The following is a 70,226-nucleotide window of genomic DNA, read 5'->3' on the forward strand; positions in this document are numbered from 1 at the left end:
CTGCCTGCAGCTGCATTACTGGTTCTAATTCGACTTCAAAGGCAAGCATTATTGAGAATCGGCTTCTTGATTTTAGAGAACTCGACTCTGCAAGCGCGGGAGGCGAATCAGAGACTTTCAATCCACTAGCTGACCTAACTGGAGATTACGACAGCAACATTAGGAGCTTGCTTCGTGCTCAGCTCTGCCATGGGTTTGCGTTATCTGCAGCAGCTTCCAAGAATCCTTCATCACTGCCTTCAAATACCCAAAAGAAGAAGCCATGGGAAGTTGTTCATAAATCAATAATACTCAAGGAGAAAGAGTTCCCGAAAATTGATTTACACTTCATGCCCACAGACCACATTATGTATGCTAGCTTGGATTCTACCTTACTTGGTTCCCCGCGTCGTGAAGGGACAGAGAAAGCTCGAGGACTTGGCACCTACTTCCCGAATATGGTATAGTATCTGCTCTCATTATTTTTTTTCGGGTGCATTCACCTTTATCTTTTTGTCTTAGGAGTGAGTTCATTATCTGCAGAGTACTTACTACATGGAGAGGCCTTCCAATTGGAGGGGAAGGAATAACTTTCCAGGCAACCAAAACTACCACAAATGCAGCCATAGTAACGGCTCATACCCTGCTGTCGAGTCACATTGTTCCATAAATGGCATCCGTGATGTTCTACCTGCACAAAGAGGACAAAGAAAGAGACCAGATGTAACGTGCCAATCTCCTCGTTCACCCGGAGGTGGGAATCAGATCAATGGGTGCATAATCGAGTTTGGTTCCGTTGGGAACCTTGCAGAAGAGGTCTTATCAAGCTCAACTGTGGGTGCGGAAACACAGGGAGGAAGGTACTCAAACATCGTCTGCTCCCTCGTTTCTTGAAAGTATCAATCATGTCTAGGGTTTTAAAACAGGGTTATCCACTCTCAGGGTTGCAGGGCAGTCGATCCACCTGAAGAATGAAGACGAGTTCCCTCCTCTGTGCCTATGAACATGTACAGAAGAGCCGATGGGGGCAATGCGGATTCAGAGACTAACTATAAACGGCATGACTTTAAGTAGGTAGCCATAACCACTCTCGTACGATTCGTACGTGGGATACAGTGGTATAGCGTTCGGGTTCAATCGTGTGAACTTAGCTACATCGAGCCATTGTTTCCGATGAACTAAGGTCAGGTTTGGTGGTGAACAATCTTTTATAACTCAACTTCTCATTCCTTGTTATCAATTGGCAAGACAGCAAATTTGATGTTCGAATCTACCTATTGATGATTGGAAACTAGTTTGATGGAATTTTTGTAGACAATTAGTACTATTAGGTGACCGATTAGATAACAATATATGTGAGCCAAATGCAATTCACTTTTCCTTATATTTTACCCTCATTTTCCATTTTTAGTTACGAAAAATCAAACACGAAATTAAAGAAAACAAGGTGTGCATTATGTACTGTGAAATATAAATGAAATTAATAGAAATATACATTGGATTATACTTGTTGGATCAAATTGATTGTCTAAATTTGGTTTCATCTTTTATTTAGTACATGATGATAGTATATGGGGTGATATTTATACTTGTTAGTGATGGACTACAGCTCTACATTCCACTGATTTATGTTTAACTGACCGTGAAAGATGTTACAACCAATTTTATTTTTGAAGAAACTGAATTAGTACGGTATAATTATTGTGGCGAACATTTCATTTTCCCTAGGAATTTTATTTGTGCACGTAATTAATTAGGTCCCCACAGACTCGTATAGCAGACATTTTTTGTGGATAAAAATAGAAGAAATCAACAACTCCATCATTATAATATCGACGACTCCAACAATTATCCCAATTCCCAATGCATCGCTTCCACTTTATTTATTAAGAAATTGATTGACATATACCAAATCATATTTTTGCCAACGAATGTCATATTTATGGTTGAAAGGATATACTCACTTATTTTTAGTTCATGGACATTGCATCAATATCATTAGCAATCCACATTTTTTATAATTCACCAAACGTCTTTGGATATCGATATTATCTCTAGAAGGATTTTAATATTTTTTTACCAATCTATTTCCAGAAAGTATTTATGTTTTTTCATCAATGAGGGGATGATTATACTATTTTTCGGCTCGATGCTAGAGGATATTTAGGCTCTCCTGACCCTCTCCTACTCCTAAATTCGCTGCGGGTGACGAGCAATTATTTGTAACATACTTTAAAACTTCTCGTGGGGTATTCCCCCATCAGAAATGAATGAATCAAGTACGAAACTGGAGTGGTGGTTCTCTCTCATGAAAAAGATACTCCCCCCGGTTCCATAATAGGAATCACATTTTATCATTTCGGTCCGATCCATAATAAGATAACATTTCACTTTTATCATAAATGGTAAGTACGTCTCACGAAAATAGTCCATATTAATTTATGGCAGCTTTTTTCTCATTTATGGCCAAATCATCCGCTACACAATTTTAACTATTTTTTTTTCTTCTCTTTTACTTTACAAATTATATATTAAAACTCATGCCAACCCTAAATAGCCTATTTGTATGAGACGGAGGGAGTATATAAATAGTACTAGCTCCTATAGTCTGAAGGTATTCCGATCCATCTTTCTAACAATATTTTAAAGAATTAAAATGTGTAGAAACTTAAAATGTAGTTTTAGCTTTATTGTTCCAATTCACTACATTAGTAACGCTATCCACAATGGGGCGGACGACGGACGATGCGTCGTTCGCGCCCGACACTTAGTCCGCGGATGAAGCGCGGACGATAGGGCATCGTCCGCGTCATCGTCCGCCCACTGTGAGAGGCGCAGACGATGCAACGCGTTTTTATTTATTTTTTATTTTTTAAATTCGAAATTTGTCTATTTAAACCTCAATTGTCATTCTATTTTTCATGCGAACATTTCTCGCATCAGTTCTCTCATCTCTCACATCTCTCCAAATCTCACAAGCCAAAATGAACCACGACGACGACCGGAGTTCCTCGGAGGACGGTAGTCCGACCTTGACTCGAGCCTTAAATGCAGCCGTGCATGATGCAATGGCGGAATGCTTAGCCATAATTCAACGCGAGGAGGCGGCGGCAAAAGCGGAGCATATCCCCAGGCCTATTCGACGTCGGAAGTCTGTCCGACGCGATCACGCTGCAACTCACGAACGTCTATTTGCAGACTATTTTGCCGAGCAACCACGGTGGGGCCCGACTATTTTGATCCGTCGGTTTAGAATGCCTCGTTACCTTTTTCTCTGCATTGTCCAGACGTTGCAGTCACGCGATGAATACTTCCAGTATCGGGAAGATGGCATCGGTAGACCCGGGCTTACGTCGTTGCAAAAGTGCGCAGTTGCACTCCGGCAGTTGGCCTACGGCACCAACGCTGACATGTTCGACGAGTACCTCCACGCCGGGGATACAATAGGTCGCGAGTGCCTGAAGAGATTTTGTAGGGGAGTTGTCGAGGCTTACAGCGACACATATTTGCAAAAGCCGACGGCTGTAGATTGCCAGGGCCTAATGAGAATGCACGAGACGGCGTACGGCTTTCCTGGGATGCTAGGGAGCATCGACTGTATGCACTGGGAGTGGAAGAATTGTTCGGCGGCGTGGAGAGGCCAATTTAGTAGTGGATACAAGGGCAGCCACCCGACGATGATCCTCGAAGCCGTCGCTGACTATCGGCTCTGGATCTGTCATGCTTACTTTGGTGTAGCCAGATCGAACAACGACATCAATGTCCTCAACTCATCCACCCTCTTCACCGAGCAATGCAACGGCAACGGCATATACCCACGGTGGCCTGTTTTTCTGAAGAAGATCAACTGCCCAATTGGTGATAAGAGAGTTTTCTTTGCGCAAAAGCAGGAGGCGACGCGCAAGGATGTGGAACGGGCATTTGGTGTGTTCCAATCACGGTGGGCAATAGTGAAAGGGCCGGAGCGTCTCTGGTTCAAGGAAATCCTCGCCGATGTCATGTATGCGTGCATAATCTTGCACAACATGATAGTCGAATATGAAGGTGGGAGCATCACCGATTGGACCGATGACAAAATTGCATCCAGCTCCTCCAGCACGGCGACCGCGCCCCCCGCTCGAGAATTACCGACAGGCTTCAATGAGGTTCTATCTTGACAGGCCTCAATGCGCAACCAACACGACCATGCGCAGCTCATGAACGACATGATTGAAGAATTGTGGGCCCGTAACCGCCGTCGCTGGGTTTGCGTATTTTTTTGTAATCCGTATTGTAATGTATTAATTTTGTAAATGAAATGAAGGTTTTTCCCAATTTTTGTAGTTATTTAAATATTCAAATAGAAGAAAATTTTTAGGATGCCCCGCTGCAGGTGGAAGGGCAGGAGGATAAAATGCTAACTTGGCGGTACATATGGCGCGTCTTAGGGCGCATGGGATGGCCTAATACAAATTGTGATAAATAATTACGTATCAAATAACCAATTTCTTTATTTTGTTACTATCACCTGACATCTGACAAAAAAAAATCAGTGGATTTCTACCTGATAATATTATCTGAAGAGGCAAATTCAAAATTGCCAATCGCCACACACACAATAACTTAAGCCGCCAACTCCGTCACGTCACACACTCTGTTTTGGACTTCTTCTCGATTAAAATCTCATCATATCCAAATACAACTCGTTTTTAAATTTTGTCTTCGTCTACGCTGTGGCAACTGCCATTGCAGCGATTATAATTTGAAAAATCAACTAAATCTGATACAAACGTTACTTATTAGTAGAGACCTTCTCCAAAACCACCCCAATTTCTTGCCGTGAACGTGAAAAACTAGGGTTTCCGTAATTGCAATCGCTACAATAACTTGCACCAAGATTGCCAGCCACCTTCTTTATCCAATGCAATGCAAACTTCTTCCTTCCTTCCAATTAGTAGAACCATTCAACTTTTTTCCACTCGCCGAGCTCCTTTCACCACGCTTTTGACTCTCTACAAATAGAAATATTCAGTCAAAGTGGCTGTCGCTTTTCGTCGAATACTTGGGCTGCATATAACACAATTATTAATATTAATATTAATATTAATATTAATATTATTATTAGTATTAGTATTAGTATTAGTATTAGTATTAGTATTAGTATTAGTCTCTCACGAAATTTGAAGAAAGCACTCTGTTTATAACTTTATATAGATGCTTCTCTTTATTGCTCATTTTTAAAAACGAAACTGCAATTTCAGGTGAAACATGTGTGTGCTCCTCTCTCTTGATTGTACGTCAATCAAATTCAATTATTGTGTATGTCTATAATATGAGTTCTTTTCCATAAAAGTTGATTGCTTTGATTAATTAACTGCTGCTTTTCCATAAAAGTTGATTGCTTTGATTAATTAACTGCTGAATTTCTGCAGAAGACTTAAGCAAACATGTATAAAGCAAGATTCGGTGAGCATGGCCATGAATCCATGGAGGAGCAACCTTACGTTGAAACTGATCCCAGCGGTCGTTATGGTCGAGTAATCCTCTCTCCCTCTCTCTATTGGTATTGCTGGTTTCATGTATAAATCAAGCTTTTTAGGAGTCTAGTTTAATCTTAGTGAAACATATATATGAATTTCCTAATATATTGAAGCATACATATCAAGTGTACTATTTAAATATGGTTGATGTTTGGTATAAAAGGAAACAATTTGATTTTTCTGGTAACTATCTTGGCTTTACAGATATTCACTATTCATTTGTTTTATCTCAATGAGTTATTGAGTGGCTAAGTAATGGCTGTTGGCTTTGATTATTCGATAAAAATCATCCTATACTTTGTTTTGATTGATAGTTGGAGGAGGTGTTGGGGAAGGGCGCGATGAAGACGGTGTACAGGGCGATTGATGAGATGCTCGGGATGGAGGTAGCCTGGAACCAAATCAGGCTTGTCGACTTGCTTCAATCCTCAGAGGACTTGGAGCGTCTCTACTCCGAGGTTCACCTTCTCAGCACCCTCAATCACGTCTCAATCATCCGATTCTACACTTCTTGGATTGATGTCAAGAACAGAACTTTCAATTTTATCACCGAAATGTTCACATCGGGGACCCTGAGAGAGTAATCTTCCCTCCCCACTAATAGGCCTTTGTATAAAATTACATTTCTAATAGAGATGGCATTAACAATCTTTGCGTGTGTGTGTGTGAAGAAACATATGAATTAGGTATAGCTAAGATTACATTTTAGGTATTTTTAGTTAATCAACAGCTTAGAAGTAGTTGATTGAACAAAACGTATTTATGGCATTAATAAATCTCTGTGTTAAGAAGTATCTAAATAGGAATGCCTAAGATGAGATTGCAATCTTTTTTTGTTATCAAAAGTTGAGAAATTGAATGAACAATAACTCTATGGCTTTAACAAATGTTTGTCTGTGTGTGTGATGAAACATCTAGATAATCATTTTAGTTATCAAAAGTTGAGAAGTTGAATGAAATAAAAACTATGTGGTTACATTTGTTTTTTTGCTTTCATTGTCATTCTGTAACTCTGTATATTGTCTTGGCTTCGATGCAGGTATAGGGCGAAGTACAAACGAGTGAACATCCGGGCTATAAAGATATGGTCTCGGCAAATACTTGAAGGCCTTGTATATCTGCACAATCACGATCCTCCAGTGATACACAGAGACCTCAAGTGTGACAACATATTCGTTAATGGTCACCTCGGAGAAGTGAAGATTGGTGATCTTGGATTGGCAGCAGTTCTCCGAGGTAGAGCACACAGTGTTATAGGTATTTGGTTGCTCGTCTGTCTTCTATTTCTCAAAGCACCTCTGAGGTTACTGATCGAACTGTGGACACATGTTTCGATCTTGTCGTTAGGCACATTCTGTGTATATAATGGAGCTCATATTTATATATAGCTCTGTTGTGCTCCTAGGTACGCCTGAGTTCATGGCACCTGAGTTGTATGAGGAGAACTACAATGAGCTCGTCGATGTGTACTCGTATGGAATGTGCATCTTGGAGATGATTACTTCTGAGTATCCATATAGTGAATGCACGAATCCTGCTCAGATATACAAGAAAGTGATATCAGTAAGATCACTATGCCATATTTTTGCCCAAAAATGTTTAGAAATTGATCATAAACTGAAATTCATTGTTCATGATTCAAAGGGTAAGAAGCCAAGGGCATTCTACAAAGTTCAAGACTTGGATGCACAGAGATTCATTGGGAAATGTTTGGAGACTGCATCGAAGAGGCTGTCCGCGAAGGAGCTGATGCTCGATCCGTTCCTTGCTGTTGATGAAGCTGATGAGCGCTCTGACTCAAGCATCAGGTGCCAAAAGCCTTTCTTGAACGAGAAGATCTCACTCGAGCACCTGGAGCTGAACGATGACGATGCTCCGAGAACTAACATGACGATCACTGGAAAGTTAAACCCCGAGGATGGTGACATCATTCTCAAAGTGCAGATTGCTGATAAAGAAGGTAGAACTTGCGTGTTTTTCCCTCTCCCTCGGTTTGTTGTTGTTGTTGATTCTTAAAGCTCTCTGTTTTCAGGTGCTGTAAGGAATGTTTTCTTTCCCTTTGATATCGTGAGTGATACTCCAATTGATGTGGCAAATGAGATGGTGAAGGAGCTCGAGATTATGGACTGGCGGCCATCAGAGATAGCCAACATGATTGACGGGGAGATTTCGGGTCTTATTCCGGATTGGAAGGCTGAGAATCCTCATTCAGCTCATCTTCATGTACTGAACTATCAAGAAGATGATTATGATCACCAAAACCTTTTCTCGCCATCCTCGTCTTCTCAAATGTCCGCCTTGGGCTCTATTGCGTCTCACAGGACAGCTGAGGCGAAGCCTAGCTGGATACAAGGTATTGTCGTTGCGATCTCATTAGGTCACTCATTCACAAGCTTCATATTCTGATGGGATGGTTAATTGGTTCAAAACCAAAAATCGTAGCAAAGTTCGTGTTTTTTGAGGCCAAGATCATCATAATCAAGAATGCGTGCTTAACTGTCTTTGTAGGTGACTTTTTTGATGAGACCAGTTCCCAGAGCTCCACACATTCTGAGAAGTATTCTAACTGGGCTTACTACTCTGCAGATGAAAACGAACACGAACATGTAGTAAGCCCAAATTCAAGGTTCTATCCCGGAAATAAATCAGCCATGGGGGTAAAATACTCCGCGGAAACCCCTAGGCTTACTAGGAATCGGTCTTTAGTAGATACTCGGAGCCAGCTGCTGCACCGGTCACTAGTGGACGAGGTTAACAGAAGGCGATTGTTCAATACCGTTGATGCAGTAGAGAATATAGGGTTCCGATCTCCTTATGAAGGTTTGAGTAAAACTCCCAAAACACTCAATGGTGCTTATCAGGTTAGGCTCACGGATCATGCTAAAAGACAAGAACACAGAGCACGTAGAGGCTAGCTGTGTCGCTCTAGAATCCGTAGATGCCTACACGAAGTCCCACGACATCATGTAAGTATAGGTCTCACAAATGTATATGGTGAATCAATTTGTAATTTTATGTCAAATGTGATTGTTGAGTTGTGTTAAATCCAGCTTAGCAGCGTTTTTCATGTCAACGTTTCTCGTGTTGTGTCGAGTGCAGTCGTGTGTGTAGTTGGTGTTTTTATCGAGACGGTGTATTTCATCGGATGTAGCATCGAGCCGGGGTGGAAGGGACCAGGCCATATAAGACAGCTATGTTTCCACATTCATTCATCAAGCAAAGATGATAGAACCTCTAAAAAAAAGATGATAGAAAATTTGGGATTTGATGCTAATAATTGAGAGCCCTCCACTTTTTCTTTTTCTTTTTCTTTTTGTCTATTTTGATGATGAATACAATCAACTTTGATTTTACTAATGTGCAACGTGAAATTATTAGCTTTTTGAAATTTATTACTTAGTCTCTACTCCTGAATCATATGGTCTCAATGATGTGATATCTTATTAATTTGGATATTATTATTAACAAAACTAATTGAAAATACAATTATCTCTCTCTCTGACAAATTTGATGTCAAATTTTATTCTACATAATTATGTGAAATCGTGAAAATAAGCATTATTACTATATCAAATTGAAAACAGCCATAGCTGCATTAGCATATTATGTCAAGTTGTAAAATTAGCATATTATGTCAAGTTGTAATTAATTAATTAGTAGACATATTATTAGTATAATTTTGCATGTTGACACGCCTTTATAAAATCTTGAAGGTGGATCCCTGCGCAATTATGGTGTTTAATCTCACACTAAATACTTTTTATTCAAATGGTTAATTGTGTTAAAAGTATATTCGATAATATACCCCATGTCTGAAAAGGTGTTCATTATATAATTGATAATAGGCTCCTTATTGTGTTCAATAAATATTTTGTATCTTAGAATTACAATGTGATACGAGATCAAATAAATAAAAATATCCTGATCATCCTTTAATCATTTGTTAAGGAATATATTAAAATTTTTATAATACTACGTCCGTGTGAAATTTCTCTCTTTTCTTGATGTCATTCACGTGAGACAAGATTCGACAGCTACGAAAAGTCTAAAACATACTTTCATGTTTTTCATTAGACCAAAATACACTAGTACTGATTTAATTAGGTACTATTTAATTTATTTCCAATGTCATCGTACGAATTAAAAGTCGATCTAAAACTAAATTTCTTCGAAAATCAATTAATTTGTTGAAATTGTTTTGTAGTAGTATATTTGCATAACATCAACAATATTTTTTAAAATATCTGCATAAAAATAAATGTGATTTATTTAGTTTAAGCAATAAGCACATACGGAGTACTATTTAATTTTGTGATTTGTCACACATTTCTTCCTTTTTCTTATGTGGCCGTTAATAATAATAATATAATGATTAATTGTTGGTTGAAGGGCTTAAAATAGGGGATAATTAAATTGGCAGAATGCCAAACGGTGATATAGCTTATATTTTTGTTGGAGAGTCCCCTCAACCCAGGTTTTTAGGGGTTCTGTTCTAACCATAAATAATTCCCTTATAATATTCTTAAAATTCAAATATAACAATTATAAATAACGAACATCTTATTTTATTTATACTAGAAATCATTGATAACATTGTGGCAATCACCTTCAAAAACTAAATCACCTCGAGCTCTTTTATTTAGAATACTCACACTTTTTATTCATTTATAAAATGAAATTATTTAGATATAATATGCATATTATATTATCAATCAAAAGATAAAGAGTGAACTACAAAAATGATCCCTGGACTATGGGTTTATCTCGCACATAGTCTATTGACTTTAAAAATATCGCCAGACATCCCTGGTCTAAGGGTTTATCTCGAAATTGTCCTTTTGCCATTTTTGATACGAAAATACCCTTTTGAGGGGTTGGGCAATTTGGTCTTTTTACACTTTTAACATTTTAGATCTGATATTATTTTAGTAATGTACTAAATCTGATATTATTTCATAATTATTATTCTTCTTACTTTTGTCATCCTTCACTTTGTTTCTTTATTTCAATATTAGATTTAATTTTATAAAATTAAATTTTAAATTTAGATTTTTAAATATCAATAAACTTTTATTAATTATTAAAATTATTAAATAAAATGTTATAGTTTTAATCAATATTCGATAGTGTCTAATATTTAATCAATAAGGTATGCCGACGCCAACTTAGTTTTAATCAATATTTAATACTAGTTTTAATCATAAATAAATCATATAACATGATATTCTGAAATAAATATGCATCTAATGTAAGACTAATATAATTTTCATTTATTTATTTGAAAAAAATCAAAATTAACTAGAAAATTTAAACAAAATACTCCTATATAAAATTTTTAGTAGTATCAAATTTTTAGTCAACTTCATAATATATAATCACAAGCAATTATAACAACCGAACGAAAGCTAAGTAGAATAGCTCTTATTTTTCCATCATGATTAATACTATTATTTTTTTGTACTTCTTTGATTCAACTGAATATTATGTTAAATAACAAAAAATAATAGTTTTAATCAATATTTATAGTGTCCATGAATTAATAATTTTAATTGATAAAAATTTATTGATATTTGAAAATCTAAATTCAAAATTTAATTTTATGAAATTAAATCTAATATTGAAATAAAGAAACAAAGTGAAGGTTGACAAAATGGAGGAAGAATGATAATTTTGAAATAATATCATATTTAATACATCACTGAAATAATATCAGATTTAAAATGTTAAAAGTGTAAAAAGATCAAATTGCTCAAACCCTCAAAAGGGTATTTTCGTATCAAAAAATGGCAAAATGACCAATTTCGATATAAACCCTTAGTTCAGGGATGCCTGGTGATATTTTTAAAGTCCAGGGACTATGGGCGAGAAAAACTTATAGTCCAGGGACCATTTTTGAAGTTCACTCAAAGATAAATTACAATGTACTATGTCATCCTGTCGGGATCGTCGACTGCACATTAGTTTGATATTGTCTGTTTTTGGTGAAGCCAAGCCCGCACGGATTTATTTTTGGGTCACCCCAAAAAGCCTCCAACTAATTAGGGGTGGATAGCACTTATGTACTAATCCAACTTCCCTCACTCATCCGATATGGGATGAGTTTGTACCCTACAAATTTCCCATCAAACCGAGACCACATCGGGAACACACAGTCGACACATCGAGACATTACGGGTCCGCCTCAAACTTGCACATTCTGCGTTTGCTTATGAAAAATATTGTGAGATTTTGGAATTCACGAAGAAAAAAAATCAACGGCATTACGTGAGCTAAGCAACGTAGGTAGTGAATTTAAGCCTATTTTAAATAGATGAGATGGGAAAGATGGATGTAATCACCTTCATAAACTTCAGCCTCTACTCCAGTTCCTCCTTTGTGACGATGATGCACGTCTCTTCTTTCACCGCTTGAGCCACCATCATAAGGAACCAGCTTGGGAATTTATGAAGGCGACACTTCGTCTCCTCCTTCATCTTAATGATCATGTCCAGCACAATCATGTCTACCGTGGGACACCAGTTTCCATGGTACAAATATGTGCTTTGGGGAGGGATGTCCATTTTTGGAAGGGATGTCCATTTTTGGTAGAGCTTCGAAGTGGTTGTTGATGAGATGACGCAGAGTGTACAGATGGTGGACGTGTATAGGACTGCCGCGGTGATAGGGAAACAGGACTGGACATCGAAACAGGAAGTGATGAAGTTGAAGCTGCTGAAGTGAGAAAGAATGTGGAGAAGGATGTGATGAAGATGTTGCAGTGGTAACATTTACTAATGTGATTGGTAGTAATTACTAATTTGATTGACTAGTATCTACTCCAACCATCATTACACACGCGTATTGACGCCTATTTACTAATGAGTACATATATTTCTTATTTATTAACCCAAGAATGAAAATGGTATATTTAATCCGACAAAGTTGACTGTCGAAATGTAAGGTTAGGCTGACAGTATATAGTTATAGAGTGACATTTATTAAAGTATATCACTCGACTAATCATTGTCAAATAGATCAACATTCGCGGCAAAATCATACTTAGATGGGTAAAATGTAATTCTAGTCTAAATTACTCCACGAACCATTTAAATCAAAATATCTAATAACCTCTGTTTGGTATACGAATTGGGGTGTGTAGAATTGGATTGGAACCTTCAATTCCAAATCCATTGTTTGGTATCCTAAAAATCTTTGAATATGAAATTGAATTACTATCCAAATCCTATAATTCCACAATTTGAATTCCATATCAATAGTAGTGGGATTCCAAATATAAATATGTTTTCCTTCAAAACCCTATAATAGCTAGAGCACTATTAGAATTTAAGTTCCCAATAAGGTAAGGCTAATAAATGTTAGAGAAAAACATCCCTCCCTCACCGGCGGAAGGAAGAGAAGCAGCACCGACATTAAAGTTTCTCACCTATCACTTTCATTATATCAACTCTGTGTTCCTCAACTATCACTTTCACTATGTGAGGCGGAAGGAAGAGAAGCTGCACTGCCATTAAAGTTGATCAACCTATCCCTTTCACTCTATCCACTCTGTTTTCCTCAACTATCACCGTCACTATATCAATTTCACTCTATCCACTCTGTCTTCATCAACTATCACTGTAACTATATCAATTTCACTATATCGGCGGAAAAAAAGAGGGATTTTCAGCCTGGCTACGTTGTCTTCGCCTTCCACCATATTAGGGCGACGACGCTGTTGGTGACGATCGAGAGGTATGTGTTTATTAATTTAATTTTTTATGAAATTGAATAAGAAGCATAGTTATATTTATCTGATTATTGTTCCCATACATGCCTTTCAATGACTTCTCGTGAGTATTCATCATTAAATCTTCTACACTTGGCGGCTAAATGCAATCATTGTTTGGTGGTTAACCGTCGATCATCTTATTTGTTGCACCCCTTATTTATAGCAACAACACACATACAACACACATACTCATTTATAGTGCACACCATCATTTAACCTTTTTGAGCCAAAGACAAATGGAAATCCCACTCCAACGTCACTACCACTACAACGGAAAATGGACAACTAAGACCGACACCATCCTACTTGACACTATAATCAAGTTGAAGGGAGAGACGGGATGAGCGGGGGAGAAGTTCCTTCAATACTTCTTGATGACAGCGGCTTCCGAAATTGGCTCCCAAGTAGGTGTGCAGTTCAATGAAGCCGAGCTCGCCATCCGTGTCAAAATCATGTCCATACGCTATCGAACCTTTAAAGAGGTTGTGAACCATCCAGGGATGTACTGGGATAAACGCGAGATATGCATCTTCGCAGATGGTTGCGTCTGGACGAAGTTCCTGCTGGTGATCTTTCTGTTGTTTCAGTTATGGCTCATATCATGTTACAATAGATGGCATTTGTCTCTAACAATAATGACTTCCTCTGTGTAGAAGCATCCATTTGCTGCGGCCTACCACTACTATGACAAACCTGAGTATAGCAAGATTCGTTGCTTGTTCGGCATAGACGACGTGAAGGAGGATTCACATACTGATCTCATTAGCATCCCATCCTCAAGTGATGCTGACTCATCCGAGGACTCTGGCTGTTACGAGGTTGCACCGGACAACGAAGAAGTGAACTCACCCGCTGTCTTTCCCAAGCCCACAGTCCGCTGCAAATTGTTCGACGATGACGTCGAGGCCATTGACAGGGAGTCCACGACTGCTAAGGGGATATATTGGATTGATGTCGGACCAGATGAGAACCTGCGCACAAGGCTGAAGAAGAGTCGGACTCTGCCCAAAGATCCCTTCATCAAGAATGACGGCGAGGACACTTTATAGATAGACTCGCACGCATGTTCGTGTGCTTCTAACTCACCCATAGGGTGGTGGGCTCATCTTCGCAACTGAAAGAGCTAAACCGAGTGATGGATGGAGCTTGCAAGTCTGGCCATTTTAGGCACTAATATGTCACATCACTCCTACATTTAAGTGGACTATGCTTTTGGATTTTGAATAGTCTCTGCCATCCTTGATGATTTGTCATTAGTATATACCTATGTATGTTCCCTACGCTATTGGACCACCTAATTTTGTTATGGTTGTAAAATATTTGGTGGTAGTCCTTGACTCGTTGATGCTGATATGATGTGTAAAATAGGGTGTGGTTGTGTGTACATATTGCTCCCCAATCGTACGTAATGGATGCTTGGTTTGTGTTCGATGATTAAGCTAGTTCGTCTGGTGTGAACCCTCGAGTGTTATAATAAGCTTCATTGTGGGTACTATATGGATGCAGGGAGTAGGAAATTTTGAAACCAAAACCACTCAAACGGTTCTGCTCAACGAGCCTGAGCACGTAAACAAGACGGTCATTGGATGGCGCATCCCCATGAACACGTTATATCAATGTACGATTGAAACCACACTTCTAATAATGTTAATAGAAAACATTTACATGGTAAACGAATACATAAACCATGTTAGTCACAAGAGCAAGCATAAGCTATGTGAATATAGTGCCACACCATGTTAATAGCTAGCATAATCCATGATATGCATACAGACACCATGTTAACAATAAGCATAATCATTGTCCATCCATGTCCACATCACACAATATTACTACATGTATAATAAAACAACTACAAATCCATGTCCACAACACTTAACTACAAATACATGTCATATTGAAACATATACAATCCATATCAATTACATATATAATACAAACAATGCAAGTACGTTTACAATCTATACCAAGTCATGTTAATTACATATAAAATCCATGTTAAAGACATATACAGTCCATGGTACATACGAATACAAGTCATATTAACTATATATAAAATCCTTGTCAATTACATATATAATTCAACAATGCTACATTCATATACAATCCATATTAATTACGAATACTAGTCATGTTAAATACATATATAGTAAATGTTAATTGCATATATAACACATGTAACACATGCATAGAATATGCTAACCCCTTGTAAAACCGATGTTACTAACGTGCACACACATGTGAAAAGCAAGCATATTCCATGGGTATTTCTAATAATGTACGAAGTCTGAAACTGCAATTCTAATAATGTTAACAGCAAACATATTCCATGTTAACCGATCACACAAACCATATTAGTCACAAGAGCAAGCATAAGCTATGTGAATATAGTGTATACATCATGTTAATAGCAAGCAGAATCCATGAAATGCATACACAAATCATGTTAACAATAAGCATAATCCATGTCCATCAGCACGTAACTACGAATACATGTCATATTAAAACATATACAATCCATATCAATTACATATAAAATACAGCAATGTAACTACATATAAAATCCATACCAACTACGAATATACGTCATGTTAACTACATATACAATATATGTTGTTACATAAATATGTCATGTTATCTACAAATGCAATCCTTGTCATATATAATACAACAATGTTAAATACATATACAATCCATATTAACTACGAATACAAGTTATGTTAACTACATATAAAATACTTGTTAATAGAGCGCGAGTGACATGAATAGGAATCTGACATCTGCCCGCTAGAACAGGCCGTAATTTTGCAGGTGGGCATCCTTCACGAGAATGCATGCAACGACGGTCCGATTACAGCTCGTCCCGCCGGGATGGGACAGCCCATCAGATTGGTCGTCGTTGCCGATTCTCTTAAATCTCGTACTTCAACTATTCTCACACCACTTTTTTTTGTTACCTATGAAACACTAACGACACTAACCTATCTTATAAGCTTCTTCAGATCCTTTCAATACGTCTGACTTGTGTTACTTCTTCCAAATTTTAGGTAGTGGAAGACACAAAAATGATAAAAGTAAGAGAAAATATGATTGTTGCATTATAAATTAAAATTGAGATATAACTCTCCGACTATTTTTTTCTACGCACTTAAAGAGGTCGTGAACCATCAGGAGACGTACTGGGATAAGCACGAGATGTGCATCTTCACAGATGATTGTGTTTGGACAAAGATCCTGCAGGTGATCTTTCTGTTGTTTCAGTTATGGCTAATATCATGTTACAACATATGGCATTTTCCTCTAACAACAATGATTTCCTCTGTGTAGAAGCACCACTTCGGTGCGGCCTACTACTATTATGACGAACCTGAGTACAACAAGATTCTTTGCTTGTTCGGCATCGACGACGTGAAGGAGCATTCACATACTGGTGGTTGCGAGGTTGCACCGGACAACGAAGAAGTGAACTCACCGGTTGTCTTTCCCAAACCCACAGTCCGCCGCAAATCGTAAAGGGAAATGACTCAATTACTATGGAACGTATCAAAATGACAAAATTACTATGGAACGGAGGGAGTATCTATTTATGAAACTTTTTTCTTTCTAATTAAATATGCAGAATTTTCATAAATAATACTTCATTTATTATCTTTGTTCACTTATCCAAATTCTGTAAATAAATTAATGTCCATTACAAAAATTAGTTTCATCAATTCATGGATGAATATAGCATTGAAATTAGGGTGAATATAGTTTCGAAATTATGAATTTATTAATAGTTTATTGATACTCACAAATTACACTAACAAAGGGTATTAATCGCCCCTCCATTTAGAAAACGCGTCGATACCTTAACACTAGTCACCTGCCACGTTCACTTCTTCATTTATCACCCAACAGATACATGAGTCAAATTTTTAAAAAATGCTCAGCTCATAGTTTGATAGAGGATAGATTTACCTTCATTATTTCAATTTATCATTCACCATTCCCAACAGACAATCATCGGTTTCTGCCGCCCGCCGTGAGCCTCCATCAGCCGCTCGTCCCCCCATGTCAATCAAAAACTCCAGCTACGACCCGAGTGTAATCGGGCCACGTCAAATAGGCCGACACCGAGGCCGTGGTTCAGAGACTGAAATTCCAGCCGCAGAGATCGAGTTTCTTCTTTTCGAATTCTATCTCCGGCAAAAACCCTAGCGACGATGGTTCAGTTGTGGTGGATGAAATTGGACAATGAGGGAGGGGTTTAGCTTTGGAGAAAATCGGATCCGTGGGGAGTTAACAACTATAATAACGAAAATGTACCTGCTTTATTATCTCTTCCATATATGGGAAAAACGCCAACCGAGATGGCGTTTTGCTTTTAATTTGGGATTTTAAAAAAATACGATATTATATAAACCCGCCAACTAGGTAAGCGTGTTTTATTTAAACACGCCAATGAGGAGCGCATTTTTACCAAAGAAGAAACGCCGAGGATATTGGTGTGTTTCAATTGAACCGCCAACGAAAGTGGCGTTTTCCAATATAAACACGTCAACCCGAGTGGCGGGTTTACACAGAACAATATTTCAGCATCTCCTCCCCCAAATCGCGAAACTCACACCACACACCTCTCGTTTTTCTCCCTAGCAGCACCTCTTCATCGCGATTTCGCCCTCTTCGCCGTGATTTCGCCCTCCGTCCATCAATCGGTGCTATTCTTCCCTATTTTCGTATACTTTTCGGTTAGTATGCTTATCTTTTACATTATTAGAGTAATTGTTGGATAGTTAGTTAGGGTTTGTAATGGGGTGTGAATTGAGTTGAAATATTGTGTTGAGTTATTATTTAGCATATTGGCTTGTTTGAATAGCATTATTGTGAATTAATAGTTGAGATGTTGGTGTTTAGTTAGGGTATAAATTTGATTAAAAACCTAAACCCTAGTGTTGTTCTAGCTTAAAATTTGGGCAATTTGAATTGGTTTATATGGGTTTTAAAGTGGTGTTGCATAATTTGGTTTAGGTGCTACATTTTTTATTGTTGGGTTCAATAATGACAAATTATTGAAATTGTTTAGGTTGATGTATGTTGTTGTAGTTAAAGTTGTTAATGTTTTGTAGATGAATTGATGTATGTTGTTTAGTTAAAATTGTTGTAGTTAAAATTGTTAATGTTTTGAATTGTAAATGTTGTGTAGGTGAACTATGGCATCATCTTCAAGTGCTCGCCAAAGACTCTTATGTGGTCCAGAGGACCCCTCCGTATTATATTTGCAGAGACAACACGTCTCTAATAACATATGGGCAGGAGTGCCATCAGAAGATGTACGCTGCAGAAGATACGAATGAATCATTTGGGATGTTCCCATACATCCTCGTGTTTTGGCAGTAATTGACGAGATGGGGTTTGGCGGGATGTTGAGGTGTGGTCAACCGAAAGACATTGACCACCATCTTATCACCGCATTGATTGAACGATGGAGGCCAGAGACTCACACGTTTCACTTTCCAGTCAATGAAGCGACAGTGACTTTGGAAGACGTGGAGGTCTTATGGGGCCTCAAAGTTGACGGGAATGCTGTCACGGGTTACATCCCCAGTAAGGGAATGGCGTGTTTACGTAAAAACGCCGAAACGGTTGGCGTTTTATACTTGACGTTTCTTTTGAGATTTTAGCCACGGAAAACACTCATTCTGTATTGACTCGCCTGTCCCGTTGGCGTGTTTAGAAAAAACGCCATTTAAGCTGGCGTGTTTAACAAAAAACGCCATATAGGTTGGCGTGTTTACAGAAAAATGCCAACGCGCCTGGCGTTTCTATACAGAAACATTCTCCAATTTTTCAATTTTTCCATGCCTTGCAATGCAATAGGTAACATATTGAACACTACATTAATCCAAAGAAGTAACATATTGAATACTACTCAAATCTACACAATAATCAATACATAAGTCTACAGAAGTAACATATTGAATAATACAGAAGTCCAAATAAGTAATCAATATATAAGTCCAAGTAGTTATCGATAAATAAGTCCAAGCACTCAAGAAGTCGGGCAGTTGCGTCTGTCGTGACCAGGTTGACGGCATTGTTTACAACGCCAAATTCCATTTTTCTTTATCAACGGTATCAAGGTACTGCAAAGCCTCGTTGTTGACGTCTCGAAGTAAACTACGTCTTTTCTTAAACTTGCTCTTTTTGGCAGCAATACCCATTTTCCAAACCAATCTTTTAACCATGATACCTTTGTGATTCTGCAGAACATTATTTGTAACATGTACCAAGCAAAACCTGTGATGGCCATTAGGTTCTTCTTTCCAAATGGGAGAATCCATTGCATCTATGATTCCCACATGCCTATCAGATATTACACATATTTCATGCTTTGCTACGTGAAGTCTAATGCGTTCCATAAACCAATTCCAACTTTCTATGGTTTCCTCATCAACAATGGCATATGCAACAGGCAAACATTTCTTATTAGCATCAATTCCAAAGGCAATAAGAATTTTACCTCGACATCGTCCACGTAGATGAGTTCCATCAACTGTTAAAACTGGTTTGCATAGTTAAAAAGCCTCCACGGCTGGTCCAAAAGCCCAAAATACGTACTTGAATACCTTGTTCATACTGTGGCTTAATCTGGCATCATGCAACCACTCGACAATTGTACCAGGATTTTGTCTTTGCATTTCATTCAAATAAGCCGGTAAAACTTTGAAAGACCACTCCCATCCACCATATACAAGCTCAATAGCCGTCCTCCGAGCATACCATGCTTTCTTGTAACTAATTTTCACATGAAAACGATTTTCAATATCCGCCACAATAGCTTTTACCTTGTAGGTAGGATTGTTTTCTATCTGATGTCGAACACTCAATGATATCATGGATGATGAAAGATTAGCGTGCCCATTATAATTACGATCCCCCATACAAGTATGAGTAGTGCTAAACACTCTAATTTGCCAGTGTTCATCATGATTTCTCAATGTTGCTCGACACTTCCACAGACATTTCAGTAATGTCTTGTCTTTCGGATTTCCTTGTGGCCACTTACAAACTGCATGCCATCTCTTTCCTTTACTTTCAGCAACTGTATATTGTTGGATTTTTTTCAAATGCCAAAAAGGCACAGTTGTCTTCAATTCCAACTTCGTTCTAAATTTATTATGCAAACCGACATTGGTAGGATCTTTTTCACTCCAATAATGCACACTCGGATCAGCAGGCTCAAAGTTCTTTGGATCAAAACTATCATACGTACCTGGTAAGGTGCGAAAATAGTTCATTCCACGCTGTGGGAACTGTGGCTCAACTCTTCCTCCAACTGTTCTTCCTCCAACTGATGTTTCTCCAACCACTATTTCTCCGACCACTGTTTCTCCAACTAGAATGGATGGTCTTGAATCAACAAATGGTTCATCATCAGACGGATCACCATCTGAGTCTGTACTAACACTATTTACATCTTCGGAATCATAAGGTGATTGTGGCTCAAGAAAGTCGGCTTTATCAGGACCTATGATGTCATCAATCATAGGAGAATTGTCACTATCCCCTAAACGTACGCCTCCAACATCAAAATCTTGTGTTGCAGCGAAACTCGGTTCTTGGGGTCTCGAAGACGTACCAACATCATAACTTATGATATGATGACCTATTTGTTGAGTAATTGCTGAATACTCAACAATTAATTCAATTTGACCTCCTGTACCCATACTCTCACTGAACATTAGTGGCATGCAAACTTCTTCTAGTAGAGTACCTATAAACGTGACTCCGGATCCAACGCATATAGTGCGTTTCCATATTATTTGAACTTTGTTTTCAAATATGCTTATCCCCATCCTTTCACAAATTGTTTCCGCAAGCTTATCATAAGAAACACTTTCATCCAACATAATGAATCCTTTTAAAAAAAGGAGGATCATATGAAATAACTGCTCCGGGAATTATCTTTCCACCCCAATATAAATTGACACACCACGTCATACTATCTGCAATAATGTAAAACACAAATAAATATGTATTATTTTTACATTTATCATTATGTAGATTAAGCCAAAAATTAGTCAAAATTATATATTAATTACATCAAATATATACTATCATAACAATCCATCAAATAATGATAAAAAATTAGACATACTAGAATATATAATATCATAACAATCTATCTAATATTTCTAGTAATTACACTACAATATATACCAACATAAAAATCTATCAAATATTGGTCAAAATTTAGATATACTAACCGAATAGGAAGACTAATTTTTGGAAAAATGAGCCAAAATCGAAATCTTCACCCTCAAATCTCCGATTGTGTCGACCCGAGTAAGGGTTTCCTTAAGGTTTTTCGCCTTTGGGGAGTGTTTTTGCAATTGGGGAGGGAAAGTGATTAGGGTTCGTGTTTTTGGGAGAAATCTTGCTGATATCTGGTTCGAAGCTAACACGCCTACTTGGATGGCGTTTTTTAACATAAAAACGCCAATGACATTTGCGTTTTACTCTAAACACGCCCACTTGGAGGGCGTTTTAAACCACAAAGAAACGCCAATCCTGATGGCGTTTTTAATAAAAAACCGCCAACCTAGTTGGCGAGTTTAAATGCGTACCGGATTTTTTAAATACACAAATTAAATATAACACGCCATCATGGTGGTGTTTTTACTTAATGAAACGCCAACGAGCGTGGCATTTTTCCCATATATGGAAGACATAACAAAGTGAGTACATTTTCGTTATTGATGGAGTACGGACTAAACAAGCCCAACAGCAGTGACGGCCCAAAGCCCAAAGCCCAAGGAAGAGTATCAGATCGGCATTACCAAAGAGTTCGGCCCCAGCCTACAGCTCGGTAAAAGCCAACCAATCAGTTCGGCATTACCAAAGAGTTCGGCCCCAGCCTACAGCTCGGTAAAAGCCGACCAATCAAGCTCTACTCTCAGACCGGCAAAAGCTGCTCGGCAATAGTTCAGCAGTTCGGTCTCAGTATTTGACCGAACTGGGAGATAGTCAACTCATGTCAGAACCTCCACGATCTCCACTACACCCACGATCTATTTAGTGGTGTCAAGCAGTCATTAACTCATGCAGGATAGTGGGCCCATGCAGGATCGCATGACCTCCACGACATCCACAACCATCATTAGTGGTGATGCAAGCCACGATCTTAGTTCAATGTATAAATAGAACTTAGATCAGATAGATTGGGGGGACTCTCTCTCTCTCGCTCTCTAGAGATAAAATATCAAATAGCAAGTTTGTATTTGTAAGCTGTAGAAAACAGATCAAGCAATACAACTCTGCCCTCTTTTCTTCCCGTGGACGTAGATTTACCTCAGTAAATCGAACCACGTAAAATCTCTGTGTCGTGATCTGTATTTTCCAGCATTCTTCACTAACATCAGAAATTCGCGGACCCATCACTGGCGCCGTCTGTGGGAAACAGAGAACCAAATTTGTGATAAAGCGAGTTTTTGATCCTCTTCTACCAAAAAAATGCATACCAGATCACATAACACCCGTGCCTCCGTCCGTGATAACCATGAGGAAGCTAATCCAGCAGCCCATAGGCCTGGAAAGCAGCTTCGTGAAAAATCTACTTCCAGTTCTCACGGAGAAGGAACAAGCCGCTCAAAAGGTCCACACACCGAGTCTTCCCAGCAGCCTGATTTGAATGAGGCTGTCAAGCTGTTCTTGGCTGAGAAGCAGGATGAGTTCTTAGCCTTCCTGCAAAAGAGCCAAGAGCCGAAGACGAAAAGGGTGGATTCTCCTTCCTCCTCCAGACATGAAAGTCACTACCGCAGTAGTGCCGTGTCTTCCGGAAAGAAGAATCCTCAACCCCGACATGTTCCTGTTCCTCCTCGGTACCGGAACCACAGGAGAACTCCATCTCCTCCGTACCGAAGAGATGTCAGTTCGTCTGAAACGAGCTGCAATAAGCCAACGATTGTGAAGTCCAAGCTTCTAAAGAGGATACAAGACCGCAATTCAGCTTAAGAATCAAGCACTTCGTCTGAAACGAACTGCAACGAAAGTCCGATTCTCGCGATAAAACTTGCCTGAATTAGGACAAGGGAAAGTCCGATCCACGCGATAAAACTCGCCAAATTAGGACACAAGACGAGTCCGGTCAAAGATGTTTATTTCATCAGACCAAAGACGAGTCCGGTCAAAGATGTTTATTTCATCAGACCAAAGACGAGTCCGGTCAAAGATGTTTATTTCATCAGACCAAAGACGAGTCCGGTCAAGATGTTTATTCATCAGACCAAAGACGAGTCCGGTCAAAGATGTTTATTTCATCAGACCAAGACGAGTCCGGTCAAAGATGTTTATTTCATCAGACCAAAGACGAGTCCGGTCAAAGATGTTTATTTCATCAGACCAAAGACGAGTCCGGTCAAAGATGTTTATTTCATCAGACCAAAGACGAGTCCGGTCAAAGATGTTTTATTTCATCAGACCAAAGACGAGTCCGGTCAAAGATGTTTATTTCATCAGACCAAAGACGAGTCCGGTCAAAGATGTTTATTTCATCAGACCAAAGACGAGTCCGGTCAAAGATGTTTATTTCATCAGACCAAAGACGAGTCCGGTCAAAGATGTTTATTTCATCAGACCAAAGACGAGTCCGGTCAAAGATGTTTATTTCATCAGACCAAAGACGAGTCCGGTCAAAGATGTTTATTTCATCAGACCAAAGACGAGTCCGGTCAAAGATGTTTATTTCATCAGACCAAAGACGAGTCCGGTCAAAGATGTTTATTTCATCCGACCAAAGACGAGTCCGGTCAAAGATGTTTATTTCATCCGACCAAAGACGAGTCCGGTCAAAGATGTTTATTTCATCCGACCAAAGACGAGTCCGGTCAAAGATGTTTATTTCATCAGACCAAAGACGAGTCCGGTCAAAGATGTTTATTTCATCAGACCAAGACGAGTCCGGTCAAAGATGTTTATTTCATCAGACCAAAGACGAGTCCGGTCAAAGATGTTTATTTCATCAGACCAAAGACGAGTCCGGTCAAAGATGTTTATTTCATCCGACCAAAGACGAGTCCGGTCAAAGATGTTTATTTCATCCGACCAAAGACGAGTCCGGTCAAAGATGTTTATTTCATCAGACCAAAGACGAGTCCGGTCAAAGATGTTTATTTCATCAGACCAAAGACGAGTCCGGTCAAAGATGTTTATTTCATCAGACCAAAGACAAACATCAACTTAACCCCGTACCTTTATCCAGAATGCCGAAGTGACTCGCTTCGCCGAAGTAATTCACTTCGCTTTTCGGGGGGGGGGTAGTGATGGAGTACGGACTAAACAAGCCCAACAGCAGTGACGGCCCAAAGCCCAAAGCCCAAGGAAGAGTATCAGATCGGCATTACCAAAGAGTTCGGCCCCAGCCTACTGCTCGGTAAAAGCCAACCAATCAGTTCGGCATTACCAAAGAGTTCGGCCCCAGCCTACAGCTCGGTAAAAGCCGACCAATCAAGCTCTACTCTCAGACCGGCAAAAGCTGCTCGGCAATAGTTCAGCAGTTCGGTCTCAGTATTTGACCGAACTGGGAGATAGTCAACTCATGTCAGAACCTCCACGATCTCCACTACACCCACGATCTATTTAGTGGTGTCAAGCAGTCATTAACTCATGCAGGATAGTGGGCCCATGCAGGATCGCATGACCTCCACGACATCCACAACCATCATTAGTGGTGATGCAAGCCACGATCTTAGTTCAATGTATAAATAGAACTTAGATCAGATAGATTGGGGGGACTCTCTCTCTCTCGCTCTCTAGAGATAAAATATCAAATAGCAAGTTTGTATTTGTAAGCTGTAGAAAACAGATCAAGCAATACAACTCTGCCCTCTTTTCTTCCCGTGGACGTAGATTTACCTCAGTAAATCGAACCACGTAAAATCTCTGTGTCGTGATCTGTATTTTCCAGCATTCTTCACTAACATCAGAAATTCGCGGACCCATCAGTTATTATAGTTGTAAACTCCCCCCAAACCCGATTTTCTCTTTAGCTTTGTGCCCCACCTTGTTTCGAACGTCGAGCTTCTGTCGGATAGGGTGGAATTGAACGATCGGTTGAAGGTGTTGTTTCTTGAGAAATTGAAGGGAGTGAAGGAGGGTGTGTTGGTGGAGAAGTGGATGAAGAAATTAGGTACTGTGAAGAATGAAACTGAAAGGATTTCTAGGTTGCGATATTTGAATAAGCGCCTGTGTGAGAAACATAAGGTTTTGGAGAGTGAGCGTACCTTCATCTCCAACTGGCATTAGGTCGGTCTATTGAAGATGAAGAGTATTTGGAGGATGGGGAAAAGGCGATTTCGAAGTTCTAAAAATATTAAAAAGGAAACAACAAAAGCACTAAAATAACTGTAATTCTCAGACCTGTCAGAAGGAATATATGTACTTACATGTAATCTGCACAACAATGTCACTCTTATCTTCTTTGTAATATACTGTTTGACATAAGTTCTTACACATTTCTTTCTATTTAAATATATACTATTCCCTCCGTCTACAAAAAAATTAGAGCACATTTGTCATTTTTGGTTATCCAAAAAAATAGAGCATATTTAAAAAAGAAAAGTTTTTAACAACTTTTCTTTTACTTTTTTCTCTTCTCGCTTACTAATAATATTGACTCAACATTCCACTAACACTACTACTCTCTTACTTTTTCTCTTTCTCTCTTATTTTTTTCCCTTCTCTCTTAGTACTAATAATATGGACTCCACATTCCACTAACTCTACTTCTCTCTTACTTTTTCTCTTTCTCTCTTATTTTTTTCCCTTCTCTCTTAGTACTCCCTCCGTCCCGGACTACTCGCACATTTCTTTTTCGGCACGGAGATTAAGGAATGAGTGTATAGCAAAGTCAACAATTGCGGCTGTAGGTGATAATTTTTACTAAAAATGGAAAGAGTGCAAATAACTTAGGACGCCCAGAAATGAAATAAGTGCAAGTAGTCCGGGACGGAGGGAATACTAATAATATGGACCCCACATTCCACTAACTCTATCTACTTCTCTCTTACTTTTTCTCTCTCTCTCTTATTTTTTTCCCTTCCCTATTAGTATTAATAATATGGACCCCACATTCCACTAACTCTACTTCTCTCTTACTTTTTCTCCTTCTCTCTTAAAACTCGTGTCATTCACAACGTGTCCTATTTTTCATGGACGGTGGGAGTACTATGTAACCCAAGGAGTATGGTCGAGTGGTATGAGACTCATCTATCCTTAACCAAATAGTTAGGGGATCTATCCCTGCCTTTGGGTATGGAGCAACTTTAAATCATTGGTTCAGCTGTCCCACCCATTAAGGTGTCTACAAATCAGCGCAGGGAATAGTCACTCGGACCTAGTGAATACCCTGGTAACTACAAAAAAAATATACTCCCTCCGTTCCATAGTAATAGAGTCATTTTGTCATTTTGGTATGTTCCATAGTAATAGAGTCATTTCCTTTTTTAGTAAAAGTCAACACATTTTTCCACACATACTTTACTCTCTCTTACTTCTCTCTACATTTTTCATTTTTCACTTTATTCTCCATTTACTTAACTCACCTAACACAATTTTTCTTAATCTCCGTGCCGAAAAGAAACGTCTCAATTACTATGGAACGGAGGGAGTACTATATACTACTCCTATTACGTAGGTTGACATGGTATCTAAAATATGGTTTGCTTTTCCATGAAGCAAAACTCCAAAAATTGGGATTATATGCACATAAAAAGTTAAATGAATAACCTTAATCCTAATCATATGAAAAAAAGAGAAGGGTAATCTTGCTATATCTTTATAAAGGTAGTAGTTAATTACATTTACAAACAATTAATTTGTTACACCATATATAAATTCAACCAAATTAATATAGAAAAACTAGTAATTTTTTTTCTTCTAAAAATGGTGTTAAGCCATCCTGAACCAGATTTGCTGAAACGCTTCGATGATCATATCATGATATTGATTTGGATTCAGTGAGAGATAGCAAGCAAGAAGCTCTTCCAAATCTTTAGATGCTCTTATATTATTCTCAACGATCATTTCCGTCATCGATTCCTTGAAATCATTTTCTGGATCGAATGAAGCCTTTGACAACGGCGAACCTCTCCGTGAAGAAAATCCCCTTCTCCGGCTTTCTCGACCGCCGGCCTTCCGGCTTCTTCCCGCCGAGTTTCCGGCCTATTTTCACTCTGCCGGAGAAGGACTTCCGGCTCCTTCTCGGCTTGTCCACTGGAGATTTGACCGACATGTCGCGGAACATACCAGACCCTTCTAGGGAAACACGCTCGTGTTTCCCTGGTGGCTTAGTCCGGATGGCCAACTCTGATACCACGTTGAATTCCGTGAGGGTACCCGAGTCGTAAGACGTGTCATCAACATCAATGATGATGTCACACGAGCTCAAGTATGAATGGTGGGGGCCACTGAGGGAGTCATTGTGCTGGAAACTTGACAGGGAGGACTTGGAGGAGTCCATCCTGTCAAGAGAGGTGAGGCCACCCTGAATAGTGTCAGGCTGGCACGAGGAAGGGGCGATTTTTGTGGGAGATGGCATGTAGACAGTTCGTCTTTTGCTAGTGGGCTGGAAGCGATTGGGATTATTGGTGTCCCAAATAGAGTAAAAAAAGAGTTGGTTGAAGAGGGCATGTTTTTGTTGTGAGTTGGGAGTTTACTCATGTCTCTCAACTTGTACAACCATGCGTTAGGCATCATCTCCGATAGCTTGAACCTATGCTTTCCCATTTACTAAGAAAAATATATAGTAGTACTCTTTTTTAAAATGTATGGAGAGTGAGAGAAATTTGTTGTATGAAATTGTGTGGGAATGAAATTAAGAGGTAGAGTTAAATACTAGAAAATGAGGGGGGGGTGGGGGGGGGTGTTTGATGATTGAGAGTGTGGGGGATCATTGGCATGACAGTGGGCTACAAGGCCAGGTTTGCTGATTTCTTCTTTTGCATAACGAGATCTTTTATTTTTATTAGTGTTTTCATGATTTCGGTTCCACATTGACAATATTAAAAAGTTTATTTCATTGATTTGGTGTGATTCGGTTTACTATATAAAAGCACACTTGTTTGTTATGATTAATAAGTAATCGACTATGATATAGTACTATTACAAAAAGAAATTTTAAGAAACCAAAATGGAATATAGAGAGAGGCACATATGTATAAGAAAAGAGCTGTATTTTGTCAATTTTATGGGCGCCACAAATGATGGATGCTTACACGATTTGAACTGTATAAAGTTGATTGCAAGTACTCCCTCCGTCCCCCAAATTTTGTTACAGTTTAATCAGCACAAGTTTTAAAAAATGGAATAGAAAGTGAGATGAGAAGAGTTGGTAGGATGTGAGTCTTATTTTTAAAGTTAGTTTTATAATAAAATGTTAGTGAGAATAAGTTAGTGGAATGTGGGGTCCATTACCAAATATGATAAAAAAGTGAAATGTGATAAATTTTACTGGGACAGATGGAAATGGAAAAATGTGACAAAATTTCAGGGACGGGAGAGTACAAATTTGGGATTCTTTATTAGAGAACAATATTCTAATTTCGTGTTTTATTATTTGATTGCTTGCACATAGATGAAAATGAATAGCTATAACACCAATTAACTGAATCAATTTTGAAGGGGAAGAGTTATCAAATTGGATGAGCTGGAGATTGAGTTATGAAATGTATAATTGTTTTCCTTCCACCAACTGTGTGTATTTAGTTTCTGAAAGCAATAAACTCCAGTCATAAAATTTCACCATTGGCTTCAAATGCAAAATTTTCAAACCTAGCAAGAAAATACTAAACCAGAGAATGCAACAACAGCAGAATATATATATTTATCTGAAGCACATAAAGGTAATCTATACAAAATAAGATTATATAAAGAGTAATAGAATATATATATACATGTCAAAGATGCAGCATATAGTGTAATTAGTAATTACAGAGTATGTATTTCATTCCGATAATCTTACAACCCGGTTTAATCGAATGCACCGATAATGCCATATCATTAAGCCAAGCTGCAGCCTGATCCACTGCCTAGGACTGTAGTGGAAAAAGTGAAAAATTTGCAAAATGTTCTCACAAACAGTATCGAAACTCATTCGTTCTTCCTAACGTCTGCCATTTGAGAACTCCCCTTTAGAAACATATACTTGAGACCTGATCAAACTGCCCCTTACCATAAAACCAGGCATTACCAAGAACTCAACTTTGTATCTTTGGTGGTCGTTGTCCATGGTCTTGTACTCCTTGAGCTCATCTACAACCTCCATGTAACCATCCAAGAACTCAGTTCCTTGCTTAACACCGAACATTTCAGCTTCAGGCTCGATATAACCAATCAGTGCCTGCAAATACCATACACATCTTGCCATTCTGACAAAAGCACGATAAAACAGGGTATATGGGTGAATCCCATTAGCCACGAAATTCCTGTGGTCCAAATTACCGAAGAATGATTCTTCCATCCTGGGATGAACTACTAGCATGTATTTTGCTCTGCAAAACTTGGCAAAACTAGATTGTGGGTCTTCAATCAAAGCAACGATAGGGTCATCCAGCTTCATTATGTTCCCTAAAAAGCAAGGCTGTTGCAGAAACCCATGAAACATCCTTCTGGTAATATAAGCTTCAAACGCGTATTTCTTGTGTGACCTCTTTGCATACACAACCGATGATTGTATTGCGTAAGCAGCTTGGTCTAGATCCCACTCCGAATGTTTCATCAAGGCAATCAATGGCTTTGCAAAATCATGAATAGCTTTTCCAACTGCCCTGACAACACTCTCCAAGGAATAATGATTCAAACCCGCAAACCTTTCCCTCTCACGCTCCTCAATCTCTTCAGACAGCTTTTGGTTCTTCGTTTCCAGCTCCTGAAGCTTTTTGCGCAAATTAGCAACTTTCTTGCTCTTGTTCTTAGCTTGAGATTTCAACTTCTCCAGCTGTTGCTCCTTAACCTTAACTTCAGCAAGAAAAAGAGTTGAACCAGCAGAAAAGGCATTAACTTCCTTCAATTGCTTCTCCTTATAAGCCTTCTTAATCTTGCCAAGCGTATCGAGCTGAAACATAACCTCTTCATCAGCAACTCTAACTTTCTCGGGATCATACGGAACGTGCGCTTCTTGGAGTTTAACATACGCTATTTTTAACGCCAGAAGCGTGTCAAACAACTGCAGAAGCTCCACAGGGGCGCATAAATTTCCAATCTTTTGCAGCTCGGCATGCTTCGGAGAGACTTTTTTGGCGCAAAACAGAGCATCTTCGTCACTTTGTTCATCCGGTAAACGAGCATTGTTGCCAGAAATCATCGGGTAAACATGGCCGTGGTCCACATTCTCCGACGTACTATGAAATACACCAATGGACCTAAATTTAGAAACTTGGGTGATTTTTGAAACGAATTCAGCTATATTTGCAGGGGGGTTAGAAGTAGCTGCAAACGCCATCCCCTGATTGTCTGACTCCAATCCCATTTGCCAGAAGTCCAACCTAGTCCAATATCTGCAGGTAAATCAACTACTTTAACTAAACCAAACCTTTTAAGTATTTTTAAAAGAAAAAGGGAAAAATTGCTACAATTATCAAAGGCAGAAACAAAAAAAAATGTCAATCATCCCCGGAATTAAAGGGATAAAAAGCTCCAATTAAAATATCAAAGGCAGAAACCATAAAAACGAGCTAAAAAAACAAACGAATAAAATTGAAGTCCGCCCCTTTTCTTCAATAAACCCTAGATTCGGCAAATCAGGCAAAAGCGAGAGCTTAAAAATGTCGGGCGAGACGTACCGCAGAAGAGTCAAAACGGAGCAGACAGCAGCAGTGAGGGGAACGCCGCTGCATCCGCCATTGATGAATCAGATAAAGGCGAGCAAATCGGGGACATCAATCATTAGGGTTTGTACGGGGGTATACGACGTCGTGGCAGAGAGAGATATAGAGAGGGCGGTATGACTATGAGTGTGAAATTGGTGAAGGTGAGCAGTAGTTTGTTTAATTGGAATGTGAGTGTGGTGCTCATGGCCTCTGACAACGCGCACTGCATGTCCCATTGCGTGCAACGACGTCGTATAAAGCAGCATGCCTGTGTGTGTGTTTTCGAGAAGGAAAAGAACAGAAGGGAATCTGCAGTGTGGGTGCCGCGAATGCACGGAAATAGAGAAGGCGGAAAAGTTTTCGAATTCGAGTTAGGGGCATTTCTGTTATTTCATAGGAATAAAAATTCAAAATTATATTCGTCGTTTACTAGTACTCCCTCTATCTATAGAAGGATGTTTCTTTTCATTTAAGAAAATTATATTAAATAAGTTATATATAGATAATAAAGTAGAAAATGAAAAATATAAAGATGAAAGATAATAAAGTAAAGAGAAAAAATATTGTTATTTTTAAGTTATATATAGATAATAAAGTAGAAAATGAAAAAATATAAAGATGAAAAGATAATAAAGTAAAAGAGAAAAAATATTGTTATTTTTTGCCAAAAAATAAATACGATTCAGTAATAGAGGGACGGGGGAGTATATGCTTTTACTTTCTCCGTAAGTCATTAATTGTCACTAGATTCCTTACACTTAATTTTGACTACTCCCTCCGTCCCAACTAAGTTGAAATCAAAACTTTTGACAACGGAGATTAATAAATTATGTTGAAAAGTAGGAGAGAAAAATAAAGTATGAAGGATAAAAAGTGCGTGATAGAATAAAGTAACAGTGATTGGATGTTTTGTTTTTTGTCAAAATAGAAATGACTCAACTTAGTTGAGATATCTCAAAAAAGAATACGACTCAACTTAGTTAGGACGAAGTGAGTACTACTTTTGGTAATAGATCACACATTCCACTAACTCATTTTCCTAAAATTTTATTATAAAATTAATATATTAGCGTATTAATTTTTTCAACTCACTTTCTATTATATTTTAAAAAACCCGTGCCAATTTAAAATGTGACGTTTAATGACTTTGATCGATTTTGTTGACCTATCATGAAAGTTTGAAGTGTCAGTCTGTAAGTTTTATTATTTTAGGAGACTAATAACGGTATGATATAGTAGTGAATAGATCTAAAAGTGAGAAGAGTCTTTGTTTCTATTTACTGAAAATGAAATATTAGTGATTATTATTTCTTAATCTTAGTATATGTCAGAGCATACGATATTAATTATGCACTACTTTAACCTATCAATGGTTGTGGTTTTTTGACAACATAGTAAACCTAATATCTTGGACTTGCACTCAATCGGGTTCCAAAAAGTCTGGGTTGATATCCTCAAGATGTGTTCAAAAAAAGTTTTTATAATTCGAAACACGGTCGGTTGAAATTTCTTTTATTAATAAAAAATAATATTTTTTAACTAGACTAATCTTCATTAAAAATGTTAATTATTCAAATTTAGTAGCAGAGTTAAATTAATTAATAAATATTTATATCTCAAGTACAATAACTAATTAAATTAGAGAGAAAGCTCATATTAATCGTAATTTACTCCACATGGGTGCATAAATTGACGTTCAATTTAATTAGTAAAGTCTGCTCAATGCAATTTCAAAAGATCCCTAATCTAACTTGATAACCCTATAAACATGAGACAGAAAAACATCTTTTCAAAATCTATAAAATTTTGATACTCTTGCCCTCATTATTTTGATTTTCAAAAATAATAATGGAGTTTTTTGAAAATCCCTTCTTCCACCCCTAATTCGATTTTGTCTCTAGTTCTGGATTAATGTCTATAATTTATCAGATTTGTCCATAAAAATATCATAAATCGAGTTCGGGGATAGATCATAAGATCTGTGGCTAGGTATAGATTCATCACATGGAGAAGTCGCAAGTCATCTTTTATTCTTTAGAGAATGAATTAACTCTAATTAAATCTAAAACGCAGGACAAAGAAATCAAAGGTGTTTCAATTGCCGACCGAAAAAACACAATATCTCTTATAATCATCTCCTAAATGACAAGATTGAAGGTATGTCACACACTTTCATAGTTGAATCATGTTTAACGGTTGCTTCTACTCATTCATAGGTAGTAGACACTAGGATTTTAATCATGGGGGGCCCAAATTACTGTTAAATTTTGTTGAGTTGTTTTGGCGTCGAGTTGTTTCAGTATCTACGACATGGAATTAATGATATGCTATTTATTATTAAAAATCTAGAATAGAAAATAACTTTTTATTTCATAAATAAGTATACAATATTAGCAAAATTAATTTTAATACTATGCTCTTTATATTATAAAAAAAATTATTCTTTAATTATATCGATAAAAAAGTTCAGACAACAGGGTTAGGATTCAAACCAGATATCATCACGTACTCAGTTAAAACTTGCAAGTGCAACGTCTTTTACAATTGCACCACTATGAACTTTGTTAATTGTTTCGTACATATATAATAAGTACATAGGTAAAGTTCGAAAGGGTGAGGGGCCCAAGGGCCCCCCTAGGCCCACCCCAGCTCCCCCACTGGTAGTAGATACGAGAGTCACTGATCGTGTTTGTTGATTCCTCTGTATTTTGAGAAATAAAGAATATATTATGGTGAGAATAATCCGTTTAGGTAGTTGACGTTTTGAGTTAATAATGTTCATTCAAAAAAATCCTACCTACAATTTAAACTCACACGTAATCAAGAAATTTGAACCATATTCAAACAACAACATATTTGTCACGACCGAGGTTAGCTAAGGATAGCATAACTCGGGGAAACGTGACTAGGGGGATTAAAAGAAGCGGGGATAGAATTTAGGGGAAAAAGAAAAGAAAATAATAAGGCCAAGTGGAACGAGACACACAAATTAACGTCAAAATAGAGAAATACTTATAACAAAATACACTTGATCATGCAAGATCGAGTGGTTGTTCATACAAGTTATGATTATCAGAGTCAAACATAAAGTAGGCACTGCCTCTTAACCGACACAGCGGAAGCAAAAGAACGCGGTCCATGTGTGGAGACATGAACCTCCGAGAGTTTTATTCTTAATTAGCTACTAGCTTGCACTCCACAGCACTTGTTCCTCCCCCTTTTTACGACTCAACCTGCACATTTAGAAATATATGCAGGGCTGAGTACAAAAGTACTCAGTGAACACATTGCCGAAAAAAAAAAACAAGTATACATTTGAAAATATTGTCAAGCCATCGTCACAGTAACACTCGGGGGTTTTATTGAAAAGACCCGAGCTTACTAAAAATATTCACATTGAACTGCAGTCCCTTTTTCCTGTATTTCGCCATATCTGATCACATTGTGCCGTCGAGATGGTGTTCTCGCACGGTCACCTTCTCTGCCCATCATGTCAGAGGTTTCCATGTGCCGGGAAGGTGGCCACCTTCCACGGTCACCTTCTCTGCCGTTCACGGTCAGAGGATTCCCGTGTACACTAGTCCGAGCGGGGACACCACCCTCACCGGGACCCGAATTCGACTTATATATCATCATTCATAATTCCCTTGGCCGTAGCCAACAGATAGGCATCATACACAAAACATTTATGGCAAGACAACATCATTAAGCATCACGAACATGTGTTCGTGTTTTCATAAAAATACAATTTGTATTTTTAGTATAAGAAAGCTCACCGTGATCGCTTAGTTTCCTTAACTTGATTCTTTGGTTCCGACTTTACTTGCGAACGTACCCTTTTTAAAACATCACAATAGGAAAAAGACTATTTTAGTTTTAAACTAACTAATTAAATGAGAAGTAACAACTCAAGGTTTAACTTTATTATAAAAGTTATGATTATCATTATCATTATCATTATTATTATTATTATTTTAATATATTCTTTTATTATTATGTTTATTAGTAATATTATTAGTATTATTATTTATTAAGAAGTTTCTAAAACTTACATTATTTATTACTAGTCCGTTAGCTATTTTCGGCTCCAACTAATTTGATACTCCATACGTCACTACAAGATTTACGTAAAATTTTAATAACTCGAAAGCAACTAAAATATCCCGTCTTTCTTAAACATTTCATTTTAGGCCCAAATTAAATTAAATTCGAATTTGGGCCTTCCCTAATCATTTTCTGCTGCACCAAAATAATTCACAAGCAGATGGGCTCAAAATTAACTTCCTCACCCCCCTTGGCCCAAGAAAAAAAATAAATGCTGGCCCATTTTTAAAAACTAGCCCAAAACTAAACCTACCTATTACTAAGTCAACATCTTCCTCCTCCAATTCACAATTCGAAGAACAACCTTCTCTCTCACTCCCTGACCCTGCCGCCGCCAGCCACTTCGCCGCCGCTCGCCAGCGCCGCCGCTCCGGCGGCGCCTCTCTCTCCAGCCGCGCCTCTCTCTCTCTCTCTCTCTCTCTCTCTCTCTCTCTCTCTCTCTCTCTCTCTCTCTTCTCTCTCAGCCGCTCGCCACCCCCTGCTGGTCCAGATTCGCCGCCGTGCATGCACGGGCGGCGGCTTCATCGTCCTCTTCCCGGGGGTTCGCCGCCTGCGTGCTCCCTCTCTCCCTCTCTGTGCAGATTCGCCACACCGCCACCACCGTTGCGGGTCCGCCGCCGCAGTGAGTTCGCCGTCGCAGAGGGTTCGCGCCCCGCCGCCGTCGACGCCGATTCCCGTCAGGTGAGGGCGTCGGAAGGTCGACCCTTCATCCCCTTCTCCATTATTGCTTTCTTTCTCTTTTTTTTTTCTTATTTAAGGTTTATATTTTAAGTACATTTTTTTTATAAACCTCTGTTAATTATATTCCAAATTTTCCAGATTCACGGAAAAGATAAAAAGGGCAGTTGTGATTTTAGAGCGTGGCTGCCATCGATGGCGACGGAGTGCCGAGCTCGTTGCCGGAAGTTCTTCGACAGATTCCTATATCATTTCAAGCTAAGTTCATATTTTCGTATGAAAAAAATTTGCTATTCTTGTGTTTCTTGGAATGTTATAGATATTATGTCCTTGCTAAATTGTTCATATGAAATACCTATAACTGCTAAATTGGTGTTCTATAGTAATGGGTACTAAGTTCATATGTTGGCAGAGACATGCTTGGTAATATGTTGCAATATGTGAAGAAAGAGTGAGGTGTTAGATGGTACTTACTTTTGTGGTGTGAAGAAGAGAATGAGTGGTTGCTTTAGACTTTGTCCTCTATGAGGTGGACGTCCTCTTCCTGCAGTGGAGGGATTCTTACTGTTTCTTTTTTTTTTGGAGATGAGGTAATTTTTGTATGAGGTGGGGCAAGTGAAAGGGATGGATGATATTTAGGAGGAGGAAAAACAAGTTGCAGACATAATCCTATCTCACAAAATTCTCCTGACACTTGAGATATGGCTGTATGATACAGCATTAAATGCTGCATTAAATGTAGCTAAAAAAAGAAACGATATTTTAGGATTTGCTAGGATTTGTATAGCTTTTCAAATCTGCCTTGTCCTCCATCTTGCCTTATTTACTTCTTTAAAATATGCATTTGCTTACTATTGTTAAATTGGTGTAGGGAAGAACCCGTTTCCAGCTCGTGGTTGTCCGCGTTGTAGTTCCCGGTCTTCTTTTAGAACGAAGGATGTATTAAATTTTTGCTGGAATTTTATGGATGTATCGGACATTTTTATTATTTTGATTTTTGGGATCTTATTTATTTATTTAAAATTATTAAATTCTTATAGTTGTAATATATTTACGTTTTCTATTAACTTGCCTAACGTCAAAACAAACAACAATGACAATCTATCGTAGTTTGGATTTAATCACATAAAAGTTACTTACTTAGATAATCGAGTTAAAATTATAGTCTCTTAATAATATCGGCTTAGCGGGTCGTTACAATATTAGAATCAAATTTTTCCCAACTCGAAGAACGTCTAAAAACGTAGATGAATCAAACAAAGTAGTAGAAGAATCAAACAAAATCTTAAAAAATTGAAGCCAATTCAAAAAATTTGGAATATATGCTTATATTTAAAAATCTAGTGATGAAATACAAATCACACCAAAAACACTGAATTGTACCACAATAATTGGGAGTAAAAGAAACTTAGATACATATTTCCCTAGTCATTGACACAAATCTGCCGAAGTCAAACAATATAGGAAAAGCCACGGTGCATCGGGATCGTGGAGCAACCACTACCACCAAAGTACGCATGCACAACCGCCCAGTCGCCATCTTATCGACAGAGATCAAGTTTGTTCGTGGTCCGTGATACACACCCAGAGTGAGAGAGATAGATGATACGATTGTGGATGAAGCCATGAAGGGGGGAGGTGTAGAGAGTGATAACAGAGAACTACATAACAAGAAACATGTGTCTAGATAGAGATAGACTTTGTACAACCCGACAGTTCCTAAGTGTTTTGTTTTTCTTTTTTTTGGAAGCCAGAGGTCTGTGATAAAGCACACAATCTTCGTGCATGTGTGTTGACCTTGTATAAGGATAATGAAGCGTAGCTCAGTTGGTAAGACATTTTTCCTTTAACCAGTAGATTGAGGTGTGAATCATCATGAGAGTAGATAATGAATCATTGTTGATCCTCTTAAAAAAGTATTGACCTTATATAAGGTGATTAATGTTCATGACAAAGATCTCAAGTTTAAGTCCATCGTAATGCAATTTTTATAAATATCTGTTTATTTATCTATTAAAAAAATACGCATTATCTTCATTGAATTAAAAATTGATTCCGTTTTTTACTACTCTCTTCATCCACGAAAAATATGACACATTGTGAATGACATTGGTTTTAATGTGAAATTGGTAAAGTAAGAGAGAAGTAGTGTTAGTGGAATGCGGGGTCCATATTATTAGTAAGAGAGAAGGAAAAAAGTAAGAGAAAAGTTGTTGAAAACTTTCTTTTTTAAATGTGCTCTATTTTTTATGGACAACCAAAAATGGCAAATGTGCTCTATTTTTCGTGGACAGAGGGAGTATATATTAGAAAAAAACACACACTGTCTTTACTGAATTAAAACTAATTTATGTATGCAAACATGCAATTATATCACTTAATAGTGTGATGATTAGAGTTGAATTAGACTTATAACTAGGACTTGATTAAATTTACAGTGTGCATGAGAGTGATGATGGAAAACTTTTAAATTGGAATTTATTTATAACACACCATTAGAGTTTAATTAGACTTATAACTAGGGCTTAATTAAATTTATAGTCTGCATGAGAGTGTAACACTTGATATGCTCTTTAATTTCTTCTTAGTTCTAACAAGGCTATCTCGTCAAATTATTATTTAATCTCTCCACATCCCCTTATATATTAATGTCACACGTTCATATTAATTTCTCCATGTCCGAATTTCATGTCTTGCAGCTGAAGGCTGCCATGTGTATTTGTGTTTGTCTTGTTTTTATTTGTCTGAGATTCTGAATTGATGTTTGTTCCTTTCACCTCCCCTTCTAGATAGTGATATCAACTCACTTTCAAACTACTAATCTTGATACAATTAAGGAAATTTTAAGCTTTAATTAATTTATGATTAAAACAATGGATATGTAACTTAATTTTCCATGAAATATTGTATGGGTGAATGGGAACAAAAATGTCTCTCCCATTAGAAATGAAACGTTTTCCTTTTTGAATTGTCCCATTAAAAATGAAACATTTTATAAAATAATAGAAACAATTCTATTTCTACTTTTTCATCTCTTTTACTCTACTATCTTTTCATTAACTAACAAAACAACACTACGTAAAATCATGTGCTGATTTCTAAATATTTCATATTCAGTGGAACGGACGGAGTATTTATTGATGAATAAATATCGAACTGATAATTGCCGGTGGTATGTTATATAGTAAATTAGTTATTATGATAATTTAAGTTTGAGATTCTATATTAATGGATGGTCGTACAATATTATAAATTAAGTAAAGTATGATATTAACAATTTGCAGTTGGGTTAACATTTGTCATGGCTAGCTAGTAGAGATTACATTTTGGGATTTAGAGTAATAGATCGATCGAGCTATCTTCCCCACTAAAACAGAAATAAAAAAAGTACTAGCTGATGGGTGTCAATAAAGAATCAAATAATGACAGTGAATTTGATTGATTTTATTTGCATCCAACTACAATGAACCAAAGGAAACTGGCCTACCAAAAACAGGTGCAAGGAAATGACCTTTTATTGTGGAACTGTATTCTTGCTTTTTATATGTTCTTGTCTGTTTTTGCCTTTGGGAATCCAATGAAATGATGGATGGTAAATTAGTAATAATAATTAGCAGGGTATATTTATAGTCTTCTTATAGAGTCATTGAACATGGGTTATGACATTCAAGAATCAAGACTACTATTGTGTTGTGTATATTTTTGTGTGTTTGTGCACATTTCTAAATAGTACATCGTCAGCTATTTGTGGGGACCATAGACTCCTCATTTTTTAGTTCTACAATACGAATCCTAATTAATAAGATTAATATTTTGGATTTATTGGGTTATGAAAGATCAAGAAATTGGTAACTTAACTGGATGAATTATAATATATCTTGTTGTCACAGTGTCCGAGTAAAACAATGTTATAATCCCCTCCATTCGTTCTAAATTCATATAAGGTCCTATTAAATGGATTGTTTTTAAGGAAATAAATGGATTCTTATTTTCCTAAATAGATTGTTTTAAGGAAATAAAGTAATTCTTATATTCTCAGATACATTTTAGCGTTGAACGTTACGACCATGTTCTTTTAAATCGATTTGTTATGAGTCTGTGACCCCACAATATCGTCATGAAACGGTTGAGAAACAATCGACCAACCCGACTACCACCTTTCCCGAGGCTGAAATCACAGCCACTCAGATGGAAGCGGCCCTATCACTTCAGCCTCTTTTGAGGTCCCCAAATTAAGACCTACTATACTATAGATGGCCTAACATATTTTGTTAGAGCATCTCCAATGATGGAGGACATCCAATAGTCCTCACATAGCTTTCTCACTGCCACATCATCAGCACTAAAATCCTCCTGCCACATCATCTGGACATGCAACTGGACATCCAATAGCCCTCACATAGCCTTCCTATAGCCTATCCACATCACTAATAACAATTATATAATTTAATTTACAATCGTAGCAACATACGGAATTTAATTTACGAGACAAATACTGGAAAATTGAATAATACTATTAAAATTTAAAAAGGTACAATAATTTTAAAAAAGTACATTAATTTAAAAAAAGTATAAAAATTAAAAGTATAATAAAAAAATTACATAAAAAATCACTCCTCGCCGCCGTCCTCGCCTTCGTCGTCGCCCAGCCATTCGTCGTCGCCGCCGCCGCCTCCGTCGCCACCAACGCCGCGGCTACTCCCGCCGGTATCCCTTTGAAACCCCTCCAATTCTTCACGCATGCTCCGGAGCAATACACGAAGATAAGCCTTCTCCTCGGGGTCCACCGGGAGTCTGAGACCCGGTCGTCACTGGAGTACCTTCGTAGTTGTTCTCCATTTCAGAAAATTTTTAAAAAAATTTTTAAAATCTGACGCCGGTCTGACGCCGATCCGGGGCCTACAATGGCTCCGTGAGGATCGACGTGAGAATCGGCGTCAGCCCAAGAATCGGCGTGGGCACTCCGATTTTGACGCCGATTTCGATGACGCCGCTAGCAATGGTTCGGCGTCAGCACCGGCGTCCGCGAAAAATAGGCGTGTCGGTGCCGACGCCGCCATTGGAGATGCTCTTATGGATAGGTCGATATAACCAACTACTTTCATTATAGATGACAATACTATACTATCACCATAACTATCTTATTTATAGACACAATTATATTATTTTATATTAAAATAATTAAAAATCAACATTAATATAGTGTGAAGATGGTTATTAAAAGATTGCAAGAGCCATGTGTAAGAACTACAATAACATGTAAACAAAATTACCATGCTATTTTATTTCTTACAGAATATGTCATGTCACACTTTATTTCATAACTACATCAGCAACTAGTGTAGAAAACATTGATTATTATGACGCACAAACCTACATAAATACAACCAACAAAGACGCGACATTAAATACTTAGCTCCCAAACAGAATACAAACTTTCTTCACAATCTCACCTCCAAATATGGCAAAACCTTCCCTCAATAAATAATTAAATAAATTATATGCCAAAGCTGAAGTGACCTGATACTCCAATCTTTATAAACCAATTAATCTTTGAAATTTTCTGCCCAAAAATATTACTGAATTTTGTTGCATGGGGCACCAGAAAATCATTGGTGTCCAAAATTTTCAGTTTATTTATTTCTACTAATTAAATTTCTTGGTGTTCATGGAGATCTGTCTGAATATCTTTGGAAGAAGAAGAAGATCAAGAAGAAGAAATGCGATTAAGGAGTGGAGATTTCCCATTGCTCTTACTATCCTTTTCTTCTTCTTATGTTTTTGTGCCCCTTTTATATCCTGTCAAAATCCACAAATTCTTCCAGGTCAGTGCTTTATTTTTCATGAATTTATAAATTCTCAGTTCTTGAATATTAATTAAATTGTTTCTTTATTTTCTATACGATGTACACGAAATATTAATCAGAAATTCTTTTTTTTTCCACTTTATTGATGATTTTTGCTATATTTTTCATGGTTTTGCAGAGAGTATGAGTTTAATGACTATTGGAGCTGATGTTATTTCTTACAAGGTGAGAAATATTACAACACTTTTTTTAATTTTACTAATCAAATGAAATACAAATTGAACACTGAATTTAGATATATATGGAAAAAATATGTAATTTGCATCACTAGTTACTCTAATTGTAATTTCTGCAGAATAAGGATTAAGGAGAATCGAAAAATTACCAAGAATCTGAATTTTTTGTTTATGTTCTTGATATTATTTGACATTGAAACTGGAATTTATTGGGATAGGTGTGTGATCAAATACTAACTTTTTACAGTAATAACTAATAACTATGTTAAAAATATCAACACAAAGACATAAATTTATCAATCTTTCTTGTGTTGATAAATTATTTCTTTGTATTGATATTTAAATTTACATGTTGTATTGATATAAGTATGTCTTTGTGTTGATAATTTTAATACACTGAATTGAAAGTTATTAGTTATTACTGTAAATTAGTTAGCACACTAACGCAACCCGGTTGGGATATACTGAAATTTCTATGGTACCTACTATATTAAAGAAAATTCAGTCACCACCAAAATATAGTCTTTAGTTTCTAGTCAGGGACCAGGCTGGAAATGAAAATGTAATGATTTTAGTAAAAATTTAAGATTAAATATCAACTATAAAAATTATTCCATTTCTTTTGCACAACACAATTCCTTCTCAAACCATTCAGGCCATTTTCTGCATAATTCTTGGCTTCGGCTGCATCATTGATTAGTTAAAATTCACATATCACTAATTAGGCCTTTGTAAGTGGTAATTTATTGATTACAAAATGATGCAATTTGAGGTGGTAGTAAATATGGAGTAAATTAATGATTTTTTATTTTTCTGAAAAATTAAATAGAAATTCTAAAAAAAACATAATTAATTGGGCCCTCTAAGTAAAGCCCAAATATCAGTTTGGCCTACCAAACCTACCCCATCCAAAACTAGAAATAGCAAATCATTTAAAAGAAATAGTAAAAATTAAATTACTACTAAACACATTATTTATGTAAAAGTTTATTGCTGTAGGGCTTAGAAAGCTACAAGATTGGAGGAGCAAGACGGCTACTCAGTGGCCCGGGATCCTCTCCGCCGCGATGCAGCTCAAAGTGCGGCAGCTGCACTCCCTGCACACCGGTTCATGTGCCGGTGCCACCGGGAACGCCGGTGACAACAGAGTACTATCCGGAAGCGTGGAGGTGCAAGTGTCGGAACAAATTCTACATACCCTAGCTAATGCCTCACCCTCATTCCACACTATTCATTTTTTTTGCATCTCTTTATGAGTGGCAACACATGCCTTGACAAAATATTATAAGAAAATATTATTTCAGTTATAAAATTTTTATATTTATACTTCCTTCATCCAAAAAAATAGTTTTACTAGTGGACAGTATAGATTTTAAAGCAAAATTAAGTGAGAAAGATAAAAAAATGGTTGAAATTTGTTAGTGAAACATGAAACTCATCTTATCATAGAGAAAAACTTATCATTAAAAATAGAGACGTAAGTCGATAGACGATTCAAAATAGAAATATACAATTATTTTTTGTTGATGTATTAAATTATTATTCACAAGCACCTATTAATTAATAATATGAATTACCTAAAAACTATAATTATATTTTGAAATCATAACTCTTATCAAAAATATTTTTATACATTCGCTCATCTTTTGTGTGGCAAAACATTTTTTTGAACGGCAAATTTTCTGAATTATTGTTTTTTTTTTTGTAGTAGTAGTACTTAGTAGTAGGAGTATTTGTTATTGATAGCTAAAGTTGGGGGGGAAAAGCGACATTTCTAAAATAATGAATTAATAAAAATAGAACAGCATTTGCTGTCATTTCATTTATTTGATGTTGGTAATAAATTGTTTAATGGATCATGGATGTATTGGCTGGCACATTGCCTATTTTTAATGTGCGATTCAGCGATTAATCAGTAATATGCAATGGCATCTTTGTTAGCTTTTAAATTACGTGTTATTATCTCGGAAATTTTAATCACTTAAATATGAAAATTAATTTACGTAAATATATTAAATTATTGGTCCATTATGGGCTTAAAAGAAACTATTAATAAATGAATTTGTATAATTTGTTCATTTTTTATACGACTTAATTACTGTCATAACATTATTACAATATTGACAGGTTGCAGATGTGTAAAACTAAGGAAAAATGAGTTCAAAGTTAATAAATAATTTCTGATAAAAAAAGAAGAAGATGTATATGGCCACTTTTCCAAAAAAATGTTGTTTACTTATGACCCAATAATGTATCAATAGTGATTTCAAAATTCAAATAGTAAAATTTTGATCAAAATGAAAATAAGACTGAACAAACATAAATTTAAGAGTTCTTATTGTGTCATGATGTATACGAATCTAAAGTTTTAATTCGAGTATTAATACTCTATCAGTGAATCAATGTGCATATAGTCAATGTCACATTTTTTGTTTTTAGTTTTTCTTACATTTCTCTTTTTTGACAATAATATATATAGTCCTACTCTCTCTATGTTCTATATATATTACTTGCACTTTTTAATTTCGGTTTCTCCCAAACTACTTACTAAGTACGTTATTTTTATTTCAAGTAAAAATTATAATATTTAATTAATATATTTGAGTTAATTAAGTGTTTTTTATTTAGTGATCTCTCGTCACACTAAAATACTAATTTAATTATACTAAACAGTAAATTCTAAATTTAGACCTAAAATGAAAATTGCGAGTAACATGAGTCTATTGGAGTATATCTTATATAAGATGAAGAGAGTGTTTTTTTTGTAATTACTAAGGATATTCATCGGTGGATTCAGTAACTATTTTCCGCGTTGATTTGTAGGCACCTAATAAGTGGTACATCTGATCCAAGAATTTAAAGCTGCTTCATATCCAAAAGCAGGAATGGACAATTTGACCATTTAATTAAGGGCGAGAGTAATATTTTTTAAAAATAAAAACTTAACTGGAAAATTAATCTACGTCTAGAGAAATTTTTTTTTTGCGCTACATGCCGGCGCTTACGGTAATTTATAACATTAGTTTTCGACGGAGTATATTTAAATTAATAACATGCCGCCGGCCGCCACCCTCAAATTAAAAATACAGTTGTTCCTTCAAATATCAAAATTCAAAACCCGAAAATTTAGTAATTTAAAGTCATACTCTGAGTATCTAAGAGCATCCTTAACACTGCGGGCCGGACCGCACATGGGTCCCGGCCCGCGGCGATGGAGGAGAGGAAGTTGCGGCCCAGGCCGGTCCCGGAGCCGCAGTTGCGGCCTGGGGACGCGCCCGGGGTCTGGCCTGGCCGGCGTTGGAGGTGAACTTTTTCCGGTCCCGGGCCCCAATTTTAGGGTTTTTTTTTGCATTTGGAAGAGGAAGGAGGGGGAGGGGGAGAGGAAGAAGAGGGAGGAAGAGGAAGAAGAGGGATGAAGAGGGGCGAGAGGAATAGGAAGAGGAAGAGGGTGAGCTTTTTTTTTTGCATTTTTTTATGTTTTATTTTAACATTTTAGTTTATAATTTATTATTTTTGAATTAAAAATGAATTTCTCGTGTTATAATTGTTCAACATTTTTAATTTTTACGAGTAAAATAGGTGAAGTTGTGAATAGTGCAATTTAATAGTTGTGGTCTGGGATGAGGCCTGTAGAGTTAAAGGAGTTGTGGCTGAGACTCAAATATAGGGGAATGATGACGTGGAGGGGACTTGACATGAATCCGGCGCTAAGAATGTTCTAAGAATCTGCTCATACGGCTCACCGCCACGTTAAAAATAAAAATAAAAATAATAAAAACCACTCCAAATTCGACATTGATGGATAGGATGATTTATTTTGAAATGGAGATGTGTTCACGTGGCATAAACGTGTCCAAAATTAGAAGAAAGTAGTTGGCATGCTATATCTACCCTTTTTCTTCATTCTTTTTTTTAAACGAAGTGATATAGTATTCGATATGGACTACTCTCTCTATCCCTAATAATTCGTTACCATTTGATTCGGCACGAGTTTTAAGAAATATTATAGAAAGTGGGTTGAAAAAGTTGATGGCATGTGGATCCTACTTTTATATATTAGTTTTATAATAAAATGTGAGTGTAAATGAATTAGTGGAATGTAGGGTCTACTACAAAAATGGTAAAAGTGAAAGGTGATAAATTTTTAGAAACGGACGAAAAGGATATAAGTGACAAATTTTCAGGGACAGAGGGAGTAACATTTATTTTCGTTGTAGCATTGAACTTTACTTGAGTTTTATACATTCATGTCATCTCCAAATTTTAGGGGTGAGCATTCGGTTTCGGTTCGATTTTTTCTAAAACCTAACAAAAATCAAAAATCAAATTTAGCTCTAAACCCAAACCGAACCGAACACGAAAAACTGAAAAATCAAAACCGAAAAATCGAAAACCTAAATTACAAAACCGAACAAACCGAAAAATCGAAAAAAAAACCATATATATTAATATATATATATTATATACTAATTATATATTAATAATATATATTATATATATTATATAATATATAATATATTAAACTAATAGAATATATATGTATAATATTATTTAAAATATAGTAATTCGGTTTTTGATTTTTCGATTATTTTCTTCATCCGAATCGAATCGAACCGAATCGAAAAATCGAAAAAAATTGATTCGGTTCAAATATTCGGTTTTCAATTTTTTCCTCACCCCTACCAAATTTATTGGAATTAACTGAATTTGATAATGGTATTGGGTCACTACCAAATTTATTGGAATTAACTGAATTTGATAATGGTATTGGGTTAGGATTGACGGAGCTAGTAACGACTGAAATGATATTAAATTGGACAAATACAGGACCAAGAAGAACATTCTAGATCAGTTTATAAATATTCTACAGTACTACTAGATAGTGTAAGTTGAGCGCTGGGTTAAGCGATATGTAATTTATTTTCTCTATGAATGTAGAAGGATTCACTATAATAAATCAACTATTAAGAATTTTTTTTAATATATTTAAAATGCTAATTTATGTTTCTAAATATATCATCAACTCTTTGAAAACATCCTTTTATTGGAGTCCTAACTAAAATTAGAGGACGCAAATGGAAGTGTTCTAAAAAATAAAAGATTAAGTTAATTTGTTATTAATTTAGAGACACTTTCTTTTGCTTCCTAAATTTTTGTTATTTTTTAAAACTTTCCAACACAGCTGATTGCGTGTCAATTATTGTATTTATTGTATCCTAAAGATAAGTTTTTTAATTAATTATGTTATACAATCTCAACGTCTTGAACACTAAAAAATGATTTAGTCCCTCGAACTAAGTTTATCCTAGCATTACATTAACAACATCCACAAAGTAAAGCCTCCTACCTCGCCTTAACTCCTGCCGCATTGTCATCCATCTCTTTTTCTGTCTTATACCACAACTCCGATAATGGATGTCGTCTCTCAAGTCATAATATTAATTTGCACTATTCATTTATTGGTCGGCAACCGCCTCCAGCAAGATAGTCGGATGTATAACCTTTTGGCCGCTAGTGAATGTAGCCCGTTGCAACACCCCGCGTGCATTCTCCCCCATCGCATGCTTGTCCGCAATAGAGGTGTTAAACGGAGAACTAGATCGGTAAGAAGGGCTTTGTATTATTCGTTGATCAATTCATCATACATTAGGCACTATTATATAGGACTAAGATAGATTATACAAGGGAAACACTAATTAATTACATTGATTGATATCTCCTATGTTTGGTAAGATGTAATCTAGCATATCTTCCATATGATTTGGAGTATATCTTTCGTGATCTTCTCCAACACTCTCCCTCAAGTTAAGTGACGGGATTCCCGATACTCAACTTGCACAATACTTCTCGAAATGACTTCGAGTTCACCGCCTTTGTCAATATGTCAGCCAGTTGGTCCTCGGATTTGACATAGGGCATCTTGACTATCTTTGCTTCAATATTATCCTTTATGAAGTGCCTATCAACCTCCACATGTTTAGTAAGATCATGTTGAACTGGATTCTCCGAAATACTTATGGTCGCCTTATTATCGCAGAACAACTTGCACGTTTGAGACGAAGAAAGTTCTAACTCCCTCATAAGCTTCCGCAGCCACAGTAATTCAGTCAGTCCACTTTTAATTCCTCGAAACTCTGCTTCTGCGCTAGAGAGTGCCACCACCTTTTGTTTCTTGCTTCTCCATGTCACAAGATTACCTCCTACAAAGGTGAAGTACCCTGCTGTGGACTTCCTATCATTCGGGTTTCTGGCCCAATCAGCATCAGTAAATCCATGTATCTATAGGTGCCCATGTTTCTCAAACAGAAGCCTGTGTTCGACGGTCCCCTTCAAATATCGAACAATCCGCAGAACTGCCTCCCAGTGCTCTTCTTGGGGTGCGTGCATGAACTGGCTTACGACCCCCACAGCATAAGCAATACCTGGTCTCGTAGGTGATAGATAAATTAACTTCCCGACCAATCGTTGGTATTTCCCTCTGTCAGTCTGCTTTGCTTCTTCCTTCATCTGCAGTCAGTGGTTTTGGACCATTGGAGTGTCTGCGAGTTTACAATCTACCATCCCGACTTGAGCTAGCAAATCCAGCACATACTTCTTCTGATTGATAAAAGTTCCCTTCCTCGATCTCAATACTTCTATCCCCAAAAAATACTTTAATGGTCCCAAATCTTTCATCTCGAACTCGCTGAATAGATTTTTCCTTAGTTCGACCATCTCCTCTGTGTCATCCCCGGTAAGAATCATGTCATACACATATATGATCAAACATGTAATTTTATCTCCCCTTTTCTTGATAAACAACGTGTGGTCAGAGTTACTCTGCTTGTACCCAAACTTCTTCATCACCTCTGTGAACCTTCCAAACCATGCTCTCAGGGACTGTTTAAGCCCATATAAGGTCTTCTGCAGTCTGCATACTTCTCCTCCTTGAAACTCGTCAGTGAACCCAGGTGGAGGCTCCATAAAAACTGGTTTTGGTAACTCTCCATGTAGAAAGGCATTCGTCACATCAAATTGATGAAGTGGCCAATCCTTGTTGGCAGCAATCGAGAATAACACCCTTACAGTGTTAATTTTCACCACGGGTGAAAAAGTCTCCGCGTAGTCGACCCCATAAGTTTGGGTGTATCCCTTTGCCACCAGTCTGCCTTTATATCTCTCTTTTGTGCAGTCTGGCCTCCTTTTTATTGTGAACACCCATCTACACCCGACAGTTCTTACTCCTTCAGGCAGCTTCCCTTTGACCCAAGTATTGTTCCTCATTAGTGCCTTCATCTTAGAGAGCATAGCTTCCTTCCATTGTTTATGCTTCATTGCTTCCTCGGCTGACTGCGGAATCTCTTCTTCTTCGTACAGGGCAGCTTCGAATGCTCTTGCCATTTTTGATAGATTCCCTTGCACGAAATTCGCCACTCCGTATCTGCTCTTCTTCCCAATCTTTTCGGGGGAATATCTCTTTGGTGGAACTCCTCTTGTACTTCGGGGAGGAAGAACATACCTCCCGGTGTCACTGTTAATCGTATTGTTTTCTTCCGATGGTTCTGCACTCATCGGGTCAGTAGAAACCATATGGAGATTCGGTTCAGTAATTATCGGCGCAAGAGGATCAAGGGATCGTGGATGAGATGACTCACTTGGTGAGACATGCTCGGCGGCAGTGACAACTGGTTCTGTTAGATCCTCAATCGAAGAGTTTGGAAGTGACACGACCCAACTTAGATAGTCCACGGAATTACCGGGATCACTCTCCCTCTGACTACTAAGGTAGGTGTGGTAGAAGAATTCGGTCTCTAAGAAATTACAATTCATGGTGGTGGTTATTTTTCTGGTATTAGGATCATAGCACCGGTATCCCTTTTGGTTCACCCCGTACCCGACAAAGACACGTTTGGTAGCAAACGGGGATAGTTTGGTCCTTTCGTGTTTGGCGATATGAACATAGATCGTGCAGCCAAAGATTTTAGGTTAAAGGTTCAAGTGTGGAGGAATTTTGGATAGAGAGGATAGGATATCGAGGGGGGTTTTGTTTATGATTTTTGTTGGTAGGCGATTCATGAGGTAGACAGATGTGGCTATTGCTTCTGGCCAAAAATGTTGTGGAACTTTGGATTCAATCATTGGGCTCGGTCTATTTCTAGGATTTTCTTATTTTTTCGTTCGGCCACCCCATTTTGTTCTGGTGTATAAGCACACGAAGTATGATGAACCATTCCCTTTTCTTGAAAAAATTGAGTCATGGGGCTATTAATGAATTCCCTCCCATTATTGGATCGAAGAGTTTTGATTGAGGTATGAAATTGGGTTTGAACCATTTAAAAAAAAAAACAAACGTATCCATAATCTCAGACTTACGTTTCATAAAATAGATCCAAGTCATCCTGGTGCAATCATCAACAAATATAACAAAGTATCGAAAACCATTCCCTCCGGCAAAAGGTGCGGGACCCCACATATCAGAATGAACTAAAGAGAAAATAGATTGCATACGAGTGTTCGAGAGTTTAAAAGATTGTCGGTGGCTCTTTGCCAAAACACAAGTCTCACAAAAGAAATCAGTAGGAATAGAAATGTTCTGAAAAAGTAATTTAAAGTAACCAGGGGAAGGATGTCCTCGTCTTCGGTGCCACAGCCAAATTTCTTGTCTCATGGATCCTTGAGCCAGCATCGCACTACCATGTTGAGCTATCTCGTCCACGTAGTAGAGTCCACACTTCTCAGTGCCACGCCCAAGTATCCTCTTCGTCCGAATATCCTGTAAAATGCAGAAATTGTGGTGCATTAGAAGAGTACAATTTAATTCCTTTGTCACATGCCTGATAGACATCAATCGCTGAGATAAAGTCGAAACATATAGGCAGTTTTGGAGACGGAGTGTAGAAGAAATTTCAATCGTGCCAGACCCTTCAACAGTAATCAATTCCCCACTTGCCATTTTAATATAGGTTTTAGTGATTTTGCTCGTGCTAATAAAATCATTCCTATCTGGAGTCATAGTATCAGTGGCCCCCCAATCAAAGATCCAACCCTTCATTATATTAGCCTCTTTATTTACATGAAATGCAGTGGAAATATTTTCTAAGGGAGCAAAAGGGTTTTTTGTCACATATTCACATATATTGGGGCTAATATCAGTATTTCCAACATAAGAGGGGTTAAAATTTAATTTTGAGTAATCCGGGGGTCTTCCTTTTAAAAGATGGGGTCTAAAATAGTATAATTCTTCATAGTTTAGGGGATGCGGATGAGATTTGAAGAAATTTCTAGGGTTTGGTTTAAAACCAAACCCGATACCTCCTAAGTCCGGCGTTGTTCCCTCTCGTTCGACGAAATTGCCGGCTCCTCAGACGTTGCTGCCAACGGTTGATGCCTCCAGGTTCACCGCCGGTCCATGGCTGGTCATTCCCCCACGGTTTCCATTCTGATTCCGTGGTTGCCCATCCTCGGTTACTCCGATGGCCATTTTCGCCTGAGGTTGCGCCGCTCTCATCCTCTGTCTCTCCTCCCACCATTCCGGGTATCCTAGTAGTTTGAAACACGTCTCGTACGTGTGCTTGGGTTTCTGGATTTATCTGGCCGGCTTCCCGGTGCTGGTAGCGGCTGCGGGGCGCGTTGGTCCTCCATTCCGGTATGACGGTCGTTGGCTCTGGGGCAGCGAATCCACTTCCGATGCCATCCTCAGATGATATATCCCTGGTTTTGCCGCCGACGGTTTCAGGGGTGGGGGAAGACGACGCCGGTGGCATGATTTGGCGTCGAGCCGCCTTCGTCTTCACCCACCCGTAGGCCGATTCAACTGATGGGTAGGGGTCCTCCTTGAGGATGTCTCGTTTGATTGAATCATATTCTTGATTCAATCCGGCAAGAAACTTGAATAATCTCTTCTAATTTGAATGGGTTCGGTATTGATTGACTCCCTTGTCACAACAAGTAATCGGATGCTTCTGGCAGCGGTCGACTTTGATCCACAGTCTGTGAATCCTCCGGTAATACGTTTCCAAGTCCATATTTCCTTGTTTGATCGTGATTATTTTCTCCTCCAGGTCGTAGATGAGATATTTGTCTGCCTTGTTTTCGAACGTCACGGCGAGACTATCCCATAGTGCCTTTGATGTTTGATGATGAGCGAAATCGGCGATAATTTCATTCTCAATGTTATCGACGATCCACGAAAACACCACCAAGTCATCCTCTTCCCAATCATCGAACCCCTGCTTCCCGGTTCTGGGGTTTTTTCCGGATGTGTGAGTAGGAGCTCCGGCCTCCTATCTTGACTTTCATGAGTCTTGACCACAGTGGGTAGTTCTTTCCGTTGAGCTTGAATGCCACAGTGACATTCTTGCTATTCTTCAATTTCGATGGTTGCTCTGGATCGGTTTTGTTATCCTCTGTATCTGACATTTTTGTTGTAGGGTTGGTTATTATGGTTCTTGACTAAGGACGGTCGGGACAGGTATCGGCTATGATGAGAATTTTCTGAGCCGAAGCTCTTATACCATGTTAAACGAAGAACTAGATCGGTAAGAAGGGCTTTGTATTATTCGTTGATCAATTCATCATACATTAGACACTATTATATTGGACTAAGATAGATTATACAAGAGAAACACTAATTAATTACATTGATTGATATCTCCTATGTTTGGTAAGATATAATCTAGCATATCTTCCGTGTGATTTAGAGCATATCTTTCGTGATCTTCTCCAACAAGAGGGGAGGTCATAGTTGCAACCCCCGCGTCCTTACCTACACTGGTAATGCTGTAGTGACTGGAAAAAAAATACAATAATCGCATGCTTAAGTAAAATTTTAAGTATTGCTGATAATGTAGGCATAAAATTATATCGCTCTTAACATATGGAGCAATGAATGCCTATACTCCAAATTATGAATACGAATGAGAAATTAGTTACTTGATCCTAAGTACTACTACTAGTCATACTTCATTTTTTTTCAAAAATCAACAAAAAGTTAATAATTACTACAATGAAAGAGAAATGACAACAACGAATATGCTCATTATATTCTTATAAGCACGTTGCAATTGCCGAAGAAAGAGACATTTAACCTTTCTCGGTGTTCATATTTGAATTGATTTTCAGAAAGAAAAAAAAAAGAAATGTTTAGTATAGAGTAATATCGATTTTCCCAATATAATAGCAAGAATTCATTTTCTATGAATTTTTGATGGATTTTCTTCGTGTGGAAGAAACTTAACACGAAAATTTAAACAGTCGAGCAAAAGCATATTCATGGGCCATGGCATCAACAATTATTATCTGAAAATATCTTTATTTAAACAGAAGACAGAAAAAACAAAATTCATTTAATTTAAAAAAACAAAATAAAAAAGTCCAATTTATTATCGACCACACGCGCAATTTTCGCATTACGCGTAATTTCATGTCATTGTCAACTACAACAGCCATATTATAATTCAAAATATTAATAATACGCTTTAATTTTTTGGAGTAGTTCCCAACCACTATTTGGAAACGGCTACAACAACGGCTATCATAGAATAATCCCTGTTTCTACACCCCCAATTTTATTCTTCAACAATCTCTCAGGAATCAGAATCGTTGTTCCGCGACTTGATTCCACCGTTGATGTCAGAGATCCACGGGGCGTCGAGTAGCGCTCGAGCGCCGCCGGTGGCCACCGCTCCTTCGACCATGGCTCTGTCGCCGGAGAACGCTCTGTTCAACAAGTACGAGGTCGGCAAGCTGCTCGGCTGCGGCGCCTTCGCCAAAGTCTACCACGCGCGCGACGTCGCCACCGGCCGCAGCGTCGCAATTAAAGTGATCAACAAGAGTAGATTGAACAACAATGCGGCGCTGGTGAATAACATCAAGCGTGAGATCTCGATCATGAGCCGGCTGAGGCATCCTCACATTGTGAAGCTCTACGAGGTGCTCGCGACGAAGAGGAAGATTTTTTCGTTTTGGAGTTTGTGAAGGGAGGGGAGCTGTTCGCGAAGGTTGCCAAGGGGAGATTCAGCGAGGATCTGGCGCGGAGGTATTTCCAGCAGCTGATATCCGCCGTGAGCTACTGCCATTCCAGAGGCGTGTACCACCGCGATCTGAAGCCGGAAAATCTGTTGCTGGATGAGAATGGCGATCTGAAGGTTTCGGATTTCGGTTTGAGCGCGCTGGGGGATCACGTGCGATCTGATGGACTCCTGCACACGCTCTGCGGCACGCCTGCCTACGTGGCGCCGGAGATCCTCGCGAAGAGAGGCTACGACGGCGCGAAGGTGGACGTCTGGTCGTGCGGCATCGTTTTGTTCGTCCTCACCGCGGGATATTTGCCGTTTAACGATCCGAATTTGATGAATATGTATAAGAAGATCTACAAAGGCGAATTCCGGTGCCCTAAGTGGATGTCGCCGGATCTGAAGCGGTTTTTCTCTCGATTACTGGACACAAATCCTGAGTCTAGGATCTCAATTGATGAAATGAAGCTCGATCCTTGGTTCGGGAAGGGGTATTCGGAGGTGAAATCGGAAAGCGTCGGTTTGGTAAAGGAGGAAGAGAGAAAATTGCAGGATCTGAACGCGTTTGATATCATCTCCTTCTCCAGGGGACTCGATCTCACCGGACTGTTCGACGGGAAATTCGAGGCCTCGGAGGATGTGGACCGTCTGACGGCGGAGGAGCAGCCGGAGACGGTTATGGAGAAGGTGGAGGAGGTGGTGAAGGCGGAGAGCGGCGGCCTGCAGCTGAGGAAGACCAAGGAATACGGGATGGAGCTTGAGGGGCAAAATGGTGATTTCGTAGTCTCTCTAGACGTCTACCGGTTAACAGACCGGTTGGTGGTGGTGGAGGTGAAACGGAAGGCAGGAGATGCCACTGCGTTCGCCGGGTTGTGGAAGGACAAGATTAGGCCGGTGATTCAGCGGCGACCGGAAACCAGCAACTAGATTCCCACTCGGCCCACGGCGGTTACAGGGGTATTTTCGTCATACTTTTTTAAAGTAATTTTTTGGGTTTATTTTGTGATTGTACATTTATGTATTTTAGTGATTATTCAAAGTGTATAAATTTACATTGAAAGACGAAGAAAGCTTTGTTTGTTATAGAGTGTGGTTAGTGTTCAGAAAAATAAGAAGGCAGGTGCCGGATTTTGGAAATCATGGCGGGGCGATTCATCGCCTTATTAGAAAATGAAAACAAATTTCTGGTTAGTTTGGGTTTGTACTTTGTATAGTGATGATGATTTTGAATATAGTTGTGATATGTGTTTGTGTTGTTTCTTTATTTGGCTCTTTCTATTGATGATTCTTGACATCTTGTTTTAACGTTGTCTAATATAATACTCCCTCCGTCCCGCACTACTCGCACATTTCCTTTTGGGCACGGAGATTAAGGAATGAGTGATAGACAAAGTCAACAATTACGGCTGTAGGTATAAATTGTTACTAAAAATGGAAAGAGTGCAAATAACTTGGGACGCCCAGAAAGGAAATAAGTGCAAGTAGTGCGGGACGGAGGGAGTAATTTTTTGTGAGGATGGATAAAAAAGCGACAGTTATTCTGTAGATTTAATTTATCGGTTAATCATCCATAAAAAATAGTCGAAAAATTATTCGGAACTAAACCGAACTCTAGTTCGATTATTTCACTAACTGGCTCGGTTAGAACTGATCTGTTACGGTACTAACCGAATTGGACAGAAATGAAAACGCCATATTAAAAAAGAATCCCTCATCCTCGAAGCTCAATCTCCGCTCAATTTTTGTACTCTCTTCCTTCTTCAATCCTACCGCCGCTCCTCGATCCGAACCGCCTTCGATTTGATTCTCGGTTCTGTGGTGATGCTCGACTATATCCTTTAGCGAGAGCTCGTACGACGACTTAGGCATGTGCCTCACCATCTCCATGAGCTCCGTCCGCCCTCTAGCGATCGCCTGAGCTCGCGAATCCGGCGAGAAAGAGCCACCGAGAAGGGGGGAGTGACGGACTATGGCTCCTCCTCCACAGAGGCGGCGGGATCGCGCCGGAATCGTCAGTTTCCATGGCACGAATTGCACCTTGGCGTAGCGATTCATGTGGTTGTGATTGTATCAACGGTGACTCGCGCACAACAGCCATTGCAAATTGCACTGGAAAATGTGAATGTTGGTTTCTGGGATTACAAGATAACAAAACCGGGCGTAATACAACCCAAAAGAAGGAAAAGGAAGAACTGAACTTAAAATTACAACGTATAATCGAAACTACTAAACCAGTGTGATTAGCCGAGTCGAGGAGGCCTCTTCCCGCAAGACGAGATACGCCCCGGTAGTGCTCTTCGGTTTGGCGTGTCGTCCCCAAAGGTAAAACGGCTACGTCTCTATTGATGCAGCACCGCAATCAGCAGAGCTCCGGCGAACTGGATGGAGGAGAGGGCAGAGCTTCGACAGAAAAACTATGCAGGGAGAGGGAGAGAGCTTATGATGCAGAATGCTTTTTGAATTGTGTAGTGATGCATGGAATGGCTGGCCTATTTATAGGCTCAGTCCACTGCAGGGGGTCAACAGCCATGATGGCTGTCATCATGGCAATTCGTAACCGACGTCGGTTACAGACGTGTGGCAGGAGTGTGCCATCCGTGTGTGGAGCGTGTGGATTTCTCACGTGGCACCCGTGACTGTGCCTCGCTTGACGACGTGTCAAGCCACTTGGATTGCTGACTCGGCGGTGGTCCAAAAAGAATAGTTTGGGCCAAGCACCAAGCCCAAAGACCACCCAAAGACCAATTGCCAAGATCGAGATCGGGCCCGGGCCCACGAGCACGAGCACGGGCTCGGGCGGGCGGGCGGCGGCGGCGGCGCGCGCGTGTGCGCGCGTGTGGGCTCTTTCACCCATCTTGGTCCACTATAATTATTAAGTAACATAAAGTCACTTAATTTATACACATTAAAGATGTGTTAATCCTCCAATGTGGGATAATTAACACTTAGTTAATTATTCCCTAAGCTCCAACTCTAAGCTTTAATTAAAAGCTAATTATGCCCAACTTTAATCCACTATTTCTCACTCACCGGAAATCGGATTTGAGAAAGTGAATATACTACATTTACCTACGTAAAATGTAGAACGACGCTATGTCATTTAATTTCACAAAATTAAATGTCTCGTCACATTTATTATTTGGTCAAAATCCATTGACCGGGCATATTTAATCCATGATTTTTACAGTGAATTGGGGCGACCTTCAATTTACAAGGGGCATGCATCCAAATCTTGGTTGGACCACCTTCCTCAAGAGATTTGATGAGTTCACGTTAATTCTACAGTGAACACTGAAAAGCCTATAAATCCCAGAAATTGAGATTATTTCTTGGCATATTTGATTAAAAGGTGAAACTAAAACAAATCATGGAAAGTGCTCACGATCAAATCCAAAAAGAGATTTCAATTCTTGGGATTAAATAGAATGATTTTTCAAATTTTGAAATTCAACTTCTTTCACAAATGAGATCATGGCTCTCCAAACTTTTGATTTTAAGAGATTTTTATCTTTTTATTCTTCATTTTTTTCTATCACAAAAATGTAAGAAAAAAAATACTAAGAAAATGAAAAATGGCAAAGTTCCTAAAAGTTAGCAGTTACACGATCGCTATCATCCAATTTATCCCTAAACATGAAATCTCTCCGTTCAAATTGTCTTTCGTCGCCCCCAAATTTGTAAATGACACTTTTGCAAAAAAATCTGAAATTTAGGATTAGAATACTGTAAAATCAATTACTCCTATGATCTATTGAAATTATCAGTCTAAAAGTAACACATTTTTTTATGCTCTCCGCCACAGAGTTATTTGTATATGAAGCTCCATAAATGGAGCGATCGCATTATGTGGATGCGGGGAGTTTGGAGTCATCACTTGTTCATATGATCGACGATCACAATCGTGCCGCGATTGAGCTGCGGAAACGAACTGGTTAGTCACCAATTATATTATGGATTTCACGACATATGTAAGTGTGTTTGATCGTGCTTTGTATGTGTTGGAATTTGTGGTTTAAACTTTAGATGATTTTCCAGTTCAATCGGTATTTGCTATTGCAGGAAATTACGGTTAATTTTTGGATATTGATCTTTATATGGGGATCATTTTGATTTAAATTTCAAGTTTAATTGGTATTTCCTTATCATGCTTGATTTTGGATCTTGAACCGGAATGAGTTTTGATTATCTTTCGATACTTGCTTTTGCATTCTGTATTTTGCTGGATAAATACAGAGAGATAGAAAAAAAGATGCTCTTCGGAATGCAATAGATCAGCTCATGAAGGTCGTTGATGGTGGCGTGCACGATATCTTCATAAATGAGAAGCGGATCAAGGTAGAAATTCAAGCATTGTCAGCAACTATTATGCGATTCTCAAAGCAGTCAGTGGCTCGCAGTGTCTCGTGCTATGAACACCGCAGTCAAGGTTAGTGTGCTAATGGTTTCTACCTTACTTCTGGGGTTGCCATTTGATGTATTGTTGTCCTACTGCATTTTATAAATACACGCTGGTTCTTGCAATGTGCATCTTGAATCGAGCCGTTTAGTTATTAATGGTTACTGATTGCTAGTTCATGTTAATATGTGGCTTCGAGATCAACTTCAAGCCTATATCCATCTCTTGAATTTAGATTTGAAGTTTATTTTACGTATAGTTTTGGGAACTGAAATTTCTCCTTGCCTTGGAAGATACAGTTATTTGAGTTGTTAAGTAGTACTCCTACTAGTAGTAATAAAGAGTGATCAAAATGGTTGCACACCGCCAGCTCATGTTAGTGTGTGGCTTCAGCCTTCATGTGTTGTGATCACTTCAGGTTGATATCCAATTCTTGTACATGTGATTTTTCGGGAGCTGAAATTTCTTGTCCAAAATCTGTACATTGCTTGTGTATTTTTTGGATGCCATAGTCTCTCTTGGTTCGACTTAGTTAGGCAACTAAATCATGGCTCTTGCAAAAGTTTGTGGAAATTGTTTTTAACTTCAAACATAACTGCATGTTTCTGCACAGGAAATTGAAGATTTTGAGAACTGGATGAAGACAATGGAGCTCGACTCTAAAAGGATTAGAGTATTCCCAACGGTGAGCAGCAGCTCACCGTCCGTCCTTGCCGCTGGCAAGGACGCGCTCCGCCACCATTGCGCTCTTGCCGCTGGCAGGGCGCTGCTCTATGCATAGAGCACGTCCGTGCCAGCGGCAAGAGCACAGCGCGTCGACGTGGCAGCTTCCGATTGGCCCGTTGATTTATCATTTATTTATTTATTTTTTTAAAAAAATTGAAAAAATCTGAAAAATTCAAAATTAATAAAAAAAATATTGTCTCACTTCCTAATAAAATATATCCATTTTTTCCACACTTTTAATTTATTTTTTTCATTATTTTTACCCCAAAATTCATACTTTCATCTATAAATACTCTCATTTCAAACACAAAAAATGACACTATACTAAACAACTCTCTCAATCTCAATTTTTAGGATTTTAATTATGTAATTTTTAATTTTTAGGAGTTTAATTATGTAATTTTTAATTTTTAGTATTTTAATTATGTAATTTTTAATTTTTAGGATTTTAATTATGTCTTTTTTATTTTATTTATAATTTGTAATATTTATTGTGGTTTTTTTAATGAATTTTAGTATTATGGAAATGTTATTGTTTAATTGAATTTTAAATTAATTGTGCTCGTCCTTGCAGAAGAGCACAGCTGTGGGTGTTGTGCTCTTGCCAGAGAGCAGGCATGAATAGTACCGCCCGGGCCCACAACCGTGCCGCTGGCAAGAGCACGGTTGTGGATGCTCTTAGTGCTGCTATCTGTAACATTCACCAAACATGACCTTCAATGCTGGATCTTGTTGCATCAATGACTATGACAATTCCTGCCCCATTCATCTCCTTCACAAGGCTCGCCTCGTGAAGGCGATTCCCAAAAATTGATGATCAAGTTGGAACAAATACTAGTCAGCTGCGTTTTGGTTGGAACAAAAATTAATGTTAGTGGATTATGAGGTTCACTTTATTAGTGGTATAAGTAAAATAAATTGATGTATATGGGTGTAAAGATTTCTTAAAATATAAAGTTTGAAAGTTTATTTTTAAAGAACAGACTGAAATGAAAAGAATTGTTATTTTTAAAATACGGATGGAGTAAATGTTAGCTTTGATTTCCAAAAATTAGAGTCCAAAGAAATTTATATGTTCATTTAACTGCTACAAAAAATTAAAGAAAAATCACTCCATTTCAGAAATCAAATACTCAAATGTATAAGAAACGATAAATAAATTAAAACCAGAAAAGAGATTGAAAATCAAATGACAGGGAAATAAAAGCGATACGAAAACAGTAGAAAAACGAATTGAGAAGAGCAAAAACAAAAAAAGAAGTTGATAACTAATATTCGTCGAAATAGAAAAACACTATCGGGATCCGGATCCGTATTTGACTCGAACCGTCCGGTTCGGTAACTCGATCCACGACCGCTACTTGCTAGGGCTCAATTCCAGGTTGCATTTCGTTGTCCCAATTTTTTTTTTTGAAAATCTCGAATAATCAGAGAAAATTGATAATACTGTGAATGTTTGATGATTGCTATGTGAAGCTGCGGCAATGGAGCGATCGCATCAGGTGGAAGCGGGGAGTCTCGAAGCTTCTCTGCTTCAAATGGTCAGCGATCACAATCACGCCGCGATTGAACTGCGGGAACGAACTGGTCAGTTTATTTCAATTACTATTAGTGTGTTTAGTTTTACCTTCTCCGTGTGGATGTGCGATCAATATCTATGATTAATTTTGTAGCTTTAACCCTACACTTTCAAGTCGAATTGATATTTTTTTCTGTTGGAAATTATGGTTAACTTTTTGGAGTTTGAGCTTTAATTAACGTTTTCTTTTGGAATGAACGGTGATTAACTTTCAAGACCAAATGTTAGTATTTGCTTGTGCTGCGAAATGATGATTGATATTCGAGTTTGAACCTTTCAAGTTGAGTTTTTACTTTTTTTAGGGGAATTGTGGTTAACTTTCAAGCAGAATTTCTGCAATTTTACTTTTTTGGCCGTTTTAACTTTTGGGGATGATTGTGATTAACTTTCAAACTGAATTTCTTATTTGCTCTTCTGATGGATAAAATCTAGAGAAAGCAAAGAAAGAAGCTATTCAGACTGCAATACGAGTGTCGGATCTGCTGGTTAAATCCGTTGATGGTGGGGTGCGTGAGGTCTTCATCAACGAGGAGCGAATTGATAAGGAAATTCAAGCATTGACAGCAAGTATCACACGATTCTCAAAGCAGAACGATCAGTGGCTTGCAGCATCTCATGCTCTTAACACCGCTGTCAAGGTTAGTAAGCGAGTTGTTTCTACATATGCTTCTTGGCTTGTTGTTTGTGGTTTAATTCGTACAAATGCCCATTGATTCTTGCAATGTGTATCTTGATTTGAGTTTATTAGTTTTATAGAATGAGTTAAAATGATTTTTCCTTTTGCCTTTTCCTTGGAATGTGTATCTTCATTTACACTGTACCTAGTCTTGGTGTAAGTGTTCTTATTGGACGTAAAAATTTAGACTTGATTGGTAAGATCCTGCATAATGGTCTTCACGTGTTGTTTGGTGTTGCGTTATAGATTCACATTTTACAGATAGTGTCAAAGGAGGTGACAAATTTTAGCCGGGGAAATCAAGATATGAATATCTGCAGAGGATTTTGGGAGTTGTTTGAAAAGGGTTTTAGCTTATAACTAACATTCTGCATTTACTTCAACAAGTTGTTGGAATTTTCTGAGAATCAAAACTGAAACTTGAGCATGTGAACAGGAAATTGGAGATTTCGAGAACTGGATGAAGACGATGGAGCTCGACTGTAAAAGCATTAGTGCAGCAATCTGTAACATTTACCAAACATGACCTTCGATAATGTATTATTTGATTGCTTCATTTTCCATAACTCCACGAGTGTAAGAAGCATACATCCTTGAAGAGAAGAAAAAGGAAAAGTAGAATGAATTTGTCATAGAAAAATTTATGTGTGGAATCAATCCATTTAATGCTACAGTGTCAGTCAGATTCTCTCAATTTGAGCCCTTATCATCAGGATTTCATGATACTCTTGAACCCGGTTGATGTTGACGAAGAAGCTGAATAGTTTATGGCCCGAACTTTGTAGTCTTGTCAAGAAATGACCTGAACTTTCCTTTACCTTATAAAATACCTCGAAATTTTTTCAATTTTGGTCTGGAATCAAGAACTTGATATCGATCAAGTAGTATCAAATGTGTTCACCAATAGTCACCACATGAGCACTGGTTATCCACAAAGCGATGAAAGCGGTTGTTATCTCTCACTATAATCTCTCTGCCAACAATTCTTGATATGAACTTTATAGCACTGTGACAATCCACACAGATCCTAAGATTCTTGGTGATCCTTATAGGGACGCCCGGAGGGAGAGCGATGAGGCCAAAAGCAAGTGCGAGTTTCTCACTGTGGCTCCACACCTCCGACTCCTTCTCCTCGTCCTCCAAGTCGTACAAGGCCATCTTCGTGTCAGGTACGTAACCAGCAGCCTTGAGTTCGCGCTTCAGCTTACCTAGCATCGCTTGAATCTCAGCGTTTCGACTATGTGATGCATCCTTTGCTTGAAAGACATGGACATCATTCTTCACAGATATCCAACTGCATCCTGCCCCTTTCTTGATCCCCACCTCCTTCATCTCCTCCCTCACCACGTTGGCCTCGTCCCACCTCCCCGCTGCCGCAAGCATGTTCGAGAGGACAACGTGGTTCCCCGAGTCTTGAGGGTCGAGTTTGAACAGATTCTCAGCTGCCATCTTGCCTAGCTCTGGCTTACCATGCATTTTACAAGCATTTAGTAGAGCTCCCCATATAGAGATTGTAGGTTTAACTCTCATCTCCTTGATGGCTTGATAGGCCCGTTCGACCTGCCCAGCCCGGCCTAGTATATCCACCACGCACGCGTAATGCTCTGCCCTGGGCTCGACACCGTGCTTCTCCCTCATGGAGTTGAACACCTCCATCCCGACCTCCACCATCCCCCCTCTGCTGCAAGCACTCAACACGCACACGAAGGTGACGTAGTTAGGCACTAAGCCTTCGGAGTCCCTCCTCTCGATCATCTCCCTGAACATTCCCAACGCCATGTCCGCACGCCCTTGATGAGCGTATCCACCAATCAGTGCATTCCAACACACCAAGTTCCTCCTAGGCAGCGCGACGAAGACCCTCTCACAATCCTCGATACTTCCACACTTCCCATACATGTCCACCAACGCGCTCCCCACGAATATATTGTCATCAACACAAGCCTTCACTGCTAAACCATGAGCCAGTCTACCCGTCTCAAGCGCAGCCAGGCTTGCACACGCACTGAGCACACTCGAGACCATGAAGTCCGTAGGCTCAACTCCCGCCCTTCGGATCTTCAGAAACAAGGCGCAAGCCATCTCTCCCATATCATTTTGTTCAAACACAGCCAACATTGAACCCCAAGAAACCTTATTCCGCTCGCTCATCTTCTCAAATACTTTCTCCGAGAAGCCAACTTCGCCACATTTCCCATAGAAGTCGACCAGCCCGTTTCCCACGGAGACGTCACCTTCGTGCCCTCCTTTGATCAGATATCCGTGCAACTGCCGCCCTTGAGCCAAGAACCGTCCATCCGAGCACGCATTCAAGAAAGCACAGAAGGAAATTGAATTCGGAGCAGCCTCGCCGCTGCGGAGGAGCTCCAGAAACCTAAAAATTCCCTCACGCGGCTTTCCGTTTAACACCGAATTCGAAATGCTGGCGTTCCACATGGCTATGTTTCTCTGCGACATTTGATCAAACAATTTGTCCGCGTCGAATAAAAGCCTCGTCTTGCTGTACATGTCGAATGCGCTGCACGCGACGAACGCGTCGCCGATCAGGAGCAGCTTCACCGCGAGGGCGTGGAGCTGCTTCCCGAGGAGCGGCGCGTGGAGCCCCGCCGCCGCTTTGAACAAGCAAGGGAAGGTGAAATCGTTGGGCTGGAGGCCGTCGCGGCGCATTGTGGCGAAAGTTGAGATGGCGGATGGGTAGTGGCCGTTCCCGACATCGCCGGCGATGAGGGAGGTCCAGGTGACGACGGAGCGGAATTCGGGGCTTGTGAGGGAGAGGACCGCTCGGGCCGAATCGGGCCGATCGAGTTTGGAATACATGTGGATGAGGTGATTGGATAGGAATGCCTCTAGAGCTACGCCTAGGGTTTTCACGATTCGGGCGTGGGCGGCTCTGCCGAGGCGTGGGGATTGGGCAGAGACGGCGGATTCCACCAGCGTCGCCAGCGATTTAGGGCTGAGGAGTGACATTTGATCTCTGATTTAGCTGTCGCACTATTTCCCATTTAGGAGGGCGGAGTTGAAGTGTGCTAAAGTAGGATTGTTGATGTTTACAGCGTCAGCCGCCATTGATGTTGGACTTGGAGAGGGAGGGAAGTAATTTTTCATTTTTTGAAAAAAAAAAATTTTTTATGCTTTTTCATTGAATATATTCATTGGGCACAACACAATAGCCCAATTTACTTTTAATTGGGCTCGAACCTAAAAAACAACAATGCGAAATCGAATTGGTGTAACGGTTTCTGTAAGGTAAGAGCAAAATATAGCTCAATCAGTTAAATCTCTCCACAGTTTCAGTAGCAATGGCGGTTTCCTTGCTACGAAACCCCTTTTCTCCACCGTGGATTACGTCGCTAATATCAAGAGGATGCTCGCCAAACTCATACGGTTTCAAGCCCCTCAGAGTTGCATCTTTCAGCTTCTCCACCTCCGCCGCTGCCGACGAAGAAGTTGAGTCGTCGGAGATAGCCCCAAAATGGGAATCTATTCGCAAGAAGAAAGTGGTTATGCGCGTTGGCTACGTGGGGTCCGATTACAGAGGTCTGTGCGGGTGTGTGTGTGTGTGTTTTCAGTCATTCTAGTTACTTTGTTCATTTTGTTTTGTTGAGCTCTATGTTTCTGATTTTTGGGTTTTGTGCTAATGTTGTGGCAGGATTGCAAATTCAGAGGAGTGAACCTGATATATTAAGTGAGATGCTTCTCTTTCTTCTTTTGTGTTTTTTGATTTTTTGTTGTTTCCTTTGTTTTGATTGTTAGCACTAATTTTGGGGAATGAATTGCTATTTTAATATTGGTTTTGCGACCGCATAGTTGAAGAATTCATTTCTGTGCTGTGAATTTGGAAGAAGATTTTGAAGTTAGGATTATGCTAATGTGTTTTCTTGTTTTAAAGTGTAATAGAACTTGTTTCTTCCTCTGACATTGGGAGAAAATGCTGTTGTGTTTGCTGAAAGATTTTGCTTTATTTTATGGTTTATATGCGTTTGTTTGACTATCTTTGCTCCTTCTCTCATTGCATTTCTGGAAAGCCATTGTCTTTGGTTGCTTGTTCCACTCAATATCAAACAAATTCTCTTGTATTATGAGTTGTTTGTCAGTGGTGCCATGGTTTTCAAAGTTATGTATATTGACACAGAAAATGACTCGGTAAATTTTGTTTGAAATGGAGTGACGAATTTGATTATAATCTATTGGCATGAAGAGATGCTCATTTCTATCAATTCTCTGGTTCTCCAACCCAAAAAAAAACGTTGACTGTATTTGAATTTGACACTACTTGAGGCGGAGAGTAAAAAAGATTTCAGTAAGCTCTGTGATCTTGTTATGTAGCCATTGAAGGTGAACTAGAAAAGGCTATTTTTAAAGTTGGCGGAATTAGAGAGAGCAATTTTGGGGATTTGAACAAAATTCGCTGGGCGAGAAGTAGCCGGACTGATAAAGGGGTAAGCTTAAGTCACTAAAGTAGGTTATTCTTTCTAAGCTAGATTTTTGGCACATTCATTTCTCCTCTTGCTTCCCCAGATTCTGTAACCTTTGCACATTCAGGTTCATTCGCTGGCAACCATGATCGCTTTTAAAATGGAGATTCCAGAATTTGCTTGGAACAATGATCCAAATGGCGTTGCTCTTGCCAGATATGTTAACTCCCATCTTCCCGAAAATATAAGAGTCTTCAGCATCTTACCTTCACAAAGGTAAAGAATTCTCTATAAGGGTATTGTAAGTTGTAACTTTGCATAATGCTTTTTACAAATATTCTTGGGGCTATTAACAAATATTCTCCGTGCTTCCCTTCCTCCGGTTAGATCTTATCTTGCAATAATAATACTCTTTCTATGTATCTGGCTAATTCACTTTAAAAATCTTCAAAATGTTAACCAACTTTTCAGGAGTTTTGATGCCCGAAGAGAATGTAACATTCGCAAGTATTCCTATCTTCTCCCGGCTGAAGTTATTGGAGTAAAAGAAAATTCTTCAACTGATGAAATCGATCGTCATGTATCAGATTTTAATAATATACTGAACGTTTTTGAGGTAAATCTAATGCATTTTAGATGTTTTGTTTTCTGTTGATAGATTTATTTGGATATTCAGAATTACCATCTTAGATTTGAGGCAGTTGAGAGATTGATCCTCGCAGTAAATTTGTGTGTGTAGAGCTTCTCATAATTGTTCAAAGAAATTCCATTTACTCACAAATCACAATATGGATCTTCTTCTTGACTTGGGATTTAGAAACTACTCCTATATATTTGTGGTTAGACCTAAGTTGATTCTCGCAAATTTGTGGATTCTCTATGATGTGAAGAAAGAAATAAAAGTGTCGTTTTGATCAACGAGTTTGTGCCACTCTTTTGTTGTTTCAGGGTGACCATCCTTTTCACAATTATACTGTTAGATCTAAATACAGAAAACGCTCTCCTCGTAGAGTTTCTGTAAAGAATTATCCATCAAGTACGTCCAAGTTATCACCTGCACAGAGTGGCTCTGACATGGAAGGAAGTGATGAAGAAGATATTGGCGAAGCTGATGAATCTTCCTTTACAAATTCTGGGGAAGGGAAGCACAACTCTCTCCTCTCCAACTCAGACAGGAGCGCGGATGGAGACGAGGACACCTTGAAGGAACAGGAAAATATAGTTGTACCTCTACTCGCTCGGTGGCTAGACAAACCTGATGAGAACGACAGGATTGGAGCATCACATTTCAGAAAGATTTTCCAGTGCTGCTGTGGCGAATTGGAGCAGTTGTCCGGTGCTAGCTTCGTTGAAATCTCCATCTGTGGAGAGTCATTCATGCTGCATCAGGTAATAATCTTTCTCCTTTTTCATGTTTCATGTTCGTTTCGTTATATAAACTTGTGCTCGATGTGTTATGATCAGATACGCAAAATGGTAGGGACTGCTGTAGCTGTGAAACGTGAGTTGCTGCCAAGAGACATTCTGAGTATATCATTGTCCAAGTTCTCGAGGATCGTCTTGCCTCTTGCCCCGTCGGAAGGTCTATTTTTGAGGAGCAATAGCTTTGCAATCCGAAACAGACCAGGCAATCTAAAGAGGCCGGAGATGAAGGCATTGGTCGAATCTGAGGAGATCCTCGAATCAGTCAATGATTTCTATCGTTTGGTGATGTTGCCTCAGATGTCCAAGTTTTTAGACCCTTCAAACTCCCCTTGGAAAGAATGGGTGCCGTTGTTAGATGCAAACACCGGTATCCCAGAGTCTCAACTGGACGACGTGAGAGTTGCTTGGAAGTTGTGGCACGAGAAGCTCGGGAGTCAAAGGAGGATGGCGGCCTAGCCTCGATTCATCAAAGTGTATCGGCCTATTATTTTCAACTATCATAGGTATCCCTCATAGCATTTGTTTCTTCGCTTACACATTGTATGTTACATTGACTAGACCTAGACCTAGACCTAGACCTAGACCCAATTTATGAGATCGTCTCTCCATCATTTTGACATATACTGTGTTGTAAATAATTTTCACATGTTATAATGTCATTATTTATTCTTAGGAAGTGTTTTGGTTAAGCTTATTCTTAGGAAGTGTTTTGACAAAAATATATGAAACTCTCTCTTCATGGTCTATCTATCTGGTGGCTTAGAAACAAAATTATTTTCAAAAAGATAGAACCCCAATAGAATGTGGAGAATGAGCTAATTCTATGGAGATTGGGGCGGTGCACAAATGAGTGAGAATGTGGCTGAAGTAGAAGATGGTTGAGAGAGAGTCGAAGACCATCGGTGGGGTTTTTTTGCTAATCCTTTGTCTCTATTTCTTTGGATTCTTAATCATCTGCATTGCATTGTTGGAGGTCCTCATGTATTGACCTTTTAGTGTTCATTGTGTTCTTTTATTTTTGTTATTGTTTTTTTAATGATCTGTGTTGTTGGAGGTCCTGTGCATCCATATAAAATTGAGTTTCTGTGTGATTTCATTCATAGTTACTCTGCAACTTAATTGCCAAAATGTTCAAATTTATTTCAAAAAAACCATCAACACCAATAACTAAATTGCCACAATATTAAAATTGATTTCACAAAAATCTTCAGCACAAACTAACTTCAAACACTAAATTAGAAAAGGTATTACAAGAAATGTAGTACTCCTAGCATTTATAATTTGAAGCTATTACAATGATTAGTGCCTAAATTTTTATTCAACGATACTATGCTTTTCAATATTCATTAATAGAGTTGAGGAGAAGGGGCAGGATCATGGCCATGGTATTTCGGAGAATGAGCATGGCCATGATGTTTCGGTGAATGGGCATGACCATGATGTATTGGAGAATGGGCATGATCATGTTGTCTTGGAGAATGAACATGTTGAAAAGTAGGGGCAGGAGCATGACCATGGTCTCTTTGAGATTGAGCATGTTGAGGAGTAGGACCTGGAGCATGACCATGACCATGATGTCTTGGAGGATGAGCATATTGCTCGTGGTCATTATGGTGAGGAGGACGAGCGTGGTGGGCATGTGGAGATGGGGCATGGTGTTGAGGAGGATGGACGAGATGGGCATGCGGAGATGGGGCATGGTGATGAGGAGGATAAGCAGGAGCATGACCATGACCATGGTGTCTTGGAGGGCCACCAAGCTCATGTTCATGGTGGTGATGACGCTTGAATGGTGAATCGATATTCCACTTCATGCCCTCTTCTTGTTCATGAGCGAGAGAAGGGGAATTGCTAATAGCCAAGAGTCCAAGAAGCAAGAGAACATTGAAATTTGACATTTTTATCTGTTAATTTTCAGTGTTGCTTCAGAAATTAGTAACACATGCATTACTTTATATAGGAGATAATGTCGTATTTTCTCACTATTTTTCCCCTTTACTTTCATTTCTTTCCATGTTTGGAAAGTTTGAATCACAAAATAAGATTCATTGTTTCATAATTTAAATTTCTAAATATAAAATGAGATTTTAACATATTTGGGTTGCCAACAATAGAATCTTGACTTATTTAGAAATAAAAATACATAACTCGCATTAATTAGTTTGTTGTATTTGGTCAAATAAGTTTTTTGGTTAATAATATCCTATTATCACTTCATGTAATGACATAAATTTAATTTCCCTAAATGAATACGGAGTATGTTTCCTTATTATATTGTTGAAAATCTTTGAATTTGTGATGGAACATAATTATATAGATCTTTCTTACGAAAAAAAGATAAAGTTGATTAACAAACACTAGCGAAGAGGATATGCTGGAATAGGAGCATTGCTTCAATCCCCGTTGATTATTTTTTTTTTATTATTTAAATGGTTTTAATTTCATTCAATTTGGTAGTATGATGGTTTTCGTTTTCCTTATTTGTTTTCTTTCCTTTTTTATATATTCATAAATCAGACATGACATTCCATTTAATAATATCATAATCCATAATTAATTTGATGCTGATAATAAGATTGATCACGGTTCATTATTACGAAAACTTTTTTACTAAACAAAAGTTATTTATTACAAATTAAATTTAATATTTTTATAAAAATTAATATTGTATTGTTATGTTTAAAATAATATTATCATTCTAATGAATGAAAAGTATACTTATTTTATAAACAAACATTACTATTATTCTAAGTTAAATAAAAATTATTGTTTTAATGTACCATAGTATTTGTTCTAATAATACTATTCTTGTGGATAAAAGCTACTGTTTTTTCTGATAAAATTTATTGTTCTAATTAATAAAAATTATTATTTTAATATAAGAATTTATTTTTTTACTGTACAAAAGTTATTGTTCTAATAAATAAAGTTACTATTCTTGTGCATAAAATTTACTCTATTATTTTTGCAAATAAAAGTTATTTTTCGTGAATAAAAATTAGTACTCCCCCGTCCTTAAAAAACAGACTAGTTTTATTATTTCGGGTCGTCTCCCAAATTAGACTACTTAAAAAAACTT

At 38.3% G+C, this 70,226-nt stretch overlaps 8 protein-coding genes, 2 long non-coding RNA genes and 3 pseudogenes across 15 annotated transcripts in view; 9 read left to right on the plus strand and 4 right to left on the minus strand.

Annotated features, from left to right (window-relative positions):
• Positions 1–1,284, plus strand: part of LOC121765755 — a 5,133-nt gene extending 3,849 nt beyond the window's left edge. Inside the window, exons 7-9 of the mRNA XM_042161970.1 lie at positions 1–440; positions 523–839; positions 922–1,284. The exon at positions 1–440 is cut by the window's left edge and continues 681 nt beyond it. Coding sequence (XP_042017904.1) covers positions 1–440; positions 523–839; positions 922–982 — 818 coding nt within the window. The 3' untranslated portion in view covers positions 983–1,284. The remainder of the gene's footprint in view (positions 441–522; positions 840–921) is intronic.
• A 3,309-nt stretch (positions 1,285–4,593) lies between these two features.
• On the plus strand, positions 4,594–8,890 carry LOC121765527 (probable serine/threonine-protein kinase WNK4). Of its 5 annotated transcripts, XR_006042841.1 has the most exons (9): positions 4,596–5,277; positions 5,391–5,495; positions 5,813–6,078; positions 6,538–6,755; positions 6,904–7,061; positions 7,143–7,458; positions 7,531–7,851; positions 8,007–8,464; positions 8,598–8,890. XR_006042841.1 is itself a non-coding variant. In XM_042161713.1 (8 exons), exons 2-8 carry the CDS (start codon positions 5,406–5,408, stop codon positions 8,411–8,413), a joined length of 1,755 nt encoding a protein of 584 aa, XP_042017647.1. In that variant the 5' UTR covers positions 4,594–5,277; positions 5,391–5,405; the 3' UTR covers positions 8,414–8,571. The 5 variants fall into 5 exon arrangements, 4 of the variants coding, with proteins under 4 accessions (XP_042017647.1, XP_042017644.1, XP_042017645.1 ...); XM_042161713.1 differs by lacking the exon at positions 8,598–8,890 and having other exon boundaries at positions 4,594–5,277; positions 6,538–6,734; positions 8,007–8,571; XM_042161710.1 differs by lacking the exon at positions 8,598–8,890 and having other exon boundaries at positions 8,007–8,571.
• A 3,947-nt stretch (positions 8,891–12,837) lies between these two features.
• LOC121764668 lies at positions 12,838–14,695 on the plus strand. Its single transcript, XM_042160690.1, has 2 exons — positions 12,838–13,832; positions 13,920–14,695. The coding sequence occupies exons 1-2, from the start codon at positions 13,641–13,643 to the stop codon at positions 14,313–14,315; spliced, it is 588 nt and encodes a 195-aa protein (XP_042016624.1). The 5' UTR covers positions 12,838–13,640; the 3' UTR covers positions 14,316–14,695.
• A 12,354-nt stretch (positions 14,696–27,049) lies between these two features.
• Positions 27,050–28,040, minus strand: LOC121764968 (annotated as a pseudogene).
• Positions 28,041–29,153: 1,113 nt separating this feature from the next.
• Positions 29,154–31,419, minus strand: LOC121763929 (protein GRAVITROPIC IN THE LIGHT 1-like). Its single transcript, XM_042160020.1, has 2 exons — positions 31,086–31,419; positions 29,154–30,800 (listed from the first exon to the last, which is right to left on the minus strand). The coding sequence occupies exon 2, from the start codon at positions 30,770–30,772 to the stop codon at positions 29,408–29,410; it is 1,365 nt and encodes a 454-aa protein (XP_042015954.1). The 5' UTR covers positions 30,773–30,800; positions 31,086–31,419; the 3' UTR covers positions 29,154–29,407.
• Positions 31,420–34,101: 2,682 nt separating this feature from the next.
• Positions 34,102–34,952, minus strand: LOC121765116. The gene is made up of 2 exons (XR_006042731.1): positions 34,889–34,952; positions 34,102–34,345 (listed from the first exon to the last, which is right to left on the minus strand). It is a non-coding gene; the product is annotated as an uncharacterized LOC121765116 (long non-coding RNA).
• Positions 34,953–35,671: 719 nt separating this feature from the next.
• Positions 35,672–36,925, plus strand: LOC121763456. The gene is made up of 2 exons (XR_006042437.1): positions 35,672–35,897; positions 36,036–36,925. It is a non-coding gene; the product is annotated as an uncharacterized LOC121763456 (long non-coding RNA).
• Positions 36,926–41,324: 4,399 nt separating this feature from the next.
• On the plus strand, positions 41,325–43,263 carry LOC121764765 (EPIDERMAL PATTERNING FACTOR-like protein 6). The gene is made up of 3 exons (XM_042160788.1): positions 41,325–41,719; positions 41,880–41,926; positions 42,937–43,263. The coding sequence occupies exons 1-3, from the start codon at positions 41,563–41,565 to the stop codon at positions 43,138–43,140; spliced, it is 408 nt and encodes a 135-aa protein (XP_042016722.1). The 5' UTR covers positions 41,325–41,562; the 3' UTR covers positions 43,141–43,263.
• Positions 43,264–53,403: 10,140 nt separating this feature from the next.
• On the plus strand, positions 53,404–55,194 carry LOC121766181 (annotated as a pseudogene).
• Positions 55,195–57,758: 2,564 nt separating this feature from the next.
• Positions 57,759–59,765, plus strand: LOC121765041 (annotated as a pseudogene).
• Positions 59,766–60,334: 569 nt separating this feature from the next.
• On the plus strand, positions 60,335–61,873 carry LOC121766050 (biogenesis of lysosome-related organelles complex 1 subunit 1-like). Of its 2 annotated transcripts, XM_042162379.1 has the most exons (4): positions 60,335–60,433; positions 60,529–60,639; positions 61,064–61,269; positions 61,744–61,873. In XM_042162379.1, exons 2-4 carry the CDS (start codon positions 60,537–60,539, stop codon positions 61,831–61,833), a joined length of 399 nt encoding a protein of 132 aa, XP_042018313.1. In that variant the 5' UTR covers positions 60,335–60,433; positions 60,529–60,536; the 3' UTR covers positions 61,834–61,873. The 2 variants fall into 2 exon arrangements, with proteins under 2 accessions (XP_042018313.1, XP_042018312.1); XM_042162378.1 differs by lacking the exon at positions 60,335–60,433 and having other exon boundaries at positions 60,446–60,639.
• Positions 61,799–64,381, minus strand: LOC121766048 (pentatricopeptide repeat-containing protein At4g14850-like). The gene has a single exon (XM_042162376.1). It carries the CDS (start codon positions 64,272–64,274, stop codon positions 62,205–62,207), a length of 2,070 nt encoding a protein of 689 aa, XP_042018310.1. The 5' UTR covers positions 64,275–64,381; the 3' UTR covers positions 61,799–62,204.
• A 94-nt stretch (positions 64,382–64,475) lies between these two features.
• LOC121766049 (putative tRNA pseudouridine synthase) lies at positions 64,476–67,817 on the plus strand. Its single transcript, XM_042162377.1, has 7 exons — positions 64,476–64,844; positions 64,957–64,992; positions 65,634–65,746; positions 65,850–65,998; positions 66,194–66,338; positions 66,671–67,111; positions 67,187–67,817. The coding sequence occupies exons 1-7, from the start codon at positions 64,607–64,609 to the stop codon at positions 67,601–67,603; spliced, it is 1,539 nt and encodes a 512-aa protein (XP_042018311.1). The 5' UTR covers positions 64,476–64,606; the 3' UTR covers positions 67,604–67,817.
• Positions 67,818–70,226: the final 2,409 nt, after the last annotated feature.

The sequence above is a fragment of the Salvia splendens genome, chromosome 14 (genome assembly GCF_004379255.2).
Source record: "Salvia splendens isolate huo1 chromosome 14, SspV2, whole genome shotgun sequence".
Lineage (NCBI taxonomy): Eukaryota > Viridiplantae > Streptophyta > Magnoliopsida > Lamiales > Lamiaceae > Salvia > Salvia splendens.

Coding starts and splice junctions, on each gene's coding strand:
- LOC121765527 (XM_042161710.1), top strand. CDS start 5,406: ATGTATAAAGCAAGATTCGGTGAGCATGGCCATGAATCCATGGAGGAG. Junction 6,079..6,537: donor ACATCGGGGACCCTGAGAGA/GTAATCTTCCCT, acceptor GCTTCGATGCAG/GTATAGGGCGAAGTACAAAC. Junction 7,062..7,142: donor TATACAAGAAAGTGATATCA/GTAAGATCACTA, acceptor CATGATTCAAAG/GGTAAGAAGCCAAGGGCATT.
- LOC121764668 (XM_042160690.1), top strand. CDS start 13,641: ATGACAGCGGCTTCCGAAATTGGCTCCCAAGTAGGTGTGCAGTTCAAT. Junction 13,833..13,919: donor TCTGGACGAAGTTCCTGCTG/GTGATCTTTCTG, acceptor TCCTCTGTGTAG/AAGCATCCATTTGCTGCGGC.
- LOC121763929 (XM_042160020.1), bottom strand. CDS start 30,772: ATGGGATTGGAGTCAGACAATCAGGGGATGGCGTTTGCAGCTACTTCT.
- LOC121764765 (XM_042160788.1), top strand. CDS start 41,563: ATGGAGATCTGTCTGAATATCTTTGGAAGAAGAAGAAGATCAAGAAGA. Junction 41,720..41,879: donor AAATCCACAAATTCTTCCAG/GTCAGTGCTTTA, acceptor ATGGTTTTGCAG/AGAGTATGAGTTTAATGACT. Junction 41,927..42,936: donor CTGATGTTATTTCTTACAAG/GTGAGAAATATT, acceptor TTATTGCTGTAG/GGCTTAGAAAGCTACAAGAT.
- LOC121766050 (XM_042162379.1), top strand. CDS start 60,537: ATGGAGCGATCGCATCAGGTGGAAGCGGGGAGTCTCGAAGCTTCTCTG. Junction 60,640..61,063: donor TGAACTGCGGGAACGAACTG/GTCAGTTTATTT, acceptor GATAAAATCTAG/AGAAAGCAAAGAAAGAAGCT. Junction 61,270..61,743: donor CTCTTAACACCGCTGTCAAG/GTTAGTAAGCGA, acceptor GCATGTGAACAG/GAAATTGGAGATTTCGAGAA.
- LOC121766048 (XM_042162376.1), bottom strand. CDS start 64,274: ATGTCACTCCTCAGCCCTAAATCGCTGGCGACGCTGGTGGAATCCGCC.
- LOC121766049 (XM_042162377.1), top strand. CDS start 64,607: ATGGCGGTTTCCTTGCTACGAAACCCCTTTTCTCCACCGTGGATTACG. Junction 64,845..64,956: donor CGTGGGGTCCGATTACAGAG/GTCTGTGCGGGT, acceptor ATGTTGTGGCAG/GATTGCAAATTCAGAGGAGT. Junction 64,993..65,633: donor GAGTGAACCTGATATATTAA/GTGAGATGCTTC, acceptor CTTGTTATGTAG/CCATTGAAGGTGAACTAGAA.